General features: G+C 38.6%; 2 protein-coding genes and 1 long non-coding RNA gene across 3 annotated transcripts; 2 read left to right on the top strand and 1 right to left on the bottom strand.

Annotated features, from left to right (window-relative positions):
* Positions 1 to 28,619: 28,619 nt before the first annotated feature.
* On the top strand, positions 28,620 to 29,327 carry LOC124461189. The gene is made up of 3 exons (XR_006954963.1): positions 28,620 to 28,684; positions 28,748 to 29,085; positions 29,163 to 29,327. It is a non-coding gene; the product is annotated as an uncharacterized LOC124461189 (long non-coding RNA).
* A 3,290-nt stretch (positions 29,328 to 32,617) lies between these two features.
* Positions 32,618 to 33,431, bottom strand: LOC124461188. Its single transcript, XM_047012743.1, has 2 exons — positions 32,981 to 33,431; positions 32,618 to 32,918 (listed from the first exon to the last, which is right to left on the bottom strand). Exons 1-2 carry the CDS (start codon positions 33,080 to 33,082, stop codon positions 32,622 to 32,624), a joined length of 399 nt encoding a protein of 132 aa, XP_046868699.1. The 5' UTR covers positions 33,083 to 33,431; the 3' UTR covers positions 32,618 to 32,621.
* Positions 33,432 to 42,983: 9,552 nt separating this feature from the next.
* On the top strand, positions 42,984 to 68,548 carry LOC111518536. The gene is made up of 3 exons (XM_047012740.1): positions 42,984 to 43,345; positions 43,409 to 43,553; positions 68,420 to 68,548. The coding sequence occupies exons 1-3, from the start codon at positions 43,038 to 43,040 to the stop codon at positions 68,546 to 68,548; spliced, it is 582 nt and encodes a 193-aa protein (XP_046868696.1). The 5' UTR covers positions 42,984 to 43,037.
* Positions 68,549 to 72,089: the final 3,541 nt, after the last annotated feature.

Raw genomic sequence — 72,089 nt, 5'->3', positions numbered from 1 at the left:
GGTTCCTCTGAAGCCAAGATTGGTAGACCTCAACGTTGGTGTTCCGCCTGAAAAGTCTTCTTCTCTTCGAGTTGGTGTTGGCTGGCATGTTTATCAGGAGCTTGACTCCACAGTGATCTGAAGACAGGTCGAGGTCACTGGAGACTTCAATCCTGCGCCTGTCAATCCCCTTGGATATGGCTATATCCAGAACGTCCGGGATTTTGTTCGGATCCGTGGGCCAGTATGTTGGTTCACCTGGCGTATGACAGTCTAGTCCTCTATCGACAACACATTGATATAGGGCCCTACCTTTGGGATTGACGATTCTGGATCCCCACCAAGTGTGTTTAGCGTTGAAATCTCCTCCAATAATGAATCTGCTCCCAAGGCTATCCAGCAGATCTTGAAAAAGACTTTGTCCAACCAGATGGCGTGGTGGACAGTAAGCAGCCGCCAAGACGATGTCTCCAGTTGGGGAGGTAACTCTAACCCGAGCGCATTGGGCCCAGGGCTCCTGAAAGGCGGGCAATTCCACATATTTGATGCCACTCCTGATAATGACAGCGGCGCCGCCACGCGCGGTGCCATTGGGATGGTTGGTAGCAATGGTGTCGTATCCACTGATGGAGAAGTAGGATAGGGAGGAGAAATTGGTTTCGGAGACTAGTAAGACATCCACATATTTTGATTTGAGGTATAGTTCGACCTCAGGTCTGTTCCTGCACAGACCGTTCGCATTCCAAATGACAACATGAAGATTTATTTGCATTGATTGGCCATAATTTTTAGAAAGTGTCTTTTTTTTATTTTTTATATATTTATTAAAGCATCAAAACTAAATAGAAATATCAAAGAAGCTAACATCGGCTATGCCGAAGTTTATATACCCTTGCAGTCCTTGGTAATAATAATTTTACATGTTCAAAATCTGTTTTCTGCAACTCAATTAATCAATATACAAACAAAACAATTTTACTCTCTATTTTACAATTTGTTCTTCTTCTTCCCTTATTCCCAAAGCAAAGCAACGCACGCATACACATACAGTTCATGTAGCGTTGCGTCTGTGTGTGTTATATTTATCCGATCACATTCATATTTTGGGATCTGGGGTTCTATATCCAATATTATCACATATGTAAATTTCATAGCATACTCCGATTTTTATGAAAATGTTTCTTCTAGTTCTTCTAGAGCTATATGATATAGTGGTCCGATCCTTATGAATTTCATACTTTATTTTTCCCTGGTAATAAAAAACCTCGAAACAAAATTTCAGACCGATAGCTCTTAAGACGGCTGAGTAAAACGCATACGCACAGACGGACGGACAGACGGACATGGCTATATCGACTCAGCTTCTCATGCTGATCAAGAATATATATACTTTATGGGGTCGGAAACGTCTCCTTCAGTGCGTTACAAACATCTGACCAATTTTATAATACCCTCTGCAAGGGTATAATAAAGCAAATAGTTAAGTTTAAAAAAAATATTAAAACGGCAAAACGGTTTACAAACCAGCGCATCGGATGCAAGAAAATAAATTATTTCATGTGCATTTCTCCAGCAATGCGACAAAGACGCGCTCGCGTCGAAATGCTGTAACAGACCTAATATGTTTTTACTAGGGCCACGAAAAAAATTTTGAATACCTATTGGTATCGAGTATATTCGTAATAGATACCTATATTTTATACTTGATACTTTTGTTTCGATATTTGTACTTAGCAAGCATCTCTGGAGCGGTATCGAGTAAAAATGAAGTAAGTAAGTCAACTCGCCGACTTAGGTATGTATACCATACACCAGTAAAACAAATATTTCAAATTTATAATAACAAAATTCTGATCACATGCTTTTTACAAGCATATCTTTGTATCTCGCTTACTCAAGCATACGAGCACCCTAGCGCCCCCACGAGCCAACGGCCAACTCCGGCCTTATGGAAAACCATTTATGCATAACTTATTTTTGGTCCGATTTTGATCAAATGCTGGATATTAGGATCAAATTTAAGTGTGCCAAATTTGATTGCACAGGATAGAAAATTCGGGAATTATTTGAGTTTTTTTTAAATTGCGGGGGTGGAAAGAGGCGTGGCAAAATCTTTACGCATACAAAATGTGCGGATTTACTAAGCAAATATACATACCAAATTTGGTATATGTAGTTAGTATACATTAGAGACCTGCACGAGTACATTCGAAACTGAAAACGAAATCCCTCTACACTATCGGAACTCGTTTTCACACTTACTCGTATTTGTAAATCGAGTATATCAAGCATCTCAAACGAACGAATGTGTTTAAACGAGCAGGGCATACCGAAAAATCCGGTAAAGCAAATCCGAGCATATCGAGAAGCAAATATAGACAAAAATAATTATTAAAAAAGCAAAAAAAAATGAAAACCCAAAACTAACTAGTTTCTGGCCGGGGTTGAACCAGAGTTTCGTCGATTTTAGGCAGGACCTCTAACCCTTACACAGTCGAGCTGCTTGTAGTCTACTCGGCGTTTTACTTATAAGTCACCAAAGCTATTACTTTAATTTATATTAGGAAAATACTCCAGTGAGATTAAAACAAAACCGAAATTAAATTGGCATTCGAAAATTGATTGACATTTCATAAGTATGACCATACTCACGAGTACTTGGAAGTACCAAGTAACTTGAAAGAAGTACCGTATTCATTTGTTTCGTTTGTAGTCTTTCTTATTTGTTTCGGCTTGCTTTGATTTTGTTTTTGTTTGTTCGGCTTGATACATTCAGGAACTACGAAACACAAAACTTCGAGACTTTTCATCTCGTTTCATTCGTTCCGAAGCAATATTATCAAATCAAATATAGGAAAATTTGTAAGTATTTGAAAGACTGAGGCAAATGAGTGTATTCGTGCAGGACTCTAGTATATATTAATATACTATTTCACCGTATGGGTGTATGGTATAAAAATTACGCGGGACAACGTTAACCACGCCACTCAATTTGCGACGCCACTTCATAAACAAAAGGAAAAAGGTGAATTATCATTTAAGTACATTTGCTTTAAAGTTAAAGCTATTATTATGTGTAATTTAAGGTCTTTTTAGTGTCTTTTTAGGTGCAAGACTTGGTTCAAAACTATCAAATCATCAGGAAACACCTCAAACATGCATAAGCATGTAAAGAGCCACCCCGATGCGAACTATGTATGTATGTACAGGGGTGGTCAAAAGTATTGAAATTTTTTCTGCAACTTTTATTTTCAAAGTTATTTTGTTGTTGTTGTAAGTAAATTACAACAAGAAAACATTCTAGGCTTTGAAGCTTGATTATTCAAGAATACAATAAAAAAAGTAAAATTAAAAAATAACGGTATGTAGAGCAAGTCACAAGCAAATGAACGAATGATCTACAGTTGTGAAAAGTATTTACACAGTTATTTTTTGCGATAAAAGTATTTTCACATTAGACTAAAAAAGCCGCAATTAAAATATTAAGATTAATAATTCGGGGACAAAATATTAAAATGGCGAAAACACGAAAGTTGAATATTGAAATACGCTCTGAGATCGTTACAAAATTTAAAAGTGGTATTTTCGCATCGGAATTGGCCAAATCTTATAAAAATTCAAGAAAGACGGCTTATAGTCTGGTAAAGAAAAAGTTAACGACTGGTAATCTGCAAAACAAAAGGAGAAGTGGGCGAACACCGGCGATATCAAAACGGAAATGCAGGGGATAAATAGGCATAGTTGGGAAATATCCATCGATAAGTTCTCTTAAGAAGAAGAAGGCTAAAGGAGACCAATATCCAAACCTATACGGTACGCAAGGTGATACTTCCGAGCCGAACAAAGCTAAACGACTCTCATTCGCACTGGAATACATTAAAAAGCCTTTGGACTGGTACAATGTTTTATGGACAGATGAAGTTGAATTTCAGTACCAGGGCTCATTTCGTAAGCGTTTGCACTTTGTAAGGAAGCTCTGGCTGGGGCACAATTCTCAGTCCCAGAGTCCAGTCTACAGAACATTTATTTGATCTGGAGACCTTGATGAATATTAAGATTGGGGACTGAGACCACAAGGGAAGGGAAAGGAGTAGGAGGAGAGTCCAAGAGGAGTAGCAACGACTGATCTCGTCTGCCAAGCGAAGCCCGCTTGGCCAAGATCCGTTGCCTCTTGGAAGGGAAAGGGAATGTTAGTGTGGTTATGGGAAAGGGATGGTGAAGAGGAACTGCAACGACTGATCTCGTCTGCCAAGCGAAGCCCGCTTGGCCAAGATCCGTTGCCTCCTCACCTTGAGTGACTGAGCCTGGAGACCAGCGACTGACTTCGTCTGCAGGAGAATAACTCATCCTGCCGAAGTCCGCTGGTCCTTCGGCTCCACTCAAATGGTTAAGTGGCCAAGGAGAAGGGAAAGGGTATACAAAAATTCAGTGCCGAATAAAGAAATAATGCCGGGTTAGGTTAAATGATCATGTTGTAATGTTTATTAATAATTAATTAATCCTAAACAGATTTGGAAATCTGGGTCCCTACCGCACTCAAGTAAAAATAAAGGGGAACTTTGGTCATGGGCTCACCTGCTATTCCTGAAGGATCTCTCGCTGGTACTCGGTCTCTAGTCTTGATTTTACTTGGTTACACTTGTTGCTTTGCACTCACTGTTTCACAATGTGACTGATTACTCCCGTGGCTACTGGCGAACTTCACCAACTCATTCTAATTCGCTGTCGAAACCCACCCTTGTTCTGCCTACTTATGTCCTAACGGTGAAAACATTCGATGCGTCTTGTGCTTTGGCACGCGTCACGATCGCCGTCTCTCTCTCTCTCACTTTCAATTTTGTCAAGGGCTCTTTGGCGTCGGCATGCAGCGCAGCGTCCGCTGTCGAGAGGTTGTTCTCTCCGCAACGCGTCGACGCTGCAGCTGCATCAAGACGGTAGCTAGAAAGAGAGGGAGGCGTCGATCGCAAGTATTGGACAGATGCTCTTCCGCCCACATGGGGAAGCGGTGGTTTCGGCGGGGTCCATCGTGGTGGATTACCGCCACCCGATCCCGGATCTCAGCGGGCACTCGTCTATCCGGGGTGTTGACGATCCATTCGGGCGTTGTGATGACCCAGTTAGAAGCTGCGGGGGTGGCCTCCGACACATAGGTTGCCGTGGATCGGTGCAAAAGGCCTCGAGGCGTTAGCCCAAGGCTGGCGTGAGTTGGTGTAGCAGCGGTTTCGTTTGCTGGGGCGAGCGCTGGTCGAGGGCGGGGCCCAGAGAGATCCAGAGGCATCTCCTCGTTGACAGGCGGACACTCACGGACCCTGACGGTTGGGGGACTTATCGGCTCATACGCGGGCCGCGGAGGGGTGTCCGGCATGGCGACTTCTACGACTGCCAGAGATGGACGTCTCTCCAGACACTCACAAACGGGCCGCGGAGGGGTGTCCGTTGTGAGTGGAGCTGGGCCTGCTCGGGCTTTGGAAGACTCATGTACGGGCCGCGGAGGGGTGTTCGATACACGGTGCGACGGAGAGTGGGACTTGGATCCCTGGTCATCGGCGACGGGGGCTCGGTAATCCTCCATCGGGACGGCGAGTACTTCACCAGAGTCCGTCCCTGGGTACGGCAGGACGAACATCTCTTCGCGGAAAACGCGCTCTACCGATCAGACGAGGGGCTCCGTTATGGGGAGCGGGAGCGTAGCCATATCTTGACGATATTGCGCAAGGGCCATGTCCGGCACCGGAGCTGATCCAAAGAGCGCAGTTGCAGCTGAGATGACTGTCTCTTCTGGGCAGGTTTGCCCCATGGGACCAGTAGATATCGTGGCCTCCGATGGTCCGATGTTTTGTGCCGATGGGGGAAGCTCGACCACCGACAATATCACCGCGCGTTCCGGTCGAGTCGAGTCTACGGCTTGTTGAGCCTCGTCGGGTGACTTCTCGACGCTCGCCTGATCCGGGCTCCCTGACGGTCTCTCGGTCGGGATGTCGGCAGGGGCTACTTCCACACGGCAGAGCAAGACTGGCTCTTCGGGTGGGCTACGTCCTGTGGTGGGGTCGGACGTGACGGGGCCGTGTTCCCTTTCCCACACCGCAATCATCTCTTCGACGATTCGGGCTATGTCGGCCTCGCGATCGCCATGGTCTTCCCCTTGCTGCGACATACTGCTGTGAAATATAAAGCGTGTTAAAACTACCCTGAACTCTGAAAGTACTAACGAGGCCCTATGAGTGCGGTTTACAAAAGTGCTATGATTAAAACTAAGATACAATGGTTTTAGATAATTTTTGCCTAGCATCGGTGCGAAGAGCCCCTCTTTAGAAGGGAGGGGGACGTTGGGCAGGCGCACCCACCAACAAGTGGTCCCCATTGAACCCTTCGTTGGCATTAGACAGCACATGTTGCTTGAGCATGACCATGCTCCCGATGTTTGGGCGCCAGTCGCGTCGTCTCAGGTCGTAGTATTTCTTTTGATTCTGGGTCGCGTTCAGTTGATTCTCATGTACGAGCTTGAAAATATCTTCCATTCGTCGGATGCGCTCATCACCGGCGACATCCGTTACTTGGTCATAAAGAGCGCCGGGCATACGGGGTTCCCGACCTAATATGATGTAGGCTGGACTGAATCTGGCGGTGTCGTTGACGCTTGAGTTGATCGCTAGTGTTATTTCTGGAAGCCATTGATCCCAAGTGTTTTGCCCATTCTCCAGGTATTGTGCAATCATGGTCTTGATGGTTCGATTTGCGCGCTCGGTAGGATTCTGCTGTGGAGAATAGGGGGCGGTATGCTGGAGTATAATTCCGGACGTTTTGCAGAAGTTTTTGAAAAGCTTGCTAGTGAACTGGGTACCATTATCGCTCACGAGGGTGCGGGGATTGCCGAATCGGGCCCAGATCCTTTCACGAAATGCCTTCTCCAAAGCGGCTGAAGTGGCCTTACGAAGTGGTACCATCTCGACCCATTTACTATATAAATCCAAGAAAACTAGTAACATCGTTATACCTTGCTTAGAACGCGGCAAAGGCCCGATAAAGTCAGTACACACGGTATCGAACGACTCCGCGACTTGACGGGTGAGCATTTTGCCCGCTGGTTTCATTTGCGCCGGCTTAAACTGCGAACAGGCGAGGCAGCATCTAACGTAACGCGCGACATCTCGGAAGAGGCCAGGCCAAAAGTATCTTTGGGTCACCCGCAAAGTGGTTTTCCTGATTCCCAAGTGGCCAGCCGTCACCACATTGTGACATTCCTTTAGTACTTGGTCTCGAAATTCTAGGGGAACGCATAGTTTCCAAGGTGTAGAAACGTGTTCATCGGGGTGGAGGTCTCGTCTGCGATAAATCTGGCCGTTTTCGAATATATAGTCTGGGAAATCCGCGGGGTGTTCGGTGACGTGCTGCCGCATCTTTAGCCACCATCTGCATTCCGGTTCTACTAGTTGTGCCCAGTGTAGCACATCCAAAGATTGCCGCGTTAAGGCATCGGCAATCACGTTCAGCTTACCTCGTCGATAATGTACCTCGATCTCGTATTGTTGTAACTCCAGCGCCCATCTGGCCACACGCCCCGTGGGATTTTCTATCGAGTTTAGCCATTTGAGAGCCAAATGGTCTGTGATCACATCGAAGCAATAGCCTTCCAAATAGCAACGATATTTCCTGATGGCCCAGACTATTGCTAGGCATTCTTTCTCAGTAGTCGAGTAGTTTTCTTCCGCCTTCAAGAGACGTCGACTAGCGTAAGCAGTGACCCTTTCTGCACCGTCGATACTCTGAGTGATCATTGCGCCGAGGCCAACATCGAAAAACTAAAACTTTACAGCGAAATCTGGACAAGCTAGGACAGGGGCAGTGGTGAGACGTGTCGTGAGTGCATCGAACGCCTGTTGTTGCTCTAAGTTCCAAAACCAATTCAAACCTTTCTTTAACAAACTTGTGAGAGGTTGCACCGTGTCAGAGAAGTTGGGTACGAACCGACGATACCAAGAGGCGATACCGAGACATCGACGTAACTCCTTGATATTGGTTGGTGGCTGAAGGTTACGGATAGCTGCTACCTTTTCAGGGTCGGTATGGATACCGTCCTCGCTGACGACATGACCTAGAAATTGGATCCGTTTCTTGAAGAAACGACATTTGTCTCGGTTGATCCTTAAATTGGCTTCTCGTAGACGTCGAAAGACTTCAAGCATGTGTGAGAGGTGTTCCTCGAGCGTCTTTCCGATTACGATAAAATCGTCTAGGTAAGCGAAGGCATGTGGTTCCATTTCGGGTCCAATCACACTATCCAAAGCCCTCTGGAATGTGGCGGATGCGGAATGTAAGCCGAAGGGCATGACTTTCCAATGGAATAACCCGCGTTCGGGCACTGTGAAGGCTGTACACTCTCTACTTTTGACCTCTAAGGGTATTTGCCAATATCCGCTCTTTAAATCTAGAGTAGAAATGTATTTCGCGTTCTTCAATTTCTCTAGGATATGGTGTATATGAGGCAAGGGGTATGCGTCGCGCACTGACTGAGCGTTCAGCTGTCGAAAGTCTATACACATGCGAGTGTCACCAGTCTTCTTACCTACCAACACGATTGGTGCGCTGTGAGGGCTTTTGGATGGTTCAATACGGTCCTCCTTCAGCAGGGCGTCTACGGTTTCATTGATAATTTGTTGTTGGGCCGGATTACGGGGATAATACCTCTGCTTCATGGGTCGATCGTGCTTCAATACAATGACATGTTCTGCTATTTGGGTAACGCCGTTGAGTCCGTCGAACTTAATGATTTCCGCGTCTGTAGAGTCTCCTGTTCCATACTGGATGATAGTTCTGGCTTTAAGTCTGTGGAGGTGCCTTGAGTAAAACTTGCACCTCAAAAGAAAAAAAAAAGTAAAAAAAAAAAAAGGAAGACAGCACTTAAAAGACCCGCGAATGCACTGTTTGATTGCAGAAAGAAAGTTCACCACAGTGGTACATTTCTTTTTCCCATTATGCCAATAGCGGATAATGTCACTTTGACAATTGACTTCGGGTCTAAACGAAGATCAAAGCTAGGCATAGAGCATAGGCGAACTATCTTGATAAATTCTTTTCAAATTGGCAACCGAGCGGATCAGTCCTTTGCAGGAAGTGAAAAAAAATTAATATTTCATTTTTTTTGTGGTTAAAATAACCCAAGTAAATTTTAAATCCGCATAAATACAAGCCATCCTTCATGGGCTTGAATCGGAAATAAAAAAGAAACCATTGATGTAGGTGTTCTCTATTTCAAGATATACTTCTTGAGTAAGTGCTAATTTTTCTTTGAATCATTAAAATTTGGTCATTTTTGCAAATAAAATTTTGCACGCAGATTTTCAAAGTCTCGGTATGTTCGTTCATGATGGAAAAAAAAGGAAATTAAAATGTATTGCTTTGATTAAGCAGAAGGTAATTATACAGCTCTAAAGAAAAGAAAAAAAAAACGCTTTAACGACATTCATATTATATCATGTATATGTATATAATTTTTTTTGTTAGACAAACGTAAAGCCCAAATTTTGGTGTCGATGATTTCCAAAGCCAGAATTCCAAGACATTTATGTTGGATAGTGCAAGCAGCGAAGAAGTTATTCACCAAAGGGGACGAAGCAATTACATTGGCGACCATCTGATCAGTCAAATTTCGATACGACACCGGCGAGTGCTAGGGCAAGCGGTGAGAAGTGAAAACAGCGAAAACACGCAGCCCAAAGAATAAATTGTATCCGAGTTAAAAAGTGAAAAAGTTGCAAGAAAAAAAAAAAGGAATCAAAAAAAAAAAAAACAACCCAGGTGGAAAAAGTCTAGCCAGAGTGAAAATCAAGTAAAAAAGGGTTTAAGCCAGAAAGCCATAGTGAAAACGAATGAAAACGAAAATTTTTAACTTCTTCTTTTTGTTTAAATCTAGGTAATATACTATAATCGAAAGCTAGAATAAGTTAGTGTACAAGTTATAATTGGTAATAAGAAAAAAAAAAAGCAGAAGGAGTGAAGCAAGTGAAAAAAAGTATACAAAGAAGAAAACGCAAAGCAACATTTCGAGCCACATTGTGCAAAACCAATTTTTTTTTCAAGTCGCGAGGTAACATACACTAAAAATGAAAAAAAAAAATGAGCGAAAACAAAAAAATGGAAAAATGAAATCTAATGCAAAATTGAAAGGTCAAAAAACATCTATAACAGAGAAAGAAGAAAGTAAAAATATAAAACAAAAAAAAATTTAAAAAAAAAACAAGCATGAGCAATTGCTTTACTTGGTAACGAAACAAAAAATGTGAACATAATAAATAAAAAAATTAAATTAAATCTATAGCCTCTACAGCAATTCCTCGAAGGCCTTCGTCGGACGCTACAAGGGTGAGTTTTTTCTACTACATTTTTTTGTTACCAAATTGTATAAATACATATAAAGCGAAGTCCGAGACGTTAAGCAAGAGTATTCAATGCAAAGACAAAAGCGAAAACAATTGTCGTTGCTTATCTCCACTCCGTTTGCCCCTCTATATATTTTTATATACTTCTAATGTGTTTCAAATAAAATCATGCGTAAAGAAAAGAAAAAAAGAAAATGAACTGAAAAGTGAAAAGTATCAAAAGAAAAAAAGGCAAGAGTGAATAAATATGCATAATTGTTTTATTGAAACATTTTGTATGTGAAGAGTTGAAAAAAATTGAACGGTTAATTTGTATACGCTGCATATGTAAGCGTTGCGTTTTGCTTTTGCACAGTGGGTCGAAGTTAAAAAAAAAAAAAAAAGAGAAGTTAATGTTCATGAAATTATGCCGAGTATTTAGAATATTTTTTTTTTTTGATATTGATTTAATTATCTTTGAATATAAATCGATATGCGTTAAAGTTTCGAGCTATATATTTTTTTTAGTAATTACAAATTAATTTGTTGATCATTTATGAAATTGTAAATTTTCTTATATATATATTATGAAATGGTTTTGGTTTTTTTTAATGTGAGTTAACTTTGTTCTCAGAATACTACAGAATGAAACATTAGATTCTAAGAAATGAATGATTGTGAGAATACATTAATTTAAGTGAATAATAATGATTTTTATAATGAGGTAATTTTCTGAACTTTCTTTTTGGGCAATCTAATGTGAATAAGCATGTTTGTTCTGGGATTTTCCCCTAGCGCTGAAAGGAAAATCATGGTAGGGTGGGTAGAGAGCGCGGCTGTAAATACACCTATACAGCCAACACTAGGACTATTTTCTTCTATTCTTTTCTCTCTATTCTATTTCGAGTTTCAGCACAGGGACTTTATTTAAAGTTGCTGACATGTGAGTGGGTGAAACACATTCATCAAAGAACCACCCCAGCCGATTGTCTTGCTAGCCGCATTAAGAGTCCCGCAGATGAATCGTGTTAACACCAAGATAGGCCTCACACAATAACGTATAGTTGCCGATTGCAATGGTTGGTAAGCCTTTTTGGTGTCGTGGTTATAGATATTTAGTTACAGAAATTTTTGCCGCCCAACCATGCTGCACATTCTAATTAGATACAATAATTTTTGCTGCCCATCGGCTACGTTAAGGCTTTGTACGTTACAAGTCCACGTCACGGATCTCAGCTTCTACTGAGGCTAATCGGGCGTCCATCTCGGTTAACGGTTCCTCTTTGCTGCCGGGTCGGCGGAATGGGTTTTTACGGACAGCGTCAGGTGTTGGAGGCGGCAAAACTGAGCCTGCTTGACATACTGGTTGGTTGCTATGCTGAGAGTCAGAGGTATCCTTGGGCATAGCCGACGTTTTTGCAGGATCCAGTTGATTTATATGAGCATCAGGCTGCGAGGGGTCATCCGCCACTAGTGACGGCTGAATTGTAGAATTGACTGGGCTGTGGGTCTCATCGAAAGGGGGCAACTGTAACAGATAACCTCCACAACGTATAGAAGTTCCTATGTTCCGAAGGAAATCCACTCCCAGAATAAGAGGATCCATCATCGATGGCATCGCTTACAAGGTCATATGTACGGTCTGTGCCCCGAGACTGATGGTTGCCCTAAGAGAACTTTTGATTGCTGCCCGAGTATTATCGGCAAGGTTAATATTAGTATGAATGTCTCGCAGAAGGAACGGAGCGAAGTGCTGAAGAGCCACTTCCTCGTTTATGAAACTCTTGTTCGCTCCTGAATCCAAGGTAGCTACCATTGGTTTTCTATTGACGAAGACATGTAGTTGGATGCGGTCTTTCCTTAGGAGGAGGGGGTTACTGGGCTGAGGTCCTGGTCTGGTCCCTCCGTCTGGCCCAGATTGAGACGGAGGTTTGGCCCGTTTCCCGAACGACAGCAACATTCGATGGTACGTACGCCCCTTCGTCCGCATTGCCAACAGAACAACACACGGGGCTTCGTGCATTCTCGTGCGAAGTGACCAGCTCCCGCACATTTGCGGCAAGCTGTACTGGTATCTACTAGTGCTCCGGAGAGTTGACATATAGCAGTCCCGTTTAGGCTGGAAGGCATATGATCCCAGGGATTACTTTGAACGGCGTTGCTCCTTTTCCAAGCATGCGCTGAGTCCTCGCTGCCTTGCTCCAATCGAATTGTCTCATAATTTACCACCAACTTGGTTAAGCCGGGTAACGTTTGGAAATCATTTCGTCGGGTATACAGCTTGTAGTCTGGTAAAAGATTTTCGTAGATCCTGTCGAGTTCCTGTAACGTCGAGTAATGAGCTCTCTTCATCATCAAACGAAGGTCTACTAGATACTCCTTGTATGGTTCCTGATGACGTTGCTTTCGAGCGCGTATGCTATCCTCTAGTTTCTCAAAATAGCGTGGGGGTAGAAAGAACTCTAAGAATTCGGACTTGAAGTCGACCCATGTCATCTCCGGATAGCCGCTAGTTTGCCACCAGCTTTCAGCCCGTCCGGTCAATAGGATGGCTATCATCGGAGGCAGTGTCTCCATACTCAGACGGTAAGTCGCGGCTCGAGCCTCTATTTGCTCTATGAAATAGATAGGGTCGGTAGATCCGCTAAAGGCAATTCCCCATTTAGTTATACGTATCACGGTCGAGGCATAGCTCCCAGTAGTACGGCCTACCATAGATTCATGGTCTCGACTCCGCTCACTGGGTTCGATGTTAATCGTTGAGCCAGGCATGCCGAAAGGCGTCGGAGAACCGGAACGAGAACCAGAATGCGATTCCGAACGATAGTTGGTGTCTTGTTGCACCGGTAGTTGAGAAATGATTCCTTCGGGAGTAGGCGACGGTGCTCTGGACTGTGGCTTTACATCTAATTTCTTGTCCCCGGCACTAAATTGGGCTTCGATTTCTGCGAGTCGACTCAATACCTCAGGATGATGATCCTCCCTTGAGGCGAACTCACGGAACCGATTTCTTAAGTCTTCCACTATTCCGCCGATGTCTAATCCGAATTCGTCACAAAGGACTTCCAATTCGGCTTTGCGACGATGATTTATCCAATGAACGCCCATTGCTAGTATGTTAGTAAAGACTCGGAGTCGTAGTATAAGTGATAAACCGCTAAAGGATCTCGGAGTTCGCCCAGTAGGCTACGCGATACTGATTGAAAATGGCTACGGTAAACCGATTGACTTGTAGCGTGCGCTAGTTTAAACTTTCAAATTTTTAAACTTAACGTCTTTACGCGCCACTTTGCCAATAGCGATCAATCAATAAATAAAAATATTGGTATCGCTCGATCGATAAACGCATAATAGGGGGATAGCGATAAATGATCTATCGTTTTTCTTGAGGTGTGCAACGCGCTTCATATTTTTTGCTAGGCTTCATTTTCATTTTTAATTCTGAGAGAAAAGTGTGTAAAAAGAAAAAAGCTGTAGTCCAAATCTTTGGTTATAAATCATAGCAGGTATGTAGGTTAACTAAAATTTTTACCTCGCCGCCATCTGCATCTTACTCTATATCCTAGATTGGAAACCTTACTTTTTCTGGCCAATATTCGTGATAGCTTTCGTTTGGGAAGATTATTTTCTGGAAAACCGGCGAGTTTTCAAATACCCATTTCTGGTGCCGGAGCACGTGCATCCGAAGTTTCGGTTGTCGTTGCCTTCTGGAATGGGCATTCGGACTTTGAAAAGACACCGCCAACTAAACACCGGCAGTGCCACAACGTTTCTAAGTTAAGGCTTACGGTGCGGCCAAAGTGTCTCTTTTCCCGAAAGGTGTCCTAACCTTCGGTGAACCGGATTTTTGTATGGCAAGGTTTTAAAGGCAGTGGCCTACCTAACCTTCTGACGTTGCTGACCCAGACAAAGTTTGTCTTTTAGCCAAATTCTGGATACTGCTTGCTGTTGCCCTATTTAGCGCATTCCATGTGACCACCTCGAAAGCTCCTACAAATTTTTTTTGAAATTAACCTCGTTTTGAACGGAATCTTTAGTCCCGATATCTTCATTTCTGATCTTATTTTTAAATTTTAATTCCTAATCAAGTTAAACAAAAAAAAAAAAAAAGAAAGAGAATGTAAATAAGTCAAATATTGAATCAATTAAAGTCTCGTTAAGGTTATATTAAATAATTCAAGTCGAAGTAACGTAAAATAGAGTAAATGTAAAAGCAAAGTGAGTGAACGGAGTTTAATGGTGGTCATAAAGCGCGAAGGAGAAATCATCATATAAACACCCTCCCACAGTGCATCGATGGAAGGCCTTTCAGCGAATAAACTATGGGGTAAGTGCCTAGTGTATTAAGTGTATCAATTCGGCGACTTTCAACCAAGTTTTTGCGAACTATGGAGGATGGTAGTCAATTGATACTCTGACTTGTTGATGTAATTTCTGTTTCAGCGTTTTGCGATCAACCAGATAGTTAAATTAAAAAAAAAAAAATTGATTTCCGTAAATAATGTTTGACTTGAAGAGCAATCAAAAGCAATGAGTGAATTTGTGCGACTTGAAAATTTAAAATAACTTTAAAGAATTTAAAAACAAAAAAAAAAAAGATAAAAGAGAACTTGAAATAAGATGAATAATTACAAGAAAAAATGTTAACTGAATTCCTTTAATATTCCTTCTATATTTTTTTTATTCTATAATCTTCTACAATAATTAATAATGTATAACTAGTAAGCTCTCTTTTATACTGCTAGTTTTAGTCCCTCTTATTCAATAGTTTAATTAACTTTGAGTTCCATTGTTTTGGCAAGTCTGAAAGTTCAGAATCTCAAAATGTTGAGTCATACTAGACCAGCTGTTTAAAATTAGTCTGTAAATATTTCTTTAAAATTTATTGTGTACAACAAGAAATGCTTCTATCTGAAATTATAATGAATTTGAATATGATTGCTTAAGCTTTATAATTAATTTTCCTAGTGACATGGGTACATGAGTTGATATCTATCAGTTTTTTTTGGGAATCTTTACAAATGCAATAAAGATTCATGGTTGGGAGGGTATAGAACTGATAAGGTCCATCTACATCTTGACCTCAGTAACCGCTAGCTTGTGAACAAAAGGATACACCTTCATTTCTTTCGCCTTTTTTATTAACATGAATTCCTTGCTGTTTTCGTAAGTATTTTCTGCAGTCATTCTATTTTCATTTAAAGTTAGTTTCAGTAGAGATCCTAATAAAATTAAATTTTATAATTAAAGGTAGAGATTCAGCAAACAACCCCCGCACCCCGCAAGAGCTACGGAACCAGAGGATCTCGATCTGCTGCAATTCACCTACCGCCTTCTTTTGGTTATCGATAGCTTTATCGTCGCTGTGATAGGAGAACCGATTATATAAAATTCATGGCGCGCAACGAGAAACCGAATAGGAAGGTTACATAAAATTTTTGGCGCCCAACACGTGGGGCAGGATAAAAGCATACTCAACTCCTTGACAATATTAGATATAGACAAGAAGTTTATTTAAGTTACGGCATGTGGTTATTTTGACATCAGACCACCTTAGAAGTATGTAGTTCTACCCTAAGTGATATAAAGTGTTGAGTTCAAGTATATCAGGAAAGTCTTAAGATCAAAACATGAGGTTTCAAATTTTCCGTCGATTTTGTTAGACTATATTATGGTTTAACTTACGCGGATAAATGAACCTGCACGGTTTAAGTCTGCTTGGCGAAGCCGATGTTTCTGTTAGGAATATTCAGCCGCAAAGTTAAAAGCAAGAATGAATGTAAACAAGAATTTCAATACCCTGTATCACAAATTGCTCGTTTAATTAAGGTCCTCGATAATTTAGCACTCGTTTAGTAAAGTCGTTCAAACTTTTCTTAGCAATTTAGATTATTGTATATTGGATGTTTCGATATCAGTACTGATTGGATTTAAGATCATGTTACGACAGCTGAACGTCTAAAGAAATCGAAGAGAACACGAATATATTGTTTTATAGTAAGACTCGGATGATTTAATAATCTGGTGTCTGGATCTTGGTAATACAGATAGTATAGCCTTGCCGATCAGAATATTCAAAAGGCCGAAGCCTGACTAAAAGAAACAATTTTGTAGATGCAATAGCCCAAAACAAAAATAATAAAGTTACCAATATTCTTTAGGTTCATTTAGCTAGTTACGATTTCAAATCATGTACCCAGTCATGTCACGCTTAGGAAGATAATTTTAAAAAAAGAATGGCTCTAGTTCAACATAGTCACCCAAATACGGACACTCCAGCAGAAGACATATGCAAAATTTGTTCCTTGGTTTTGGACAACACGCAAACATGTTTCTGTACTCCCTGTAAACACATTTTTCATAAATCCTGTTTGGAAGCTCTACTAGAAAAGGAAAAGCATTGCCCAATTTGTGAGAGTGAGATAAATGTGTCTAGTATAAAGCTCGTAGTAGGCAACTGTTCACCAAAAGCGAAGGAAAAACATTTGTCATTGGCACCCAGCACTTCTCGAGCATGGACTCGTAATTTTACAAAACAGCTAAGTCAAGTCCCAAGAGACAGAGCAGAACAGCTCAACGAACCAGCTATATCAGTTAGCGAAGCACCAGCATCATGCTTAGATGCCAGTCACAGTAGTAATCAACCAGAACCGCAACTACCTAGAACCATGCCTAATCAGCGAAGAGCAAGACCAAATCGTGGTAATAATACTCGTCCTAATCGAGAGATCGATTATACGGTCATACAAAATATGATAGAACAAACAGTTTCTCGTGTAGTATCGTCGTTACCTATGAATTTAGGCCAGCGAGAAGTCCCATTAGACATGGTCCAAACCCGATCTCTGATAAGTTCGCCCTGCCCTACAACTGTGCAAAATGCAAAAATTGCAAATGTAATGCAGAAATGAAATTTACGTTTTGACGGATCTACGGAAGGTCTAGGAGTAGAAGAATTTATTTATAGAGTAAAAGCCCTAACGGAGGAAACTCTTGATAGTGATTTTATTGGGGTGTGTAAACATATTCAAATATTATTTGGAGGAAAAGCCCGCGAGTGGTATTGGAGATATCATAAGCAAGTCCTCGAATAGTATGGAGCGAGTTTTGTTCAGCTATTCGTCAGCAATATAAAGACTATCGATCAGATTTTATGAGCAAAGAAATGATTCGTGCTAGAAAGCAAAAAGCTGGAGAATCTTTTGTTTGTTTTTACGATGAGGTAGCTTCTTTGATTGACAAGTTCGGTATAAAGTTTGAGGAAGAGGAGCTGATGGAAATTTTACAAAATAACCTGTTGCCAGAGATACGACAAAAGTTACTATATCAATCCATCGCATCAATAGGTCACCTTCGTAGATTAGTACAGATGCAGAAAATCTAACACAAGAGCTCAGCCCTCAAGTAAAAGTAATTTCTAACACCAAAGCGAATGGACGCAGACAAATTTTTGAAATTCAAGAAGGGGAAACCGAAGATAATAAAATAGTTCCAGACCCAGACGAGGAATATGAAGTTGCCGCTGTGCAAGGGAAGTTCGTTTGTTGGAATTGTCGCGAAGCCGTCACACCTGGCAAAACTGTCTAGAGGAACGCACAATTTTTTGTTACGGTTGCGGCACGGCCAATGTTTACAAGCCTCAATGTCAAGATTGTATAAAAAGGCTAGCGGAAAACCGACCGAAGGGTGCATCCAGACAACGTCAGATGCTCCCGCAATAGTTACATCAAACTCGGAAAACGTTCAACAAAGTATCAACATTGTGAATCACAAAGTAAACGTACGAAAGTCTCAAAAACTCCCACTAAGATTTTTGTCATATCCTGAGCGTTTACAACATTATCTTACTGTTAAAGACAGAATTTTCAGATCTGACCAACCCTTGTCTAAACGCACGTTAAGACTAAGGAAATATTATGATCACGCAAGACAAACCAAGAAACTTTTTAATGCAACAATTTTTAGAAACGACAACGATAATAGAAGCTATGCAGAAGTCTCATTTCTTACGTTCACAGAATTAGGTTTATTGGATACCGGTGCCAGCATTAGTTGTATAGGCTCGGATTTAGCACAAACAGATTTTTCACATTTTCCCCAATTTGTAAAAACTAAAGGTCAAGTGCGCACAGCGGACGGAAACGGCCAAAATGTGATTGGTATGTTAGAAGTAATAGTACGGTACGGTAGATTGGAAAGAATGTTGAAATTATTTGTAATTCCTACGTTGAAGAAAAGATTAATATTAGGTCATGATTTTTGGAGAATTTTCGAACTTGCCCCGTCTATAATTAGTTCGATCGAGATTGGTTCTGAAAAAAAGTTAGAGACTGACCCTAGTTCTTATTCTCTCACGTATTCCCAAATTAGACAGCTTGAAGCCGTCAAGCAAATGTTTCCCAATGCAAGTCATCATCTCGGACGTACGTCTTTAATAAAACATCATATTGAGATTGGCGAAGCCAAACCGGTAAAACAACGTTTTTACGCTATTAGTCCCGCTGTTGAAAAATTAGTATACACAGAGATTGATCGTATGATTCAACTAGGAGTTATCGAACCAGCTGTTAGCGCCTGGAGCTCTCCTATTCGACCAGTGATAAAGCCCAATAAAGTGCGACTGTGCTTAGACGCTCGCAAGTTAAATGCAGTCACAATTAAGGATGCTTATCCTTTGCCCAGCATTGACAGTATTTTTTCAAGATTACCCAAGGCAAATATTATTTCCAAAATCGATTTAAAGGATGCCTATTGGCAAATAGAATTAACGGAAGCATCCAAACCTCTTACTGCATTTACAGTACCAGGAAGACCGTTATATCAATTCACAGTTATGCCTTTCGGCCTTTGTAATGCCACATCTACTATGAGTCGTCTAATGGATGAAGTAGTCCCTGCTGACCTTCGCCATTGTGTATTTTGCTATTTAGATGATCTGTGTATAATTTCAGAGGATTTCTCATCTCATCTTTCGGTGTTAGCAAGAATTGCGGAGCAATTTCGGAAAGCTAATCTGTCCATTAACATAGAGAAAAGTCAGTTTTGTGTCGCAAGCATTAGTTATTTAGGATATGTAATAGACAGTAAAGGTATCTGCACCGATCCGTCAAAGATTGAATGTATTAAAAATTGGCCACCACCTAGGAATTTGAAACAAACTAGAGGATTTCTTGGAGTTTGCGGTTGGTATCGCCGTTTTATACCGAATTTTGCTGATCTCACTTATCCTATAACGGAACTGTTGTCAACAAAAAGAAATTTTGTTTGGACTCCGGAAGCTCAAGCTTCTATGAATAAGTTGAAGGATCTATTAACTTCTGCCCCTATTCTACAAAACCCGGACTTTAATAAGAAATTTTTCTTACATTGTGATGCCAGCGATTATGGTATTGGCGCTGTACTTGTCCAATTATCAGACGCAGAGGAAGAGAAGCCTATTGCTTTCATGTCTAAAAAGTTAAGTCGTGCCCAACGCAATTATAGTGTTACTGAACGCGAATGTTTAGCCGTTATACTGGCTATAGAAAAATTTAGGTGTTATTTGGAATTGCAAGAATTTGAAGTAGTTACTGATCACTCTAGTTTATTGTGGCTAATGCGTCAACAAAATGTTTCTGGGAGATTAGCTCGATGGATTTTTCGCTTACAACAATTTAAGTTTAATATGTCGCATAGAAAAGGAAAAGAACACTTGATTCCTGACGCGTTATCAAGATTGCCCAACCTTTCGATAGAGGCGATAGAAATGGGTCCGATTATAGATCTGGACTCTGAAGCATTTTTGGACGATAGTTATATGTATCTGAAGAAGAAAATCACTGAAAATCCAGACAAATTCCCAGATATCAAAATTGTAAATAAACATTTGTATATTCGAACCGAACATGCCAATGGAGATTCTTATCAAGAGAAGCTTTCTTGGAAACTATGGGTGCCGGATAAACTCAGAGTTGATGTTCTAAAACAAGCTCACGATAGCCACACCTCTTCACATTCAGGTATGCAGAAAACTGTTGACAAGATACGTAGAACTCTTTTTTGGCCTGGTATGGTAAAGGATGTGCGGGACCATATTCGTCAATGTGACACTTAAGTAAGGAGTCCAAAGCACCAAATTATACGCTCAGACCACCTATGGGACAGCATATTCCAACTTGTAGACCTTTTCAACGTCTGTATATCGATTTACTTGGTCCTTACCCTCGTAGCAAAAATGGATTTGTCGGTTTATTAATTGTTCTTGACCATTTCAGTAAATATCATTGGTTACAACCTCTGAAAAAGTTTCGCACGGAGGATATACAAGAATTTTTGTTAAAACAGATATTTCATTGTTTTGGAGTACCGGAAATCATCGTTAGTGATAATGGTGTTCAATTTAAGGCAAATTCGTTCAATTCTTTTCTTACTGAACTAGGCATAAAACATCAGTATACCGCTTTATATTCTCCGCAAAGCAACGCAGCTGAGCGTGTTAATCGTTCTCTGTTAGCTGCGATCCGTTCGTATTTAAAAAATCAGGATCAAACGCTTTGGGATCAACATTTAACGAGTATATCTTGCGCATTGCGATCCTCGTTGCATCAATCTTTAGGTTGCTCACCCTTTAAAGCTTTGTTCGGACTGGACATGGTTACTCATGGATCAGATTATAAACTTTTAAAGGAATTAAAGTTGTTACAAGAGCCCATAACACCGCTCAATCAAACTGACCAGTTAAACCTTTTGCGACAGGATATAAGAGAAAACATTAAGAAAGCATATGAGCGAAATGTAGCACAGTATAATCTTCGCAGTAAGTCTGTCTCTTTTAAAGAAGGCCAAGAAGTTTTTCGCAGAAATTTCGCGTTAAGCAAATTCTCTCAAAACTTCAATGCTAAATTAGCCCCTAAATTCATAAAATGTCGAATCAAAAAGAAGCTCGGAAACTGCTTTTATTTGTTAGAAAATATGCAAGGTAGAGAAGTAGGAACATTTCACGCCAAGGATATACGGAACTAATTCCCACTAATATGCTGCCTAACGTTGCATATTATCGGGTGGTGTAGCGTGCGCTAGTTTAAACTTTCAAATTTTTAAACCTAACGTCTTTACGCGCCACTTTGCCAATAGCGATCAATCAATAAATAAAAATATTGGTATCGCTCGATCGATAAACGCATAATAGGGGGATAGCGATAAATGATCTATCGTTTTTCTTGAGGTGTGCAACGCGCTTCATATTTTTTGCTAGGCTTCATTTTCATTTTTAATTCTGAGAAGAAAAGTGTGTAAAAAGAAAAAAGCTGTAGTCCAAATCTTTGGTTATAAATCATAGCAGGTATGTAGGTTAACTAAAATTTTTACCTCGCCGCCATCTGCATCTTACTCTATATCCTAGATTGGAAACCTTACTTTTTCTGGCCAATATTCGTGATAGCTTTCGTTTGGGAAGATTATTTTCTGGAAAACCGGCGAGTTTTCAAATACCCATTTCTGGTGCCGGAGCACGTGCATCCGAAGTTTCGGTTGTCGTTGCCTTCTGGAATTGGCATTCGGACTTTGAAAAGACACCGCCAACTAAACACCGGCAGTGCCACAACGTTTCTAAGTTAAGGCTTACGGTGCGGCCAAAGTGTCTCTTTCCCGAAAGGTGTCCTAACCTTCGGTGAACCGGATTTTTGTATGGCAAGGTTTTAAAGGCAGTGGCCTACCTAACCTTCTGACGTTGCTGACCCAGACAAAGTTTGTCTTTTAGCCAAATTCTGGATACTGCTTGCTGTTGCCCTATTTAGCGCATTCCATGTGACCACCTCGAAAGCTCCTACAAATTTTTTTTGAAATTAACCTCGTTTTGAACGGAATCTTTAGGTCCCGATATCTTCATTTCTGATCTTATTTTTAAATTTTAATTCCTAATCAAGTTAAACAAAAAAAAAAAAAAAGAAAGAGAATGTAAATAAGTCAAATATTAAATCAATTAAAAGTCTCGTTAAGGTTATATTAAATAATTCAAGTCGAAAGTAACGTAAAATAGAGTAAATGTAAAAGCAAAGTGAGTGAACGGAGTTTAATGGTGGTCATAAAGCGCGAAGGAGAAATCATCATATAAACACCCTCCCACAGTGCATCGATGGAAGGCCTTTCAGCGAATAAACTATGGGGTAAGTGCCTAGTGTATTAAGTGGTATCAATTCGGCGACTTTCAACCAAGTTTTTGCGAACTATGGAGGATGGTAGTCAATTGATACTCTGACTTGTTGATGTAATTTCTGTTTCAGCGTTTTGCGATCAACCAGATAGTTAAATTAAAAAAAAAAAATTGATTTCCGTAAATAATGTTTGACTTGAAGAGCAATCAAAAGAAATGAGTGAATTTGTGCGACTTGAAAATTTAAAATAACTTTAAAGAATTTAAAAACAAAAAAAAAAAAGATAAAAGAGAACTTGAAATAAGATGAATAATTACCAGAAAAAATTGTTAACTGAATTCCTTTAATATTCCTTCTATATTTTTTTTATTCTATAATCTTCTACAATAATTAATAATGTATAACTAGTAAGCTCTCTTTTATACTGCTAGTTTTAGTCCCTCTTATTCAATAGTTTAATTAACTTTGAGTTCCATTGTTTTGGCAAGTCTGAAAGTTCAGAATCTCAAAATGTTGAGTCATACTAGACCAGCTGTTTAAAATTAGTCTGTAAATATTTCTTTAAAATTTATTGTGTACAACAAGAAATGCTTCTATCTGAAATTATAATGAATTTGAATATGATTGCTTAAGCTTTATAATTAATTTTCCTAGTGACATGGGTACATGAGTTGATATCTATCAGTTTTTTTTGGGAATCTTTACAAATGCCAATAAAGATTCATGGTTGGGAGGGTATAGAACTGATAAGGTCCATCTACATCTTGACCTCAGTAACCGCTAGCTTGTGAACAAAAGGATACACCTTCATTTCTTTCGCCTTTTTTATTAACATGAATTCCTTGCGGTTTTCGTAAGTATTTTCTGTCAGTCATTCTATTTTCATTTAAAGTTAGTTTCAGTAGAGATCCTAATAAAATTAAATTTTATAATTAAAGGTAGAGATTCAGCAAACAACCCCCCCACCCCGCAAGAGCTACGGAACCAGAGGATCTCGATCTGCTGCAATTCACCCACCGCCTTCTTTTTGGTTATCGATAGCTTTATCGTCGCTGTGATAGGAGAACCGATTATATAAAATTCATGGCGCGCAACGAGAAACCGAATAGGAAGGTTACAGACTATGATGTGGATATGCAATTTGACCAATGCGTATATATATATATTTTATTTAATTTTTAATAAATTCTGCTAGGGAGGGGTCAGAAAATATAAAAATTTATATATGTTTGTTCAAAGAAGAGTGAGAAACGGTGACGCGTAAAGGAGGATTATCGACGCCGGGAAACTTTCGAGGTGGTTTTTGGTTTAAATATTTTGAACAAAATCTTTGCAATGGTTCAAATGTATATAAGAAAGGTCTTGCCTGTTGGTAGAATTCGATCCGGTTTGTTTATTTGAAATAGGTAAATCCTTGAATGTAGAATATAGTTATTGGGGACGTGATTGATTCTCCCTCGATGTTGTCCATAGAAAATAAAAGTTTACTCCGATTACTGTTTAGAATATCCTTGAGAAAATAGTGGTCCTTGCTACCGAATTTCCTGACGTCCTTTGCATTAATCTCCGTTGTGTCCTGGAAGCTTAGTTCAGCTTGGCGATGAATGTCCTTGTCCTATGTCCTTGTTGATCATTGTCCAGTCGTTGATCCTTGTCCAGTTGTTAATCCTTGTCCAGTCGTTGATCCTTATATTGGTGAGTAGTCCTGATAATGATCCTTGTCCAGTTGCTATCCTTCCGGATTGAAGCAATTTTTCTTCCGATGTTTTCTTGTTGAGTTCCAAACACTGACTCCCTTTTCCAGTGCGTAGACTTGGACTTAAATGGCCCCTTGTGCTTTACTCTTCCGTCTCTTTCACTCTGCTGCTACTGCTGCTGCTGCTGCTGCTCCTGGATGAGAGTGGTGGATTTTTAGGTTACCCATGCCCAGGTCCCGTTCAACTCGTAATGCGGTAGGTTACAACCTCACTAATGGCTCTCTGAGAGAGGCTCCTAGACTCGTTCTATCTGTTTCTGGTAACTTTAGCTCTTTTTTTTTTCTTGTAATATTTTATTTCAATAAAACTAATTCCTATATGCGACTCTGTCGATGGCTCCGTTGATGACCCTATTGCTAGCTCTGTCGGTAACTCAGTAGCTGACTACATTAATAATTCTCTCCGAAATATACTGTTGATGAGATTATTAATCCTGTCGGAAACTCTGTTGATAATTCTGTAGAAACCCTGCCGGAGACTCTGCTGATATTCTTACTTAGCGTGACCTGGCTTTGCGCGTGTTATATCTATATATTATTATTTTTATTTTTTTTTTTTTTTAACTGATTTCCAGGTGTGACTCTGTTGATGACTCTATCGTTAGCTCTGTCGGTAACTCAGTAGCTGACTTCATTAACAATTCTCTCCGAACTATGCTGTTGATGATACTATTATTCCTGTCGAAAACTCTGTTGATGACTCTGCTGATCATTCTGTCGAAACCCTGCCGGAGACTCTGCCGATTTTCTCACTTAGCATGGCATGACTGTGTGCGTGTTTTTTTTATATAATTATATATGTATAATTTTTTTTTTTTTTTTTAAATGTCGCTCTCATTGCAACGAAACCCAACGCGCGACTGTACTTGCAAATCAGTGTGAATGAAGGTATGACAAAAAAAAAAACGGTTGAATCAAAGCTGTGATAAGATAAATGGCAAGAGAATGCTCGTAGCTTACACACACGCCACGAATCAAACGGTGAATTGTCTATTCTCATTTTTACTGGCCGCTCGTGTGTCCCTGTCTCTTTCTCGCATGTAACTGTCGCTTGCAAAGAAAACTAAAAGCGCGTGGCACATCGACAACGTATATGCGACCTTTAAATACCCTAACCACGAATATGCATATATATATTTACATATATATAAAAGAATGTTTAATTCTGAGTGGACTCCGATATATATATTAATGAATACGAATACATATAAAATTTTCACCCTTGTGTGGACTCATATATATATATATATAGATATATATATTAATAAATGTGCATACATATATATATATTTTAATATTTCGCCCATAATACTCATCAAGGTCCCTGCTCGGGTGCCATCTGTAAGGAAGCTCTGGCTGGGGTACAATTCTCAGTCCCAGAGTCCATTCTACAGAACATTTATTTGATCTGGAAACCTTGATGAATATTAAGATTGGGGACTGAGATCACATGAAAGGGGGAAAAAGGGAAGGGAAAGGAGTAGGAGGAGAGTCCAAAAGGAGTAGCAATGACTGATCTCGTCCGCTTGGCCAAGATCCGTTGCCTCTTGAAAGGGAAAGGGAATGTTAGTGTGGTTATGGGAAAGGGATGGTGAAGAGGAACTGCAACGACTGATCTCGTCTGCCAAGCGAAGCCCGCTTGGCCAAGATCCGTTGCCTCCTCACCTTGAGTGACTGAGCCTGGAGACAAGCGACTGACTTCGTCTGCAGGAGAATAACTCATCCTGCCGAAGTCCGCTGGTCCTTCGGCTCCACTCAAATGGTTAAGTGGCCAAGGAGAAGGGAAAGGGTATACAAAAATTCAGTGCCGAATAAAGAAATAATGCCGGGTTAGGTTAAATGATCATGTTGTAATGTTTATTAATAATTAATTAATCCTAAACATATTTGGAAATCTGGGTCCCTACCGCACTCAAGTAAAAATAAAGGGGAACTTTGGTCATGGGCTCACCTGCTATTCCTGAAGGATCTCTCGCTGGTACTCGGTCTCTAGTCTTGATTTTACTTGGTTACACTTGTTGCTTTGCACTCACTGTTTCACAATGTGACTGCCCTACAAGCATTTGGAAGACTGTTTTAACAGAAATCGTCTTGATGAGTCTTTTTTGAGTCCCCTTGACGATTAAAAGACGACTAATCTCCTTGGCGATCGAAAGAAGACTCATAAATGACCCTTCCAAATGCCCAAAGTATGATTGGTTTCAAATACAAATTTGTTTTAAAACGAAATGCAAAGCAATCGCCAAATGAGCATGCAGGTGATTAAAATATGATCATTGCTTGGTTTTGCTTTCTTACTATGCACTCATATTCTGCTTGCTTGGCTGATCCAAAAGCGATTCTTTTCTAAGCTTAGATCTAAGTTAAACGGCACTTTTTCTTCAGCACATGCCGAAATGTGAAAAATTTGTCATTCGATCGTGAAAGTGCAGTTGAAGTGGAAGTACAAAGTGCAAACAATATATCAATTATAACAAATAAAAAGGTGATTATGTCAGTGAAACAATTGCGTCGCGTGGCCAAAAGAGAGGCTTATAAACTATTATTTCCTGAAAAGAAAATAATAGAGAAAAATAAATTAAATGATCTTTTGGCAAACGAAAGTTTTGATTATAATCATAAGAGTGCTGAAAGTTCAAGCGACAGTGACAGTGGGTCTTGCGACAGTGACAGTCGGTCTTTTGCCAGTAGTAAGAAAAGTGAAGTTGATCTTTGTGAGGGACTAGCTAAATGGGCCACTGAGTTCAACATAAGTTTCATTGCAGTCAATGCGCTGTTGTCATTATTGCGAAACTGGGATATTTCAGTTCCGAAAGATGCGAGAACTGTTTTGCAGACGCCTTCCTCTGTGGTGGAAAGAAAAGTTGGAGACGGCACCTATGTCCATTATGGACTTAAAAGATGTTTGTCGGACTTCTTAACCGCTAATGATTGGAAGTTGCCAAATTTGATTTTAGACTTTGGCATTGATGGACTTCCATTATTTAAAAGCAGCAACACGCAAGTTTGGCCAATTTTGACAAGTGTAAGTTGCACAACTTATGTTGGGCTTGTTGGCGTTTATGAAGGGAACTCAAAGCCACATTGCGCCGTTAACTTTCTTGAAGAGTTCATCGCTGAACTTCAAATTCTTCTACGCGAAGGTTTTCTTTTGGCAACAGGTGCTTTCAAATCATTATTCGCTGTATTGCTATGGATACGCCTGCGAAGTCATTTGTGTTGGGCACTAAGGGACATAGTGGCTACTTTTCTTGTGGGCGGTGCACTCAGAAGGGACAAATGGTCAAACATCGCCTAGTTTTTCCACCATGTAGTGATACTACAGAGTTGAGAAGCAATGAATCCTTTAGAAATCGTGCGCAGCCGGAACACCATGTCAAGCAATCTTCACCAATAGAAATGCTGAACATTGATATAGTGTCCCAGTGCTGCCTAGATTACATGCACGTTGTTTGCTTACGGGTAATGCGGACTTTATTGAAAAGCTGGGTTCACAAAAAAGGATTCGAGTTTTCCTTAGTGTCAACGAAAATAACATCAATTTCCGAGGAATTAGCTTTTAATAAAAATAATATACCGAGAGAATTTAAAAGGAAACCTCGAAGCTTAAAAGACATAGACAGATGGAAGGCAACAGAGCTGAGGCAATTTTTATTATACACTGGGCCTGTCGTGTTGAAAAAGAATTTGAGTCGGAACAGATATTGCCATTTTTTAAAATTATCGTTGGCCATGAGGATACTTTTGGACATACATGACTGCAAGTCAAACAATTCTGTTGCTGCTCAACTATTAGGATCATTTGTTGTTGACACACCAGAGTTGTATGACTTGTGTTTTTTAACATGCAATTTTCATGCCTTGTTGCACATCAACGAAGATGCCAAACTTTTTGGAGCCTTAGATGGGATAAGTGCATTTAAATTTGAAAACTATCTGCAGCAAATCAAGAGGAAAGTCCGAAAAGGAGGAAGTGTTGCAGTTCAAATCTATAAAAGGCACATTGAGAAGAGTTACCATTTGGGAAAGGAATTAGGGCAAGAATTAAACATATGTTTTGGGAAGATCATAAATGATAAAATATCAAGTATTTCTTTGAGAGGTGTCTTCATATCTTTGGAAGAGCCCAACAACTTTTGTTTGGTAAATAATAAAATATTTAAAATAATAGAAATAAAGAAAAATGAGAATCTTCCAGTTTTTGTCGGGGCTGAAATACATGGATTGACACCACTTTTCGTGGAACCAATAATATCAAGCGATTTTAATATATATTGTGCAACTGACTTACGAACCTTCAATAATACAATTGAATTTTGCTTAAGTCAAATAAATAATAAAATAATATGTTTGCGTGATTCCTTAGACGGAAGCTATTTTTTCATACCGCAACTTCACCATGTCCTTCAATGACATAACTTCATCGGAATTGAATTATATTCCAAGTAATAATTTAACAACATGTAAGTAATATATTTTTATTAAAAAATTGCCAATATTATTTCTAATAAACACATCATTTTTAGTGACAAACTTGAGGATACCAGAGACCGGAAACCTCCAAAATCTTTTACAAGACTTGGTAAAAGAAATTAAACAGTTGAGGTCTGAGGTTTCTGAGATAAAACTCTTAAATTACGATTTGAAAGCAGAAATAACTGCTTTGAAAGAGTCAAATAAACGGGGACTCTTAAAGTTGACGGAGGAGGTTGTCTCTGTTAAAATGGAAAACAGAAAAAACAACTCAGATTTTGATTCTGATGTCCTATTTTCGGACATCCCAAAACTTCCCCTCAGTGCTATTAGTGAAGTAGCAGCATTTGACGAGGAAGTGCAAAAAAATGAGAGTCAACTTAGACAGTTCGTAAGTACTACAGAAACAGATATTAACATTTTATTTTATTTTAATTTTTTTCTATTCTTTTTAAATAATATGTTTAGAAACATCTAATATCGAAAGTTGGAGGAGATGGGCCCACACAATTTATTAGATCTGCGATCAGAAAAGTTTTTTCGGACAAGGTAGCTTCCGAATACAGCTGGAAGGGGACGAAAGTTAAACCCTCAGCAGAAAGGTGCTACATTGTATCCGTAATAAAAAGTATGTATTATTTTGGAAAATATTTAAAATATTTTTTACTAATTAATATTTTCCCTTTTAGATATTACTAATGAAAAATATAAATGCACGGACAAAGAGTTGAATACGGTGCTACAAAAGCATTTTGTCCATGCCAATGACAGGCTGGCGAAGCGTAGGCGTTTAGAGTAGTGAATTTATATTACTTTTTTTTTTATTTTTTTTTTGAATATCTATGTTTTTTTTTGAATATCTATTTACTTTTTTTGTTGTTATTTTTTAAGATAACATATGTTAAGTAAATAAAAATTATATTAAACAGAAAATTATTTTTGTTGCAAATTATTGAAAATTTTATTCGAATATGAGTCAGAAATGATTAAATTATGACTCGTGGAAGACTCTTTTATGATTAAAAGATGACTCGTGGAAGACTCTTTTATGATTAAAAGATGACTCGTGGAAGACTCTTTTATGATTAAAAGATGACTCGTGGAAGACTCTTTTATGATTAAATGAAGAGTCATAAGCGACTCATCAAGATGAGTCGCGGCTAGGGTACCATTTTCTCCCGACGAATGGGTCATTTATGATCAGAAAATGAGCGCATATATGACTATTTTCAATCGTCGCGCGACTCATAAAAGACTCAAATATGCTCTGTTAACTTCAAAAATGCTTGCTGGGTGATTACTCCCGTGGCTACTGGCGAACTTCATCAACTCATTCTAATTCGCTGTCGAAACCCACCCTTGTTCTGCCTACTTATGTCCTAACGGTGAAAACATTCGATGCGTCTTGTGCTTTGGCACGCGTCACGATCGCCGTCTCTCTCTCTCTCACTTTCAATTTTGTCATGGGCAACGCGTCGACGCTGCAGCCGCATCAAGACGGTAGCTAGAAAGAGAGGGAGGCGTCGATCGCAAGTATTGGCTATTAGAAAAAAGAACTACAGTTAATTTTTTATGTTGAGGTATTTAATGTGCCCTCCATGGGCGTATGAAGAATAATAGTAATAATACAGAGGGGCCCCACATGGGCGTAGTTTAAGCCGCCATGGAAATGTGACTCGTCACAACTTACCCCAAAAACAAAAAGAAAGAGCAACGCAGCCTATTAATAGATTCGGAGGAGGCACTGTGATGTTTTGGGGGGGAATGTCATATTATGGATTTGGCGACTTTACACCAATAGATGGCACATTTAATCAGGTTGGATACCTGTTAATATTAAATAATCATGCATTCGTATCTGGAGACAAGCTGTTTCCCCAGAGCGATTGGGTTTTACAACATGACAATGCCCCATGTAATAAAGGATCAGCGCCGACCAAATTTTTAAGAGACCTGAAAATGACTGTTCTTCCCTGGCCTGCGCAAAGCCCGGATTTAAATATTATTGAAAATATTTGGTCATTCATCAAAGGACAAAGAACAATCGATGAAGACCGAAATAGGGATAATACCATCATGGAGGTAAGAGAAATTTGGTCAACATTAACAATTGACTTTGCCCGAACTTTAGTTCAATCTATTCCAGCCCGTTTGCAAGCAGTAATAGATGCTAAAGGTGGAAACACGGAATATTAAGTAAATAAAACCCCATTTTGTGCAAAAAATTTAAAAAAAAACACAACAAAATAAAGGTGAAAAACAAATTTTCGGTTTTGTAAAAATACTTTTGTCGAAAAAAATAACTGTGTAAATACTTTTGACAACTGTATATCATTCGTTCATTTGCATTTGACTTGCTCTGCATACCGTTATTTTTTCATTTTTCTTTTTTAATGTATTCTTGAATAATCAAGCTTCAAAGCTTAGAATGTTTTCTTATTGTTATTTACTTACAACAACAACAAAATAAATTTGAAAGTAAAAGTTGCAAAAAAGTTGCACCTGTATATTGTTGCCTCATGGTACATACATACATATGTGCACAAAACAAATTTTTTTTAGTGCAACAGAAACTGGAAAACAACAAACCACAACAAACGCTTTGAAAAAATTTATAAAAGCTTATACACCTCATACACATCTATGCGGAAAACATACAGTATGTCAAGAAATAGTTTACACACATGGAAAAAAATAATATTTTTCACTTTAAATACAAAAATAACTGGGTTTTATTCATTTTAACAAGTTTTTTTTGATTGATTATAGCTTAATACTAAATACTTAATTTAATTATGAAAAAACGAAACGAAAATTATTAATACAACTCAAAAGAAACAACAAAAACTGAGATTACACATTTCTGACACTGTCAAGAAAGTGTTTACACATTTCATTTTCAGCTTAATTGACTACAAATCTCATGGACTTTAATATGCTTTTGGATATTTTTAATACTTTGTGTGACCCCCCTTAGCATTAGCTACATGTTGGAGACGTCTTTTCATTGAATTGATTAAGTTGCTAATGTAATCCTGAGGGATCTTTTGCCACTCTTCTATTATAAAAGCTTTCAGCTCAGCTTTGTTCTTGGGATTTCTTTTTCCCACTTTTTTTTTAAGGAAGGACCACGCATTTTCAATGGGGTTAAGATCGGGACTCTGTGGGGGTGTATCTATGACCTTGCCACAGTTGTAAAGCAACCAATTCCGGACATTAAGCTCCTTGTGTTTTGGATCGTTGTCCTGATAAAATTTGAAAGTTGGCCTATTATTATGTACGAAGCCGAATTGAGCCGCACTTGTGGGCAAATGTGCCTTTAAAATGTTGAGGTACTGCTCTGTATATAAGTCACCAAAAAAAAAAGGCAACTGTCCATTACACAATCAATGGAACGAAAATTTTCGTATACGGATGGCGGAAAAGATCATTTAAAACTCAGCAAGTTGTTGCTTTGCTTTATTTGCGCCGACAAAAGACCATTTGATATCGTAAAAGGGCGTGGATTTTACAAATGGATGAAGAAAGCCTGCCCATTCTTTAAAATTCCAAGCGCTGATACGAAAAAGCTCAATTGGATGATTTTCATACTACGTCATACAAATAATTTTATGTGAATTATTTCTTTTGTCTTGTTTTACTGTTATAAGTTAGTTTTTGAAAGTTTGACGAATGCACAATTATCATGGTATTCTTTGTGCTTGCCATGCGTATAAAATTTTGTCATTCTAATCTCGTTCGTGGTACCGTTACTGTAAAATGATTTGGTTTATCGGGTTCTGCGTAGTAAATAATTATATGTGCAAAACTCTTGTGGCTGATCATTCGTACGTAAAGTATTGCTGTTGAAGACTTATTTCTGAAAATTTGCTTAAATCTCTATTGTAAGTATATAATTTTTTTAAATTTAGAAATAAAAAACCTTAATTAGTACATAATATATATTGTTGTCAGGCTAAAATGCCTCGTGGTACAAGTTTGTCCGATTACGAGCAGGGAATTATCCTCGGCATGCATGAAAGCGGCTCCAAGATCTCTGAGATAGCAACCAGACTTAACAGGCATAGAAACTGCATAAGTAGGTTCCTGAAAAACCCATCGAAATATGGTGCTACTCGACGTAGCGGACGCAAGACCAACATTGACGAACGATGTAAACGGCAGATTCGACGTCTTGCAGTCGAGGATTCGATGAGCAGCGGTCAAATAAGGGCTCAATTGGATCTTCAAATAACAAGGAGTAGAATCGTTCAGGTTCTAAACGAAAATCGTTTCGTTAAACATACCTCAATGGTCCCTAAACCAAAGCTTCTGGAGCGGCATATTAAGGCTCGTTTAGAATTTGCCAATAGATACCGATTCTGGGATAAGGAATGGCACAACATCATCTTTAGCGACGAAAAAAAATTAGTTTAGGTGTTTAGGTAAGCTTCGCTGGAAATCTTTATGGCGATAATTGGACTTATCAGCAAGACAATGCTTCAATCCCGCGGCGCAGGACACCAAAGACTTTTTTGAAGAAAGAAAAATTTCTGTATTGAAGTGGGCCCCATTGAGTCCGGACCTTAATCCCATCGAGAATCTTTGGGGCATTCTGTCGGCTCGCGTTTTCAAAAATGGAAGACAGTTTGCGACTGTACGATACCTTAAATTCGCTATAGAACAGGAATGGGCTAATATTGACGCATCTGTTCTACAGTCGTTGGTCAATTCTATGCCAAATCGTCTCAACTTAGTCTTAAATAATAAAAGAAAAAGTATTGATTATTAACATAATTAATACTTCAAAATTACCAACGTTAGTTACTTTTAAGAGACCAAAGTGAAAGAATGCACATATAATTATTTACTATGAATATAACTATAATTTAAAATTTTTTATTTTAGTTGAAATTAAGTTAAAATTTTTTTTTATTTTTCTATCTTACATCATGCTATAAATAAAATCACATTATCAGAAATAATTTAAAAATACTATACGACTTTTTATTTGCAAAAAATATGATGCACATATAATTATTTGTATGACGTATAATGCAAGGGTGGGCACGAAAATTTAACTTGGGAGCCAGAGCATCAGCAGCAGAGGCTGGGCAGAGAAAAAGGTAATTTTTTGGACTCGACGCACACAAAAATTTGTGTGCCTCGAGTTTTATGACGGGTCATAAACGAACTTTTTTGGGTCGATCGAGCGATCGTCGTCGAACTTGTAGGCAGAAGGACGGCCACAATCGGAGGGGGAAAAAGGGCCGCGATCTCGAGCTCGCAACTTATAGACAGAGGGACGGCCAAAAACCGAATTTTGCGGGGAGGGGGAAAAGGGCCGCGATCTCGAGCTCGCAACTTGTAGGCCCCCTCCCCGCAAAATTCGGGACTTGTCCGTTCCTCTGCCTACAAGTTGTGACCTCGAGATCGCGACCCTTTTCCCCCTCCCCGCAAAATTCGGGACTTGTCCGTCTCTCTGCCAACAAGCTCGACGGCGATGGGTCATAAAACGACCCAAAAAAGGTCGTTTTATGACCCGTCATAAAACCCGAGGCACACAAAGTTTTGTGTGCGTGTACTCGCAAAAGTAACCTTTTTCGCTGCCCAGCCTCTGCCGCTAAAGAGCCACGGGAGCCAAAAGAGCCACTACGTGGTCATCCTTGATCTAAAGTGGTGACCAAGCAGTATTCCTTCTTGCCACCTTTCCATCGCTGGCCCTCGATGGCATTACTGGATATGTCAACTACCGTTTGTAGTGCGTCGATTGTGGACTTTGCACGTCTAAACCCGAACTGCATCGGTGAGAGGTCGCCAGAGTGCTTAATGGCGGACTCAACTCTCTGCACCAGCAGTTTTTCAAAAAGTTTCGAGGCCGAGTTTAGAAGGCAAATTGGTTTGTATGCTGACGGTTTCTCGGCTGTCTTGTTCGGCTTGGACAGAAGCACCAGGTTCTGCAGTTTCCAAATGTCTGGGAAGATGCCATCGTGCATGCATTTATTGAACACTTCTGCAAACTTTCCAGGCTGGCCCGTCTTCAGCGCCAGTTTTGGCGCCTTCTTTGGAATCGCATCCGGGCCTGGAGCCTTTTGGTCCTGCAAGCTTGCGGTAACTGTCAGAATTTCATCGGGGCTTATATCGCACACTTCTCGAGTAGCAGCGATCCGAGTGGCTCTTGGCGATATACATAGATGAGGTATTTGGAAACAGAGTCTCCACAATGTGTTTCATTTGGGAGTCTCGGGCTTATTTGCGTTGAGCTTCTTCATGGCCATTTCGTAAGCAGCCCCTCAAATATCCTTCTCGGCGGCTTTGCACAGTTCTAAACAGCATTGGCTTTTACTCTCCTTAATGGCAAGTTTTAGTTCTCTTCGCCTTAGCTTAGCCCTTATAGTGTTTGGAGGCTTAAGAACTCAGGCATTCCGCGCGCTCTTTGGTGTTGCCGTCTGCATTGGAGGCACCTCTTCCTCGCCTCGTCTATAGATGCATTCCACCAATAGACGGGGGCCTTTTGTTTGTTATGGTATCTACGGGCTACCATTCTGCTAGCATGGCGTCTGCAAGCGCTTTGCCAAAATTGTTCGCGTCGCCCACTGGCGACCATCTCTCACTAGAGATGGGATATTGAAGGATTCCTCGAAAGCTGTGAATAGGGACTCCCGGAGAGAAGGAAAATGACCCAATCTTCATTCGTTGAATTCAAATTATGAACTCATTTTATTTACAAAAGTACGGAGTTTATATAGGAAATCTAAGGCTCTAGGAGGTAACAATTGTTCTTAAGGAGATCTTATTCTAGTACGACTCACACCCACGCATTCGGTTGAAAAATTATTATTATTTTGGGCACGGCGTCGGCCACCTGCCGTCGTGATCGTTTGGGTTAGTTTACAATTACAAATGTTTTTCCCACAACGCGTGTGGCTGATTGTAATTCTAGTCATATGCTAGGTTAGTTGTTTGTGCCAAAGTACAGTTGTATTATATTTTCTTTAGTGCATCTGATTTGGTGAAGCCGCTTCAGATGGACACGATGTTTATTCTTAAACAGCTGTGTTGTTTAAAGTATCCACTCTAAACATTTCTGCGTTTTGCTCGGTGATTACGTTTTTAGCGGGGCTGCTGACGATGGTGCACAAAATGGCTAAATGATCGCTAGCCGTGTAATTGCTGCACAATTACCAGTTGGTCTGTGCTGCTAGTTGTCCGCTTGCAAATGTGACGTCGAACACCGATCCATAGCCAGCTATGCAGTACGTGTGATTGTTTCCCATGTTTTTCACAGCAAGGTCGAGTAAGGCGAGGGTCTCAAGAATTGTGCGGCCCCTGGGGTTTGTTATTATATTGTTAATAAAAGTCGCATGCGACGATTGTTTTGTTGGTCCAGTGCCGACTCAAATTCTTGGAGGGTGCCAATTAGCAGCTGTACACCCATATGTCGCCCATATATGCTCTGACGAATCCTCTGTGTGCGTGGATGTGCTGCATAAACGGAGTACGGCTGCCGCTCCTGAGTTGCCAGGCCGGGTTCTATATGGCTTGCTCAGAGTCGCCACATCTATACTCAGTGCCCTTACCGATTGCGCTAGTAAATCATGCGCCGCCGCACAGTGATTCAGATTTATTTGCAAATTCTCCATTGGGCAACGTCGGTTGCCAGTGTAATGCCCCACCTGTTGTCGTTTGGCATCTACGCAACTGAAGCAGACAGGAAAGTTGGAGACAGACAGAAAGTTGCATGAGGCTGCCGGATGGTCTGTCGCCCCACATTTGAGGCACCAGTTGATGCGATCGATGGAACTACTTTGCTGCCGTGTGTCCGAAGTTTAAGCATTTGTAGCATCTCGGTTTTGATTGACGTTCCCGAATCGGGCAGGACGTCCATCCTATTTCAATCGATCCTATTGGAATACCCTTATTTCAATAATAACATTATGCAACACTTCTAACGTGGTGATTTCACATAGAGATTATTTATCAAGTAACTACATCTGGTCCCACTAAATTTTTAAAAAAACCGTCTTAGTGTAAACAAGTGGTGTGGTGTTGCAACGAAAATATAATCAAAGAAAATAAAAGACATCATAATATAAAACATAAAATAAACTACAGTATTCTTTATTGAATAGCTTTATCTAGTTTTCCAACAGGTTATGGGCCCAGTCCATGCCTATTTTTGAAGAAGTTTTATTATTTCAATATATTGTGAAATTCCAACTGTGCACTTAAAAATTTTCTTTCTCTTTCTTTTTCGTGATATTTGTCCGTAAAGAAATGGAAAAGAATAAGTACAACATTAAACCGTTCGATGGAGAAAAATATGGTGTGTGAAAGTTCAGAATTAGGGAGTTGTTTGCCGAATTAGACGTTCTCAAAGTTGTTGATGAACTAATGCCAAATGAAGTGGACGAAACTTGGAATAAGGCAGAAAGAAGTGCAAAAAGCATATTAGTTCAACATTTGAGTGACTCTTTTTTACACTTCGCGGCAGACAATATTTCCGCACGTGGTCTTATGCAAAAATTAGATGCCATATATGAACGCAGAAGTCTTGCTTCACAATTAGCTGCGCAAAAGCGCTTAGTGACACTCAAATTATTAAGTGAAACAACTCTTTCCAGTCATTTCGTTAAATTTGATGATATTGTCAGTGAGATATTAGCGGCGGGTGGCAAGTTAGCCGAAATGGAAAGAGTTATGTACTTGCTGCATACATTGCCTTCTACTTACGATGGTGTGATTACAGCAATAGAAACATTGTCCGATGAAACACTTTCACTTACCTTTGTAAAAAATAAATTATTAGACTATGAAACTAAACTAAGAAGTGATAGCAATGACACTAGCAAAAAGGTCATGAAGGCAGTTGTTAAATATAATCACAATTCTAATATAAATCACGTGTTTAAAGAAAAGGGTATTTAAAGGAAAGCAAAAATTCAAAATAAAAAAGGATTGTTTTCATTTTTTAAAAGAAATTAAAAATAAAGAAAATAAAACTAATAAAGAAAACAATAACAATAACAATAAACAAGTTCAGCTTGCAACATCCACAAATAACCACGGTTTTGCTTTTATGATAAAAAATTTAAACCAAGTTGATAAGCCAAAACAACTTGGTTTTATTATTGATTCGGGTGCAACTGATCACCTAATCAATGATGAATCGCTGTTTATTGATTGCGTGGAATTGGAGCAACCAATAAAAATTGCTGTGGCGAAGGAAGGCCAATACATATTCGCTACAAAATGTGGAATCGTTCGATTATACAATGGCCACAACATCACCTTGGAGGATGTTTTATACTGCAAGGAGGCAGCAGAAAACTTGATGTCAGTGAAGCGTCTGCAAGAAGCCGGAATGTCAATCCATTTTGACCAAGACGGTGTGTCAATGAAGAAAAATGGCATCACTGTTGTTGAAAGTTCGGGTAAGTTCAACAACATACAAATACTTAAATTCCAAGCATACAGTATAAATGCGGGAAATAATAATTATCGATTATGGCATGAGAGATTAGGTCATATTAGCAAAGCAAAACTATTGGAAATAAAGAATAATAATTTGTTTATTGATAGCAGTCTTCTAAATAATTTAAAAATTTCGGATGAAATTTGTGAGTCCTGCTTAAATGGAAAGCAAGCTAGGTTGCCATTCAATCAATCTAAAGACAAAAGTCACATTAAGCGTCCCTTATTTGTTGTCCATTCAGACGTTTGCGGCCCAATTACACCAACAACAATAGACGATAAAAATTACTTTGTGATTTTTGTAGATCAATTTACACATTACTGTGTAACTTACTTATTAAAATACAAGTCTGACGTTTTCAATGCTTTCAAAGATTTTGGTGCAAAAAGTCAAGCTCACTTTAATCTTAAAATTGTTAACTTGTATATTGACAACGGTAGAGAATACCTGTCAAATGAAATGCGTGAGTTTTGTGTTAAAAATGGAATAAGCTATCATTTAACCGTGCCACATACACCTCAGTTGAATGGTGTCTCGGAAAGAATGATTAGAACCATTACAGAAAAAGCTCGCACCATAGTAAATGGAGCAAAATTAAACAAAAGTTTTTGGGGTGAAGCTGCACTCACTGCAACATATTTAATAAACAGAATTCCAAGCAGAGCACTTGGTGAAAATAAAATGACCCCATATGAAATGTGGCACAATAGGAAGCCAAATTTAAAATCTTTAAAAGTATTTGGGTCAACTGTCTATGTACATAATAAAGTAAAGAAAGGCAAATTTGATGAGAAATCATTTAAAGCCATTCTTGTAGGGTATGAACCAAATGGCTATAAATTATGGGATGTCGTGAAAGAAAAATTTTTTGTTGCTAGGGACGTTGTTGTCGATGAGACAAATATGGTTTATTCTAGAGCATCTAAGCCTGAAGAAGAAGTCCCGAATGAGAGTAGGGAAAGAAACTATGAAAAATTCCTGAATGAAAGTAAGGAATGTGATCATCTGAATATCCGGAACGATAGTACGGAGTGTGTTAGAACAAAATTCCTGAATGAAAGTAAGGAATGTGATCATCTAAATATCCGGAATGATAGTACGGAATGCGTTAGATCAGAACTCCTATACGACAGTAAGGAATGTGACCAGCTTAATTTTTCGAATGAAAATAAAAAAAGGAAACAAACTGATTTCTTGAATGAAAATAAAGAAATATATATCCCGAATGAGAGTACGGATTGTGAGAAAGATGATCAATCAAAAGATGGCGTGCAAAAGAATACTGATACTAAAATAACGCAAAGAAAAAGTGAAAGACTTAACGCCAAACCAAAAATATCTTATAGTGAAGATGATGAGAGTTTGAACAAATATATTTTAAATGCCCATATATTTTTCGATGAAATTCCAAGCTCATTTGATGAGATAAAATTTAGAGATGATAAATCTGCTTGGGAGGATGCAATAAAGACGGAGTTAAAGGCCCATGAAATTAATAACACTTGGACACTTACAAAAATGCCAGAAAACAAGAATATCGTTGGTAGTAGATGGGTATTTTCTATTAAACATAATGAATTAGGAATACCAATAAAATATAAAGCTAGACTAGTTGCAAGAGGATTTACTCAAAAATATCAAGTTGATTATGAGGAGACTTTTGCACCTGTTGCTAGAATTGCTAGTTTTAGATTCATAAGGGACTAGCAGTTCAATATGATTTAATAGTCCATCAGATGGATGTTAAAACAGCATTCCTTAATGGTGTTTTAAATGAAGAAATATATATGCAGCCTCCTCAAGGTATATCATGCGATGCTGGAAATGCTTGTAAGTTAAATAAAGCGATTTACGGCCTTAAACAAGCAGCTCGATGCTGGTTTCAAGTGTTTGAGCAAGCATTAAAAGAATGTAGTTTTGTAAACTCTCCAGTAGATCGCTGCATTTATATCCTGGACAAAGGTGACGTAAATGACAAAATATATGTATTATTATATGTTGATGACGTAGTAATAGCAACGAGAGACTTAGAAAGAATGAATAATTTTAAAATTTTTTTAAGTACAAAATTCAAAATGACTGATTTGAATGAGATACGTAATTTTATTGGAATAAGGATAGAAATGGATCAAGATATAATATATTTGAGTCAAGCTGCATATATAAAGAAAATTTTAAATAAATTTAACTTGGACAACTGTAAATCAGTTAGTACCCCTTTGCCAAGTAAACTTAATTACGACCTGCTTAACTCAGATGAGGATTGCAAAGCCCCATGTCGTAATCTTATTGGATGTCTAATGTACATAATGCTTTGTACGCGTCCAGATTTAACTACAGCTGTTAATATCCTGAGTAGATATAGTAGTAAAAATAATTCAGAATTATGGCAGTGTTTGAAAAGAGTTATTAGATATTTAAAGGGAACCATTGACATGAAACTTCATTATAAGAAAAATACATCATTTGAAAACACACTAGTTGGATTTGTAGACTCAGATTGGGGTGGAAATGAACTTGATAGGAAAAGTACAACGGGCTATTTATTTAAAATGTTTGATTCCAATCTAATTTGTTGGAATACAAAAAAACAGAACTCAGTAGCAGCCTCGTCAACTGAAGCTGAGTACATGGCTCTTTTTGAAGCCGTAAGAGGGGCTCTATGGTTGAAATCTCTTCTTAGTAGTGGAAACATTAAACATTAAACCCATTAAAATTTATGAAGATAACCAAGGCTGTATTAGTATAACAAATAATCCCTCATGTCATAAAAGAGCCAAACATATTGATATAAAATATAATTTCTCTAGAAAACAGATAGAGAATAACGAAATTTGTATTGAGTATATATCGACAGATAATCAACTGGCGGACATCTTTACTAGGCCTCTACCTGCTGGACGATTTGCAGAATTACGAGATATGTTGGGACTACACATCGACTAGAATCAACAATTAATCTTTTTATGAATTGCTAAAGAAATCTAATTTGACTTAATGTTACTTTAAAAAAAAAAAAAACGCATACTGAATTGCTGGATTAATATCAAATTTTTGATTTGACTTAATGTAATTTTTAAGAAACAAACTGAATTGTTGAATTTAAACCAAATCTAATTTGACTTAATGTTACTTTAAAAACGCATACTGAATTGCTAAAATGGATACTCATACACTAAATTTATGTTATAACCCTATATTTTATGTATATTACAATGATCTGATCAGGTTTTCTCTGGGTTTCCCTGTATCCTTGCAGCAAATGCTGAATCATTCAATATTCCCCAGAATGCTCACCAACCACGTCAGAATAAGAATTCAATATTTTTATATTTGTAAACTTAATGATAATGTTATTTTTGAGGGGTGCCTATTGGAATACCCTTATTTCAATAATAACATTATGCAACACTTCTAACGTGGTGATTTAACATAGAGATTATTTATCAAGTAACTACATCTGGTCCCACTAAATTTTTTTTTTTTTGTGAAAACCGTCTTAGTGTAAACAAGTGGTGTGGTGTTGCAACGAAAATATAATCACAGAAAATAAAAGACATCATAATATCAAACATAAAATAAACTACAGTATTCTTTATTGAATAGCTTTATCTAGTTTTCCAACAGATCCCATCTTGAGCAAGGAGTCAGCAGTCGAGCGCGGCATTGATAAGACGGCCAATTGCATGTCACCAAAAATATGGCGTAAACTTCTGACTCGCACATTTGCGGTGGCATCACCAAATATTTTTTTGCTTCCTGATTGAAGGGGGGCAGAACTTCATCTTAACGGGGGCAGCTAAATTTCTTCCTTCCAAAAAGAGCGGCGCGAGGTAAAAGCTCCCGCATTCCTTAACCCTTAGGCATAAACATGCTCCCCCCTTGCAGGAGTGCAAGACCAGGAAGTCTAATGGCATGCTCCCTCAAACTTTTCGGCAATTTGCGGATCCACCGAAGAGCTGGGAGTTCGGCAGTACAGGCCATCGACCACCTTCAGGATCCTTCACTGATCGGGGACCGGATCACTGCTGCCATCGCTTTCTCCTTCCCAATATTGACGGCTGGCAATTTAAATGCCGTGGCCAGAGACGTCGCCATCTACGATACCGCTGAGCAAGGATCCACAAGGGTCTTCACATCGAAGGTTTTCCCCCCGTCTCGAGGCGTACCATCGCCGTTGGCATCAAAAACAAAGCTTCTGCTCTCTGACGTGACGGTCGTGTTTTTGCATAGCTTCTGAGTTTTTATCATAGCTCGCAAATAACTGTTAACCGTTTCACACTGTCGCGAAATAAGTGTTCTTCACTGAGACTTTGAGCAAAAGGTCTGAGAGCAACCGATTGGATTGTTCGTAAATAAATTTTGCTCGCGCTCAGTCGAAGAGCACTTTTTTCTGTTCTCTTTTGCTCTGCTCATTCCGAGACCGTTTGCTTCTGAACGACGATTCAAAAAGTCTTTTGCGCATGTATGTGTGTATGTCAAGTTTCGTGGGTTTTATGCGTCAATTTGCTTTGTGAGTTTCGATTGAGCACAGTGATTTTAACAAAATGGGACGTGAAACTAATAAAAAAGTGCATCAATTTTTTCAATTTGATGCAGTAAGCAAAAAATCAGTGTGTAAAATATGCGACGTGAAATTAGCTGGCATTCATACTACAAATTTGAAACGCCACTTGACAACTAAACATTATGAAATATTTAGAGAGTGCGACAGTGAAGAAGACACCAAAATAAAAGTTGTGAAGAAAAAAAAAATAACATATGAAACAAGTGAAGAAACAGTTGTGAATTCACTTATTAAAATTGTGACAACTGATGGAAAGCCGTTTGTATTCTTGGACAGCGAGGGATTTAGGGAAATTGTTGATCCCATTTATAATGCCCTTGGTATGAACCCAATCACATCGAGGAACATTATGAGCTTCGTGTCCGTAAGAGAACAGGCCATCAAAGACGGCATAAGGGCTTTAGTCAATGGAAAACTGTTGTCGCTAAAAATCGACGTGGCAACTAGAATGGACAAAGCAATTCTAGGTATAAATCTGCAAATTATTCACACAAATGTAAATAAGTCGGAGATTGTTGTCAAGACGTTGGGCATGATCCAGCTCACTTATTCACACACTGGGGTCTACATTAGAGACAAAATTTTAGAAATTCTTGACGATTATGGGATAACTCTGGATCAAATCTTCAGGTAAAAATGTTATTTTAGATAATTTTTAACATGTTTATTACTAAAGAAAATGTATACACACAGTGTTACCTCTGACAATGGGAGAAACATGGTCAAAGCCATAGAAATTCTTAATGACGACACGGAGGAGTCCCTTTTTAAAGATGACACTGAGAGTGAAAAATTTATGGATAAGCTTGATGACCTGAATTTGGCAAATATTCATCTTGTACGATGTGCTGCGCACACTCTTCAACTATGCGTATATGATGTTAACAAGCTGGATGAGATTAGCGAAAAAATTAGTATCTGCCGCAAATTATGCAAAACATTGCGCACTGAAACTTATAGGTAAGAAAAGTTCAAATATAATTTTTTTTTTTTATGCACATGTATAAAATAAATACTATATGTAACTTGTACAGACGTATCTTAATCGAGCACAAAAAAAATATACCAACGCTCGACGTTATCACTAGGTGGAATTCTACATACTCAATGGTGAAAAAACTACTCGAACTAAAAGAGTTTGTGGCCACTCAGAGTAGTATTGATAACGATATTGAATGGGACTGGATGGAGAAATATGTCGACGCATTCAAGGACGCATATAATGCGACTTTAAAGCTGCAAGAGGAAAAACTAGTATATAGTGAATTTTTCATTATATGGATGGAATTGAAGTTGCAGTGCGAAAACAGCAAAAATTCGATAAAAAAAAAATTGTTGGCACAAATTAAGCTGCGGGAAAGTAAGTTGCTCGAAAACGAAGCATTATTATCTGCTATATACATGGACCCGCGAGTGAACTGTATTTTAACAGATCACCAAAAATGGTTGGCAAAGCAGAACCTAAAAAAAATTGCTTTTCGCCTGTTTGAACTGAAGCACGTAAGAAGGAGTATAATTGAAGTTTAGGTCCTGTGTCCTTTATGTTATAGATGCTTTTAGATACGTGTTCTTAGTTTTAATAAGTAAAATTGTCCTCGTCATACACAAAAACCTGTTTTAAGCCATAATTGCAAACAATAAATTTTAACATAATTTTGCTTCATTATTAAAGGTTGACTCCGATCGAACTGTTGCATCGCAAACAAGTGAGGAGGTTGAACTGCATATGGACATGGAGTGCTCATTCTCATCCATACCAGAAGAAAAGTCACTTTTCTCGGCATTTTTGGATGATGTGCAAACTGTTCCAGAAGCAAAAGAAGAGCCGGTTTCTGACGCGCTTGTCAAGTTATATGCTGAAGTGGAGGACTTCGACAAAATATATCGCCGCTTACCATTAAACCAGGATATATTACATTTTTTTCAAAACGTGAAGCTTAAATCGCCACACTTGAGTGCTCTGGCGCAGGTGGTATTAGCCACTCCAGCTACTCAAGTCTCCGTTGAAAGAGCATTTTCAGCTTTGCACTTTATTTTAAGCGAGCGACGTAGTTCACTAAGTTCCCAAAACATTAATTCATTATTAGTTGTTAAGCTTAATTCAAAATAAAATACTTAAAAAAATAAAACTATTCCTGTTCTAAACAAAAAATTAGTCTGAAATACATACAATTTTTTCAAGAAGATCTAAAGTGAAATTTAATGTTGCAATTTTACACAACGTACCACTGTGCATCGAAAAGAAGACAAATAGTTGAAAAGACCGTTTGCGTTGAGTTTTTCAGTCAATCGGTCTTTTGGTGAGCCTCACTGTGTGAGCGTGAATCGTTTCACTCTTTACGCGCTGTTCACTCAAAGACCGATAAGCAAATTGCTCAACTGTTAGCGCTCAACCGAAAACCGAATCGAAAACAACCAAAGGGTCTTGCTCAGAGCGAGAGCGAGAAAGTATGATTTTTTTCGGTTGTTCTCGCGAACAGAGCGTAAGGAAAAAAACGGTTAACAGTTATTTGCAAGCTATGGTTTTTATTAATATTTATTGTTTTCTCTCAATTTTTTATTGTGCTTAGTTTGTTTACGCTTTCGCTGGTGTTGTTTACTTGACACCCTTGTGTTTTATTTTCATAATTCGACAAATTAAACAGTTTTTTCTTTTTCGTGATTAGTGTTTGGTGCATTTCATTTTTTTTTATTTTTCTCTCTCATTGCTTCTGCAGTGGGGCCTTCTGGCATTTAGCATTGCAAAAATCATAGCGTCTAAACTAATAAAGCGATTTAAAAAGCATATGATAAAGAATACCTTAAGCTTCAAAATGAATGTTTGTCAAAAGTGCTGGGTGTTCGTGGTGCTGAAATATTCAAGGTCAAAGTCAGAAAATATTGCGCTCTTCTTCTTCCTTATAAGTACCTGCAGCGCATTTTTTAGGCGAGGTTGCCTTAGTTTTATGGCTTACGCATCGCTGTCGCAGGTCTCCGCATATTGGGACTATATACATCTGTACATCTGATAGGTAAATATTTCACCTACCTAGTGTATATAGTCCGGTATTGATACTCGTTTTATTCCATCAAAGTTCAAAAAATGCCAATATTTAGTACATTTTTTAAACGCTTCTAGTTCAATAACTATTTAAGTAATTATTAAAATTTATGAAACATGCTATTAATAAAGAAAATACTTTTTAGATAAAACCAAAAAAAAGATCGAGTGTTGAAATCGCCCACTATTCAGTTTTAAAGTTGCGATTTTTTTTAAAAATTAGCATTGTTTCCTTTTCACTAAAAATGTCTCAACTTTGGACGCCTCTAACACCCATGAATCTCAACCGATTTCAAAAATTTTTCGGATTCATAATCTCTGAAGTATTTCCTATCGATTGCATATATAATTTTTGCCAAACGCGATCATGAAAAAACGTATTTTTGCAACGCTATCCGAGCAGAGGCCCATATATATATTTTTTTTTTTGCCTTGTGTTTCTTTTGGCTTTTCAATGGCTTGTTGTCCACCTACTTGCAAGCATTCTGATCGTTTTGATGATCAGTATAGAGCAATATCTTGTTGGCTCTGCGATAATCTTATTCACTTAAAATGTGCTGGACTTGCCCATCTTGTGCCAGCCGTATTGTATGGGGATCTTAGCCGTATGTATGGGGATCTTCGTTTAAAGTTTGTTTCTTTAAACAAACTGGCTAAACAGTTGTCTAACTACTGTGACTCTAGCGTACATTTATTGTCGCAATTCAAGTTTGTTCCACCTGCTGAGAAGTTGCCCAAGAAATGTACCCTTGAGTTGCCTCGCAAGCAGTCGTCAGCACTCTCTATTATCGTCTCCCATTTTACTTTCGCCTACACCATCTTCTTGTCCCTCTTTATGCTCTTCTTTTCAGATTGAAGTACCCATTACAAGCCCTGGTGTACCTCAATCTATCCCTCACGGGAACTCTGATCAATCACAGGATCATGCTGGCTCTCAACCACTTGCGGATCCCAATGCTCCTCCGCCTCCACTTACTGTAGTGCCTCATCGCAAACAATTATTTATCTCTAGGCTTGCTCCAGATACTTTTGAGTCGTCTGTGGCAGCTTACATTGGTAATATATGCCCTGCTAAAGTTTTAATTCAAAAGTTTAAGTTTTCTAGCCCCGCGAAATCTCCTCTTTTAAAATTACAGTACCAAATGAGTATTTCTCAGCTATGGGTGACACTAATTTCTGGCCAGAGGGCCACGAGTACACGAGTTTGCGCCCAATAAGCGCTCCCGTCCGTTGCCTGTCCACCTTCCTAATTTATCTTCTGCTTCAAAAAACTAATAAAGTCTAGTCTTTGCATTCATAATCAAAATGTAAGAGGACTTCTTACCAAGCTGTCGAACCTTTTCTGTAATAGCCAAACCTTTTCGGCTGACATATTAGCTTTCTCTGAAACTTGGCTTAACTCCTCTGTTTTGGATAATGAAATTCTTTCCAATAACTTTATTTCTTATAGGCTTGATCGTGTTGGTCGTCGTGACGGTGGAGTACTCATTGCTATCAACTCGAATCTGTGTTCAAGTGTTGTGCCGATTGATGTCCCCTTAGGTGTTGAGTTCATTTGCGTCGAAGTTACATGTTCTAACTTTAGCTTATATATCTCTTGTTCATATATTTCTCCAGCTTCTGATATCACGATCTACATGCACCATGCTGATGCTTTACGAACTATTTTTAGTCGTCTTAAAGATCGTGATTTTCTTACAGTTTTAGGTAATTTTAACTTGCGTAATATTTCTTGGCTTGTTAATGATAATCTATCTTTCTTAATTCCTTCATCTCAACATGTTTTTCTTGATAGCCTACTTGAATGTCCGCTATATCAGTTGAATTCTTTCCTTAACTCTTCTAAAAGAATCCTTGATCTTGTTTTTGTCTCTGGTCCCACTGTTAGTGCTGTATCCCGAACACAGCCCCTAGTGAAACCTGAAGATCCTTATCACCCTACCTACTATTTCTTACAGTTCCGTTACTAATTCATTTAATAATATCTCAAATTCTCGTCGTAGATGTTTTCGTAAAACAAATTTGAATCTTCTTAACAGCCCTATTTTTTCTTTTGATTGGTCATTTATATTTGAGTGCTGTGATATAGATTGGGCAGTGAATTTTTTTTACTCTGCTCTTAATTCTCTAATTGATAAATGCGTTCCTTATGTGAATGTCTCTACCGTCTCCAGCGCGCCAGTCTGGTTCACACGTATGCTCTCCAATCTCCGTAATATTAAATCGAGATATTTTAAAAGATTTAAAAAAACTGGTTCGCGACTTGACTATGCAAATTACTGTATAGCCAAATCTCAATTTTGTCTTTTAAACACTCAATGCTACAATAATTATATCGTTCGCTGTAAGGTTGAATTTTATAAGAACCCCAAAAGGTTTTACAACTTTGTTAATTCCAAAAGACGCTCTAATTTACTACCTTCCATCTTCAGACTTAATGACCAGACTGCTAATAATGATTCAGATATTGCAGATATGTTTGCTAAATTCTTTCACTTTCACTTCGACTTATTCTACTACTGCTTCGGATCCCACATCCTATCCCTTCTCAATCCCACATTTAAATTGTATGTTTATACCCTTGCAAAAAGGGTATATTAATTTTAGTCAGAAGTGTGCAACGTATACAAGGAAGCATCTCCGACCATATAAAGTATATATATTCTTGATCAGCACGACGAGACGAGTTCAAATAGCCATGTCCGTCCGTCCGTCCGTCTGTACGTCCGTCTGGATCAACGCAAACTCCTCCTAGGCCGTCAAAGCTACAGAGTTGAAATTTTGCATGTAGGCTTGCATATACTGCAGGGGTTGTATATCTCGGATTCAGCCGGATCGGACCACTCATATAGCTCCCATACAAACCCGCAAAGTCACGAACAGTGACTTTTCTTAATAACTTTGTTATTTTCTGAGCTATGATCATGAAATTTAATATTGGTCAGTTTATTACACCTATAAATGACTGTGCCAAATTTGATAAAGATCGGGTAACTATATCATATAGCTCCAATGGCAACAATCGGTGGAAAACAGTGACTTTGATCAATATCTCAGTTTTTTCCTATGTTAAGATTGTAGGCCGTTCTTTCGCAAATATTAGCCTTTGTAGTCAAAAGGTTTTTTTACTTTGATGGCTATATGTACGGAAAGAGTTACCAAAAAAATTGCAAGGGTACTTTGACGCGGTCGAAGTTAGCCCCGGCCCTCTGGTTTTTCCTAGTATTACTGAAGACTGTATTATCTCGAGCTTGTCATCTATGACGTCTTCCTTCATTCCCGGGCCTGATAATATACCTAGTTGCATCCTTAAAATGTGTTCGATTTCCTTATTTAAGCCTTTATCTCGGTTATTCTTTATATCGAGTGAGACTTGTAGCTTTCCTGATATTTGGAAGGAGTCTTTTATTATTCCGCTTTTTAAAAAGGGTAGCAAATCGGATGTTTCTAATTACCGTGGCATTGCCAAACTTTCGGCAATACCAAAGCTGTTTGAGAAAATTATTACGTCTTCCCTTCAACACCTATCCAGATCCACTATTTCTCCTTGTCAGCATGGATTCATGAAAGGTCGTTCGTGGCTTACCAACCTTTTAGAATTGACTACCCTTGTACACCATGGCTTCCGTAAGGCTTTCGATACGGTTGATCATTCTATGCTTCTCACGAAACTTAACATCATGGGTTTTTCCCCGAAACTATTGGCTTGGTTGAAATCGTATTTTATTGGCAGAACCCAAAAGGTGTATTTTCGTTCCTCGATATCTAAAACTGTTCGAGTTTCGTCAGTTGTACACCAAGGCAGTCATCTGGGCCCACTGTTATTTACACTGTTTATCAATGATTTGCCTTTGGCCTTGGCTCATTCACGCGTGCTCATGTTTGCGGATGACGTCAAGATTTGTTATTCCTATAATGATCCTTCTTTCCAACAGTACTTGCAATCAGATCTCGATGCGTTCTGTGATTGGTGCCACGTTAATAAATTACACCTTAATGCCTCTAAGTGTTCTTTTATGACTTTCAGTCGTTTGTCTCCGTTCCTAGCTCATTACTCTATTAAGTCTGTTAAGTCTGGGCTAAAGAATTTGATGATCCCTACGTAACAAAGGTTTTATACACTTCGTTAGTTCGACCTACTCTAGAATATTGCTATCCAGTGTGAAACCCGCAATATGATGTTCACAAGCGTAGTATAGAATCGATACAGAAGCAATTCCTTAAGTTTGCGTAACGCGGTCTTAATTGGGACCCGAGTCTTCGCCTACCTTCTTATTCTGACAGACTTCTTATTTATCTTCCTTCACTTTACAACCGTAGGCTCGTTTTTGGCATTCTCTTTCTCCATAAACTAGTCAACAGCGAAGTCATCATTTCTACTAATTTACTAGATAAACTATATTTTTGTGTTCCCTCACGTCGGACCAGAAACTTTTTTCCTATTCGCCTTAGTAGATGTCTGACTAACTACCCTCTTCACGAACTTTTTGTGTGCGGTGGTCCGCTTTGCAAATGCGGCACCTATCACCGCTCAGACAGGTTCCCTCGGTGTGCTGATGGGCCAGCCAATTGGCGCAGTACTTATTGGCAACTCAATGGCAGATCGATCTTCGCCTTTAATCTAAAGGAGGGGTCTGCTAGCGGAATATTCCAGTGTTGTTTGGGCTGTCGTACATGACGGCACGTCATCAGCAACTTGAGACAGGACAAAAGCTTCTATCTCTATCTGGACTGGAGGTCCATGCGATGACCGAATGCTTACGTGACAGACCTTCAAGGTTCTATTGACCTTTCCGTTAATGCCTGTCACCTCCTTCATGAGCCGGAACATTATTTCAGATATTGAATTGGCTTCCGAAGCCGGGTCTAATAACGCCCGTGAAGGATAAGTAGTGCCCTTGTGCCAAAAGTCCACGATAGCTGTACCTAGCATCCTATCTCGTGAGGACCTTGCCTCAGAGGTGAAATATGTCCGGACGAAATTGTGAGAACTTTTATGCGCTGGGACCGGCGTTGGACCATTCTGCGGTCGGGCGTCCTTGTGCAAGAGCGTATTGTGACGACCCTTGCATGTGAAGCAGTTATGTTCACTCGGGCAACTCTTTACTTGATGCCCTCTTGCAAAACAGTTCAGACACAGGGACTTTTTCTTTATATATGCCACCCTCTCTGGCACCGGCATCTGAAGGAAGCGGGAACATCGACGCACCGGGTGATTCTCGTTCATACAGAGATCACTGGATTTGGGCTTGGTGGTCACCTTGACTTCAAATGAATTTGCCTTTCGGGTGACTGGAAGTGGGTTTCGCGGAGGTTTGGATGTGGGAACCGAGATAGCCAGTGCAGTTGTATTTCCAACCGCTTTGAGCGTGCGAAAACGCTCGGTGAGAAAATCGAAAACCGGCCGTCTTATCTCCCAGAGATAAGCTGGGTCGGATGAGCTCAGAAGGGGTGTTCTTCGGAACATTGAAATTCATAAGTCGTAAGTCTGATCAAATCGACTCGGAATTGCCTCGTGGTGTTACCTGGGTGCTGTTGAATTCGTAGTCTCTAGGTGCTCATCAGTAACTAATTGGAGCGGCGAAGCAACTCTTGGGGTTACCAGCCCCCGAGCCAAGAAACGTTGGTCAAGACTTGAACCACTGTGCCTCGAAAATATAACACAACAACAACCCCGGCGACTTCCAGTTCTGGGGACCAACCGAGAGAGCCTATAGCAGTGCTAAACCTCGTGGGAGAGGTTCCCTGTACAGTATGTGGGCGCCTCTTCAATACTAGAAGGGGGCTAGGTGTACACATGTCACATCAACACAAAGACGCATTAGATACGCAACGTCATCGTGAAGATGTAAAACTCCGATGAAGTAAGGAAAAAGCGTGGATGATGGTGAGAAAGGAGGTGGAGTTCGAAGCAAGTGGGATTTTGAGATTTCCTAATAAGAAGGTAGCGGAAGTATTTACTCACCCTAGCTCCGAAGCAATTTAAAGTTTTTGGAAGAGGGGTGAATATAAAGCAAAACTGAAGCAGATAAGAGGGCAATCTACTCCCACCCCAGAAGCTTTGGACTTAATTACCTCACAACGTCGCCCTAGTTTAATCGAGCGACACCAGCAAGTATCATCGTTGGAAGCGTCTTGCAATCTATCGTAGATAGGGCGCAGACCGTAGGGAAGGAAACCACTCTCCAATGCGTATCCAACTATCTCCTGGAAATATTTACACCACCAAATGAACCACACAACATCCGTCCGAGCAATTCGCGAAGACCTCAAACTAGGAAACAGTTAAGACAATAAGAGTACGCACAGGTTCGGCGTCGTTGGGATAAGGATACTGGGAGATGCATTAAGTCCTTGCTTGATGGAACAGATAAGTCGGTTATGCCAAACCAACAGATAATGGAACCCTATTGGAAACAAATAATGAGAAATCCCAGCGCATGCTCTTGCGCTAACACAAGAACATTGGCTTGAGGCGGATTGGTCAGCAATAACGCCACGCGACCTGAGGGAAAATAAGTTAAAGTTGTCAAGCTCTCCGGGTCCTGACGGTATCATTCCAAGAACAGCCAGGAGTGTACCCTTGGGCATTATGCTACGCATAATGAACCTGATTCTCTGGTGCGGCAAAATACCATTCTCTACCCGGCTGGCCAGAACTATCTTCATCCCGAAGACTGTGACGGCAAATCGACCGCAAGACTTTCGTCCAATAACAGCCTTTCGATTGGCTTCTAAAGTCAACTGGGATCCAAGGCATCGGAGGCAAAAATCGGATTCCTACCTACCGATGGGTGTGCTGATAATGCGACGTTGGTTGTCACATCTTGCGGGAGCATCATAAAAGGTGGAAGTCATGTTTCCTTGAGACGGCTTTGGACTCAGTATCACACCAGGCCATTGTCAAGACTTTACAGGCCTATGGCGCTCCAGCGAATTTTGTCAGCTTTATAACAGAACAATAAAAGGGCGGCGGAACCTCCCTCAATGGGGCAGGATGGAGTTCAGAGGTGTTTATACTCGCGAATGGCGTCAAGCAAGGCGATGCCCTGTCTCCATCCTATTTAATCTTATCATTGATAGATTACTTAGGTCCTACCTCAGAGAGATTGGTGCCAGAGTCGGAAATACCATGACAAGCGCGGCAGCGTTCGCGGATGATGGGGCTTCAAACATTGTTGGATAAGTGTCCTTCATTGAAGCGTACTCAAGAGTGGAAGTATTTAGGTATCCGGTTAACTGCGGATGGGCGGGCTCGGTATAGTCCAGCAGACGATCTCGGTCCGAAGCGGTTAAGATTAACAAGCCCCCACCTCGGGATTCCGTCAATTAGATGGATGGCACCGATGCTGCGTCTGAAGCGATGGAGCAATATCAAATAGCCCCACCTCGAACGACGAATTGCAAAGGGCTCGAGATAGATTAAAGGCGGAAAATGTGCAGCTGATTTCGCGTCCAGAGATTGACGCGTATTTTGCAAACAGGTTGTACATGTCGCCGTCTCCGTAAAGCGGGTCAGTATGGCCGTATGGATGGGTGAGGAGAACCGCTTATGTAGATGGCCATAAACAAGTCACGGCACGTAGGCCATTTAAGGTAATCTCCCGTAAAGACTTCTGTGTCAATGGGTGGTAGTCGACAACCTCGTTCTGCTGATGCAGAGGTGGACCCATGACGATTCGGAGGAGTCGGCGCAGACGCTTCGTGGATAAGCTCGCTTTATCGAGCCGTGTATCGCTCGTAAACTTGGTAGCACTTGTCATATTTAGCTTGGATGGCTAAATCTTCACAGCTACCGTTTAGAGGTCGTGCTTAATGGCGTGGTAAATGAGGGGTAAAGGACTAGAAAGGGTCTGAAGCGCTCTGGAAGGAGAAGTAGTAGGACTGGTACTTCTCTGACGCGGACTTGGAGCAAAAATCGAAGTTTTGCGCGTGGCAGCAGTGATCTTAGCCCCTTTATCGTCTCTTGGGGGGCTCGTGCTCATAACCCCCGTTGGCACGGCTTGGAAATTAGTGAAATCACAAACTGGAATGCTTGTGAAAACCTGGAACGCTACCAAAACACCCAAGGAACCACTTGAAACGCTTTGAAATTAAATAAAATCCACAAACACGATTTCAGACGATTGCGATAGCTTAGAACGGTCACAAAAAAAAAAACCGAAGACCTGGCTTGGAACGCCTTGAAATTGAATAAAAATCCACACACACGATGTGGAACGGTTGGGATAACTTGCAATGGTGACGAAAAACATGAAGAACGGCTTGGAACGCCTAGAAATTGAAAAAAATACACAAACACGATTTTGGAACGGCTTAGATTTGGAGCCAAGTCGACACTTGTAAATTGCCGTCGAGTTCTGTAGTTAGTGTGCTCGCTTGGCGATCGGGCGGCCGGGGTTCGACTCCCAGCTTGGTCGAAGTTTTTCATAATGCTTTTTATTCATAATGCTTTTTATATATTTATATATTTTTTTGTGATACATTTTTATTTACTTTTTATTTTTTTTTATACCCTTGCAGAGGGTATTGTAAAATTGGTCAGATGTTCGTAACGCACAGAAGGAGGCGTTTACGACCCCATAAAGTATATAAATTCTTGATCAGCATGAGAAGCTGAGTTGATATAGCCATGTCCGCAAAATGTTTTCTTCTAGACCTATATGATATAGTGGTCCGATCCTAAGGATTTTCATACTCTATCTTACCCGGGTAATAAAAAACCCCAAAAAAAGATTTCATCCCGATAGCTCTTAAGACGGCTGAGTAAAACGCATACGCACAGACGGACGGACAGATGGACATGGCTATATCAACTCAGCTTCTCAGGTCGTAAACGCCTCCTTCTGTGCGTTACGAACATCTGGCCAATTTTACAATACCCTCTGCAAGGGTATAAAAAGTAAAAAAAAATGTATCACAAAATATATAATGAATGAATGCACAGCAACTAGAATCACTGTCTGTTCAGCTCTCTAAATTGGGAGAAATATGTGCATGCGAAACCAGATTGAGCAATGGAAAAACAGTTTTAATTGTGGCAATTTATATTTCACCGAATCAATCAATAAATAGCATCACGGAATTCATTCATGAAAATTTAATAAAGTATATACCAGAAGTATCGCGGATACTTAGAAAAGATTACGATAAAGTTCCAATGATTTTAAGTGGCGATTTTAACGTAAATTTTGCATTGGACACAGCGGTTCCTTTAATTGACTTTCTCAATAAAACATTCAGTTTAAAAATGTGTAACAATCGCACTGAATCAACAACACGATCAAAAACAACAATTGACGCGGTATTTCAAAGATATGTTGACAACAATGAAACCAAAGCATTTGTATCATATTTTAGCTATCATAAGCCACTCGTATCATTTGTTGAAATTGAAAACATTGAGGATGAATAATAATAAAATGAAGAAAATAAAAAATATGACCTTTATAGCAATATTATAATGAACCTATAATTATCCCGCTCCTAATGCTGCTTTCGTCTCATTCTCTCTCAGTTTGTTTTACGGAAGGTTTCACTTCTATCGTGTCTAACCGTTAGACGCCCTCTTTTTTTTTTTGTCTTTTGTTTTGTGTTTATTATTGTTATTATTTGTGGTTAGATAAACATCTCTGTAACTGTGACCTGTCCATAAATGTTACCTATATATTCTTTTCCAGATTTAATTTAGTCCAACAAGTTGAAGTTACAGACCAAGTTCACCAGGAAATAACCTTAAATGCAAATATAAATGTTTCATATATAATAAATTTTGACCCATTGGCTTTGTGGAATTTGCATGCAGATTTTTTTCCTCTACTTTATAAGACAAGTTGCAAAATATTCTGTATTCCAGCGAGCAGCACAGCTTCGGAAAAAACATTTTCCAACGCTAGAAATTTGATTTCAGAAAAGCGTTGTTTTATTTCTAGTAACTCAGAAAATATAAATAAAATTATGTTCTTGCACTCCAATATAAAATAGAAATAAATGTACTAAATACACATAAGCAACAAAAAAAAAGAGTTTACATTTCATTGGTTTTTGTCTCTTTCATTTCTATTATACCAATAAATGAAGTTTTTCACTTCATACTACTTGGCAAGTAAAAAACCCATCTTGCAACAAGTTTAGTTTTACAGTTCAGTTCGATGGTTGTATCTCAGTCTATTCTAACAGAACCGATGTTTGCCACACAATGAACTTAAATAAAACTTCCCAGTGTAGAGTTGTAAGTCGCTTCTTAGAAAAGAATGATTTAAAATCTCGCACAGCATTTGAGTACCAAAAAAAATATTTGGCACTAATGGGAAATAAAGATAGAAAAGTGATTGGGAACGATCAAATGATGAATAAGCATTTATCATATTATCGAAACATGAGAGCTGAAGAAAATACTAAAAATGATTTCGATAAAGATGCATTTATAGATGCATATAAAAGGTTAATTTATGGGCTTCCATACATTCAGCATTTATCTGCTAAGATCGAAGTGTTTCTTTGGTACATTGACCATATAAGACTATTTCAAAAACATTTCAAAATACATACCTTATACATAGATGCAACAGAATGTGTTGTAAGACCGCTTAACATAACGAAAAAAAGGATTCTTCTCTATTCTTTAGTGGCACACATTCCTGACTTATCGATAACCTATGGCACATGCGATTCTTTCGAATCGTTTTTCCTATGACATAGGACGCTTTTTAGGTGATTTGAATATGTCTTGTAGAAAAAATAAATTGAAAACGCCGATCTGCAAACGCATCATAACTGATGTTAGTTTCGCTCTTATTTCCGCAGTCCTCAAAGAAAACTGCTGCTATACTCTTATAGAGTACAATGAAATGTGCTATCAATATTTATATAAAGAAAGCCAAACATTTCCGGCGTTAATTGTCCAATTTTGCACCAGCCATTATGCTAAAATAATGTGTGCTGATATTGATCGCACGGTAGGCTTGCAAAATACTGCACTTAGATCTTTCTTAAGAAATGCTCTAGGAGTGGGGTACAATATTTTCGAAATAGGCGATTTTGAAGAATGGTTCCAGCATTTGATAACCATTCTTCTGTCTCGTACTTTAAATGACGTGGTTCGCAATGCCATGAAATATTTCAAAGATGACGGTTCAGTTAATTTTAAATTGCTGTTCCCAAAGAAAAACCATTGCTGGCAATAGTAGGTTACGAAAACGTTTCAGTGATATTTTAGAAGATGTCATGAATATGATTTCTGAACTGCCAGAAGAAGAGGAGCAAAATATATATTATAACTCCAAAACGGCACAAGTTGTTTTGAACAAGTACGTAGTGTTTGCTCCGTTTTGGACCAATTTGATGGGTATTTTCATTGATAAATCCAATAGACGACCCAGCAATGCTCCAATAGAATCTTTTTTTAAGACGCTAAAACAAAGTGTAATTAAAGATAAGAGAGGCATAAAATTGGGAAGATTCATTCGCAAAATGGATGAACTATTCAATTCAGTGGCGAAGCAAGTCGAACTGACTCGCCCCGATATTATGTATCTACCAATTGTACACGGTTCTGTGATTAAGGGTAAAGCCAAGAAACGCCAGATTTACTAAAAATGTCCAATAAGAAACTTTGCAATTATAGAGAACGCTGGAATAAGAAAGGACCTAAAAAGTTGAAGTCGAGTTTATTCAAAGGTGATTTTACCGGACCCAGTAGAATTCGAGATTCACACATGCAAAAGAATGAAGAATTACAACTCCAAGAAGGAAATGAAAATATAAATGATTCCTTTGACTTATCGGTTCAATTTGATCATTCGTATGCTCGCAAGACTGAACCGTTTGGAATAGAAGAAGCCTATAAGCAAATGCTTATAAGCCATTCCAAACTTATTAGTTGTACTGCAAATAATGTAAAGTTTTACATTTTGCAATGCAAAACCCTTTTTGAATATGTGCATGGTACCCATGCCCAAGGTTTCTTGTACAATATCGAACTCGACGATATTGTTCCCTTGTTGGGTAAATCTTGGCTATCAAACTTTATTATTGATGCAGCTTTGACTGCAATTATCTTTGATCAGAACGATAGCAGTATCGTCAATGTTCCATGCCAAGTCGAGCTGCATTAAGCAATAAATAACAATCAAAAATTAATTAAAAAACCCTTCAAACATTATAGTTATACCTCATTGAGATGAGAACCATTTCTATGTTTTGGTATTGAATAAAGAAAAGTTGGAGTTCGCTGTCTTAAATCCATTTGGAAAGGATTTTTTAACTTCAAAGCTTATAAAATATTACCAAGGGTTCCTTAAAAACTATATATCTCTAGAAATTAATCAGGATATACAAAGGGATAATTATAATTGTGGTATTTTCATACTGCAATATGCAGAGTGCTACATTCAAAATAAAGCTTTGACAAATTTATTACCTCCTGCTTTGTTTAGAGAAGACATTTTTCAAAAATTGATTGGCTGTAGTGATGCAATTTTGGAAACTTGTCTGCATTGTTCATGCACGACATCTGACGCCCACTGCATTAGATGTAACAGGCATATTTGCATTAATTGCCATACAAATTTCCATACAATAGCTAAAACAGATTTAATTTGTAAGCTACGTGAGGCATAAGTCACCTCGCAAAAACCAAAAATGAAAAGACCTACTTATCCGTTACTTATGTACTTAAATTATCAGAAAGATTATCACATTCGGAATGTTATGACAAAGATCAACTAAAAATAGCACACAAACCTGACAATACCCTCAACCATATATTCAACAAAACAGAATCCAAGGTAGAGACGACGAATAGAAGTAATGTAATATACAAAATTCCATGCAACGGGCAAGGAAACATACCACGTAATAATATATACAGACATGTTCAAAAGTATTTTCACTTGTTGTTGTTGTTGTAAGTCTGATATGCAAAAGATGCACACCGTTAGAAAGTTTAGTCTGTCTAGAACCAAATGAAAGAAGAAAGGAAAAAGATAACGGTACATATGACATACTAAAGCAAACCAAAGATTACCGCTCTCTTTTCAAAATTATTTGAGCATATTTTATGTGTGTCATAATTATTTGAGCAGTGCAAAAGTAACATTTATTCTTTGATTGGCGTCCGCAAAGTGCAGTCATATTAATTTGCTGATGTCTCAAAATTAAAATGGTGAAAACCAAAGAACTTTCCGTTGAGGTTCGATCGGAGATCGATTACCTCCGCATCGGCCTTGGTAAAGATGTACAAAATTTCACGTAATACTGTGTACTATTTGAACAAAAAAAAGATAACCAAGGAGATTTGAACAATTTAAAAAGATCTGGACGAAAACGTGCACTTGATCCGAGGCAATGCAGACGAATATTGGGAGAAATTGCAGAGAATCCATCAATAAGTCCTGTAAAAGTCGCAGCGGCTTCAGAAAATTTAATTGAAAAGAAAGTCAGCAGCTCCACTATCTATCGCAGGATGAAAGAAATTAATATAAAAACGTACGTGGTCCGCAAGATTGTTGACATTAGCCCAGCAAATAAAGTAAAACGACTGGAGTTTGCTTTAAAATACATACAAAAGCCTGTAGAGTTTTTTTTGCGCTTATCAACTTTTATTTTTTTCTCGCGATTAAATACTTTTACATAACTCTTAAATTATCGGTTTAATTAATAATAATTACAACATCCGAATTATATTTTCATTTCGCGAATTCTTGCTGCCGTTTTTGTTTAAATTTAAATAAAATCAAAACTTTCAACAATACTGGCGTTAGCGGTGTTGTTGTTTTGTTTATCTCTTTTGCTTTTGTGTCTTTACCGTTTTAACTAACTCTCGCTCTCTCGCGTACAAATTGCTGTTGCATGTGTTCAATTTGACGCGCTCTCCCGCTCTTTCCTATTCTTGATTGATTTGCGCTCTCGTCTTTTGCCTACCCGCGACTCTGTGATACGTGTTTTTATTTTTGTGTTTTCATTTCTTTTTATTCTTTAGTTGTGAAGGCTTACTCTGCACATTAACCCTTGTGTCAGAACTGGTCAGTATATTCTTATACACAGATTTTTTACCTTTAGAATTTTTATTTTTTATTTTTTTGTATTTCCTTTTGTAATTAAATTAAACTTTTGATAAAATGGTTGTCTGCTCAAAAAATAATTGCATAGTTGCCACTAATGCGGTTGACTCCCATGATTATATTCTTTGTTGGTTGTGTGACAATGCGGTTCACGTTAAGTGTGCAGGTTACACAGGCAGAATCAAGGAGTCTATTGCTAAAGGTGGTGGCTTAAAATATGGATGTGATGCTTGCCGGGAGGTCGAGAATGAGTTGCGCTCTTTCATGAGGCGGACTAGAGATAGTTTTGACACTTCAAGGGCAGGTTTTAATAAACTCCAAGCGGAGTTTACTGCGGTGGAGACTCAGTTCAGAAGTTTATCGCTTATGAATGAGTCTCCGAAACGTAAAATGACCAGTCCTTGGGGTGTTTCTGTATCTGTAGATCCGCCAGCGTCTCTTATCGTCCCCGACCGGTCTCATGCACCGTCCACTCCTAATGTACAGCAATTGATATCGTTTAAGAGCCCGGTTGTGAATGCTATTAGTAATGAATTACCGGTATCACCTGGGAATGATCTCTTAGAAACGATGCCTATTGTAGTGTCCGATGTGTCTGGGCAATTACCCATTCCAATGGAAATTGCCGATAGTTCTAAAAGTATCGAGGGCCCCGTGAACAAGTTGACTGCTGCGGTGGGTGACTTGTCCAACGTTACTGCTGCGGCTGACGCTTCGGGACCGCGGCCTCTCGTTGGCATACCACCAAAGAAACATATATTTGTTTCTAGGCTAGACCCTGTTGTCACATCTGATGATGTAATAGCCTATATTCGGAAGAAAGTTAACGTCTCGAATATTGCGGTGGAGAAGTTTAAATTTTCTTATTCTCGGGACATTTCGTCCTTTAAAATTAGTGTTTCTGCCAATATCTTCGACACTATATGTCGAGAAGATTTTTGGCCTAAACATATAATAGTTAAGGAATATACTGTAAAAAAGAAAAATCGGCAACCGATTCGCTTGCCTACAACAACAACTAATACTATTCCTGCCACATCAGCATCTGCTGGTGTGTCAAAAAACTAGCTTCGTCCCTTAACCTGGGTTACCAGAACGTTAGAGGACTGAAATCTAAACTTCCTAATCTGTATGTAGATAGTCTTTCTTTTGAGCATAACATTCTAGCTTTTACAGAGACGTGGCTAAAACCTGATATTGCTGATGCATCGGTTTTTTCCACAAACTTTTCTATTTTCAGACGTGACCGGATTTCTCGCATAGGTGTTGGCTTTCTGATAGCTGTTGATGCTGCTTTATCATCTGAAATGATTCAATTTTCTAGTACCCAGGAGATTGAGTTTGTCGGTGTTAAAGTAAATTTTAAATCTTTTAATGCTTTCATTACTTGTTCCTATATTCCACCATTGTCAGACATGGTGGTATATTTAAATCATTTAGAGGCAATTCAGTTTGTCTCCTCTTTAGTTTCGAGTCAAGACATGCTCATAGTTGTAGGTGATTTTAATTTACCCGCTTTAGCATGGTCACTAACAGATGAATCTACCACGTTGTTGCCCTCTTTGTCACATGACTTTATTGATGGCCTTCTAGGCTTATCTTTATCCCAAGTCAATCCTGTCTTAAATTCTAATGGAAAATCGTTAGATCTTATTTTTGTATTGGATTCTTCTTATTGTGAGGTTTCTAGGATCGAACCATTTGTTCTTCCAGAAGACAAATTTCATCCTACATTAAATTTAAAAATTGATTTGCCCTTGCTTTCACCATTACTTGGTTCAAATGAGTTACCACTAAGTAGGTGCTTTCGTAAGACTGACTTTGCCAGCCTTAATGAAAACATTGCTACTACCGATTGGTCTTATCTGTACAATTGTAGTGATATGAACTCGGCTGTTCGTTTTTTTTATGATACTCTGAATTCACTCTTTGATATTTGTGTGCTCCTTGGTAGGCTGGAGCGGCTTAACAAACCTCCCTGGTTCTCTCGCGAGCTATCCAATTTGAAAAATGTGAAGACACGATATTATAAGAAGTTTCAAAAATACGTCGTTCATCAGATTATGCTCTGTATACAGTCACTCGTTCAAAATTCATGATGCTTAATACACAATGCTATACGAATTATCTTTAGCGGTGTAAGCTTCAGTTTTCTATAATTTTGTTAATTCTAAACGTAAGACCTCTGTGCACCCATCTTTTTTGTCTTTTCAAAATAAAAAAGCGAGCACTGATCAGGCAATTGCCGATATGTTTGCGAGTTTTTTCAAAACAACTTATTCCTCAACGGAATATCGAGCAAGTCCGTATCCTTATCATTTAAAAAAGGCTAATTGCATTTTCAATCCAATGATTGATGAAAGTTCTATTCTTACCGAACTTAAATTAGTTAAACCTGTTTATTCTCCGGGGCCTGACGGTCTTCCTGGATGTGTACTCAGGTTCTGTGCAAACGCATTATGTAAACCCATTTTAAAATTGTTTCTATTGTCTGTAGAATCTTCCTCTTTTCCATCTATTTGGAAGGAGTCGTATATTATTCCTCTGCATAAAAATGGCAAAAAGTCCGAAGCCTCTAACTATAGGGGTATCTCAAAATTGTCCGCTATTCCGAAAGCTTTTGAGAAAATTATAACTTCTCAATTGCAACATTTTTGCAGCTCTATTATTTCGCCATCCCAACATGGGTTTGTGAAACGTAGATCTACAACCACTAACCTTTTAGAATTTACATCAATAATTATCAAGGGGTTCAAAAATGGTAAACAAACTGATGTCATATACACTGACTTCAGCAAAGCCTTTGATTCCGTTAATCATACCCTATTACTTTCTAAGCTGAGCGACATTGGGTTTCCACCCCTTTTCCTTTCTTGGGTTCGAGAATATTTAACAAATAGAAAAAAGAAGGTACTTTTTAAGTCTTCCTTTTCCGTTTCCATTTCTGTGACTTCTGGTGTACCTCAAGGTAGTCATCTTGGCCCTCTGCTCTTCACACAATTTATTAACGATCTTCCATCAGTCATTGTTCATTCGCGTGTGCTTATGTATGCTGACAATGTCAAGCTTTGTCTTTCTTATAAAGATACAGATTCATTTAGTCGGCTACAAGCTGATCTTAAAAACTTTCAATCCTGGTGCCAGTTTAATCTACTAAATCTTAACACTACCAAATGTAAGGTAATGACTTTTTTTCGTAACTCTCCTCAACTGGTCACTTATTTTATAAACAACAGCCCTTTAGAACGTCTAAATAATATGAATGATTTGGGCGTACTTATGGACCATAAGTTAAATTTTAACACCCATATTTCCACCACGGTCGCAAAGGCCATGAGTGTCCTGGGTTTCATTAAAAGATGGTCAAAGAATTTGATGACCCCTATACAACTAAAGTTCTTTTTACTTCGCTTGTCCGTCCTATTTTAGAGTATGGATCTTGCATTTGGTCACCTCAATACGAGTCGCACCAGATTAGACTAGAATCCGTTCAAAAGCAGTTCTTGCTATTTGCTCTTCGTGGCTTAAGCTGGGATCGCAATGTCAATTTGCCTTCGTATTCTAGTAGACTTCTCTTGATTAACCTTCCGTCCCTAACTAACCGTAGAATTATGCTTGGTGTCATTTTTATGCACAAGCTCCTAATTGGTGATATCGACTCGCCTGAGTTATTAGCTCAGGTGAATCTGTCGGTACCATGTAGACGGAGTAGACATCCTTTAATACCTTTATCCCTTAGTCGTTGTTCTTCCAACTATGCTATGCATGAACCTTTTAGGGTCCTCTGCTCTGATTACAATCTTCTATCCCCTGTAATCGGCTCAGAGTTTTCTATTAATATGCTTAAAACATCTATCCTATCCCATTTAGTTAATAGATAGCTATAGTATTATGTGTTTGTCTGTCTTTTCTATTGTGTATTTTGTCCACGCGATTCGTGCCGTGCGTTATACGGCTGCACCCCTCGGTCGGTCGGGTGGGAGGTGGGCAGTTATCTGCTTGGGCTCGCGCGTAACAGGCTTTGTCCTGGTGTCGTAGGGGCCACTTGAACGTACTGCGCATAGTATCGTCAACGTCCGCTATGTAAAAAAGACTAATGTTTATTTGTGTATTGATGAATTGAGTTGCAGGAAAAGAAATTTCAAAAAAAATAAATAAATAAATATATCACAGCAACAATAAAACAGCTTCATAATCAAGTCAATCGTCAAGCTGCATAATACACGCTGCAATCTGCTCTGTATGACGGCGAAATTCAAATGGCATCAAGAAGTCTCGGTTCCGCTGCATTCCGTGAATTCGCTCTCTCAAACTGTGCACAGCGTTTTCTCTCGCTTTGCTCGATGTCACGGCAGCTCAGTTTTGAGCAGCCTATTCGCTTGCCTTGCCCACTGGCGCCGCTGACCGAAGTAAGTTTCGGTCATCACTTTTCTGAGCGCAACCAATCATAGAAGAGATCTACTGACCAATCAGATTCTTTCTACGAACGAAAAAATGTAATTTGATTAAAATGACGGCGGACACAGTATTGTATAAGACTCAAAATAGATTTAGTTCCAGAGTTGTGCCATGGCATGGCATCATTACTCAATCATTACTTTTTTATTAACACTGAAATGAATTGATGCTAATAAAATTGTCATTTTGATAAAATACAAAAAGTATTATAATTCGGAAAAGATAAATCTATATTTATAAAAATCAAAGAAGCTAACATCGGCTATGCCGAAGTTTATATACCCTTGCAGTCCTTGGTAATAATAATTTTACATGTTCAAAATTTGTTTTCTGCAACTCAATTCATCAATATACAAACAAAACAATTTTACTCTCTATTTTACAATTTGTTCTTCTTCCCTCATTCCCAAAGCAAAGCCACGCACGCATACACATACAGTTTATATAGAGTTGCGTCTGTGTGTGTATGCATGTACTCTGTTGATGACGAAAGACGTAGTAGCGCTGCCGGCAGAGCTGGGAGCAGAGCCGATTATTATATTGACTGTAACTTGTGTTATATTTATCAAAAATCCAATTTTTGTGTTCTGGGGTTTTATATCCAATATTATCACATACGTAAATTTCATGGCATACTCCAATTTTTATGAAAGTGTTTCTTCTAGTTCTTCTAGACCTATATGATATAGTGGTCCGATCCTGATGGTTTTCATACTTTATTTTTCCCGGGTAATAAAAAAATCCCGAAAAAAATTTCAGCCCGATAGCTCTTAAGACGGCTGAGTAAAACGCATATGCACAGACGGACGGACAGACGGACATGGCTATATCGACACAGCTTCTCATGCTGATCAAGAATACAAACATCTGACCAATTTTATAATACACTCTGTAAGGGTATAAAAATGTTGTGTGAGTTCAATCGCTATGCATTCAGAAACTACAGAACTGATTGCGTTCAAATTTTGATACACTGCACATTGGGTAAAATTCCCAAAATTTTGGCATAAATTAAAAAAATTTTTTTTGGAAAATCTGATTTTTTTTATTTGTTTCTAATTAAAAACATTCCAATAAGTGTAAAAATTATTTTTAAAAATTTTTAGGGAGCGCCCTTAATGTTTTACGCTTATTCAAAGTCAGCTGTTTTAGGGTTGCATTGGTTATCGAAAAAAACGCGGGAAAGCTTCTTTGACTTTCAAAGTAAACAAAACAAAAGTATTTGCATTTGTGAAAAAGTTTTATCATGGAAAAAATCCACGAAGGTATGTAAAATGAGATGTTTGTGTAGATTTTGTAGTTTTTGTTATTTATTGTCCAATTGTCCAATGTGTTGCAATGTGTATTTATAGATCAAAACTAAAACTTGTTTGTGTGTTTCGTCTGGCCTAACTTTTGAAGCGTGAAAAGGTTAGAAAATGTATAAATAACAGGTTGTACACTAATCTTCGACTAATTCAATACTGAAAAGGCAATACTTCTCATATTTGCCCCTTTTCGAAATAATCGACATGTTGCAGTTACACACGAGTTCTGCCATTCCATTTTGTTGGAAGTGTGGAACAGCAACAGTCGCGAAGAAAACGCTGTTCAAAACTATATTGTGCAGCAAATAGGTCAGGAAAATCTATCAATGGATCAACAAAATGTAAGCTTAAAGTAAAACAATTCGTCAAATTCATCAAATTTAATTTGCCAAAATGCAATCGGATGGTGGAACGCTTTAAAACAAAGCACAAACGTTGGCTGGAGTCAAGTATCAAAGTTACTTCGAGTGATAGAACACTTGAAAGAGCAGGTCGAAAGCATTTAAACTATAACGATGCAGGTCCTCGTTTAAAACGGAAATTAGCATCTGAACTTGCTTCACAGAACGACAACTCGACTCCTCTTTTAATACATGCCGCATTGCTTTCGTCAAAAAAATTAAAAGAGACAGATACATCCTTTGTTCTGAAAAAAGCCATGAGCAACGAGAACTTAAGTGAGATTAAAAAAAAACTGGAGAAACGTGACCCATTGCCACTAAGTGTTGATGAAGCATTAGCTTTTCTGATTGAAAACGGATTGACTAAACAGCAATACCTGAGCATCAGGGCCCTTAACAAACAGCAAGGATGTGACATTTATCCACCTTACGCAAAAGTGAGAGAAAGTAAGCTGAAATGTAGACCTGAAGAAATCATGTACTCCGAAACTAAAGTGGAAGTCCCGTTTCAAAATTTATTAAACCACACAGTGGATCGTATTCTGGAGATGCAGCAAGACGTTCTTGAAATATCCAATTCTTCACGTTGTACATTGATGTTAAGCTACGGCTTCGATGGTTCTACTGGACAAGGCATTTACAAACAGAAATTTCAGGAAAATGACCTTATCGGATTAGACCATTCACTATTTGTTACAACGATGATCCCATTAGAATTGGTTGATGAGTTCAATCAAGTCATTTGGCGTAATTCTACTCCACAATCTGTAAGATTTTGTCGGCCATTAAAACTTCAGTTTATTAAGGAAACAACCGAACTCATACTACAAGAAAAATCTAATTTGGATGAACAGATAAAAAATCTTCAAAGTCATTTGTATATTTTCAAAGAAAAAAGGATCCTCGTTGATTATAAACCCCACATGACGTTAATTGACGGAAAAGTTTTAAACGTGTTAACTGGTACGAATTCATGCCAAGTATGCCCATTATGTGGAGCAAAGCCAAGTCAAGTGCTAAAGACCTTTGACTTCAAATCAGGAATATTTGTTGTTAATTCCAAAAGTCTGCAATATGGAATTAGCCCTCTACATGCATGGATTAGATTTCTGGAGTTTGTATTGAAAATATCATACAGACTAGAAATAAAACCAGAGGGCCGGGGCTAACTTCGACCGCGTCAAAGTTTGTATACCCTTGCAACTTTTTTGGTAACTCTTTCCTTTTCAAAGTGGAAAAACTTTTTATCTAAAAAGGCTAATGTTTGCGAAAGAACGGCCTACAATCTTGGCATAGGAAATATCGAAGATATTGATGAAAGTCACTGTTTTCAACCGATCGTGCGATATAGCTATGGGAGCTATATGATCTTGATCAAATTTGGCACAGTCGTTTATATGTGTAATTAACTCACCAATATTAAATTTCACGACAATAGCTCAGAAAATAACGAAGTTATTAAGAAAAGTCACTGTTCGTGACTTTGTCATTTGTATGGGAGCTATATGATATAGTGATCCGATCCGGCTGAATCCGAGATATACAACGCCTGCAGTATATACAAGCTTACATGCAAAATTTCAGCTCTGTAGCTCTTACGGTCTAGGAGGAGTTTGCGTTGATCCAGACGGACGGACAGACGGACAGACGGACGGACGGACGGACGGACATGGCTATATAAACTCGTCTCGTCATGCTGATCAAGAATATATATACTTTATATGGTCGGAGATGCTTCCTTCTATGCGTTGCACACTTCTGACCAAAATTAATATACCCTTTTTGCAAGGGTATAAAAATGGCGTGTTAAGGGATCTGAAAAGGAAGAAATAAATCAACGAAAACAGTACATCCAAAAAAGGCTTTGGAATGAAATGGGTCTTAATGTGGACAGTCCCAAACAAAATGGAAGTGGGAATACAAATGATGGCAATACAGCACGAAGAGCTTTTGAAAATGTTAATACTTTCTCAAGCATTTTAAGTTTTGATAAGGAAATTCTTAAAAACTTTTATATAATATTAATTGCTATCTCTTGCGAGTATAAAGTGAACTCCAGAAAGTTTAAGGATCTATGTGAGAAGACATTTAACATGTATTTAGGCAAATATTTTTGGTATCCAATGCCTCCAACTATACACAAAATTTTGGTGCATGGTCATCAAATAATGGACACCTGTATACTTCCGGTTGGAGTTTTGGGAGAAAACGCTTCTGAAGCTCGAAATAAAATTTATAAAAACGATCGAAAATCACATGCTAGAAAGTGCAGCCGGTTGGAAAATATAAGTGATGTATTCAACAGAGCACTTGACTCATCTGACCCACTTATTTCAAGCCTTAATTTAAAAGCACGAGCTAAAGCAAATAGGAAGAAGAAAATACCCGCAGAAGTTCTTGAACTTTTAGAGGAACATTCTTACGAATCTTCTAAGACACTTGGAAAGAATGCTGTTTCTACAGAAAGCCAAGAAGAGGAATATGATTCCCAGGATGATGAAGACACTGAAGTTAATTGTATTGAGTTGGAAGAAGAAGAATCAGAAGAAGAAGATGATGAATAAGTTGAAGTATTTGCCCAGGTAAGAAAAGCAAATTGAAAAAATATTTGATTGACCTATGCTAATCTATTTTGTTTTTTCTAGCAATCTAAATGAATCAAAACTAGCCTTAATGTAGACATCTAAGTACATAAATATATTTAATGTTTAATAAAATATATATATAATATATATATAGGTTATAATATAATTAACATAGCATATACACAACGAATATGTAAGCAACAATATTAATTTTAATATTAAAATATATTTTTAAAAAAGGGCGGGGGTGTGGGCGTGGCCAATTTCAAAATCCGAAATTACTAAAAACTCATACTAATATACATAAAAAATTTCAGGCTTCTATCTCTTCAGGGACAATTAATGCCAAAAATTCGGCCTTTTTACCCACAGTGCACTGTGTAATATATGTAAGTATAATCATATGTTAAGTAGAAGTAATAAAACTCACCACCTGTTTTGAACTCTTTTCCACACCATCTTGAGGTAGAGTTCGTGGCGCGCATTCTTTTAAGTGGTTCCCCAGAAGGCCTAATCCACTATTCTATCTATTGAGCAAGCAATGAATTTATTATTATTTTAGGTATGCCATTTGCAAATAGAAAAGGCAAATATTCCCCCACCCAATTCAAAAAGGAATGCCCCCCACCCATTGCTTTGTATGTTCATTGCTCACATAGCTTGCAAATTAAATCGGACAAAATACAGCGTATAGGTCTTTTAAGTACTTAGTACACAGAAACCTATTGCATCTCATGCAACTATCAAATTGCAATCCAGATGCCCCACTTGAGCAATGTAAGCAGGTATTTAGTACTGCATCACTGCAGTTGACTAACTTTTTAAAAACATCTTTTCTGAATTCACTTGGGGATGTTAAATTTGTAAATGCTGTGTCTTGTATATAGCATTTTGCATATTGCAAAATGAAGCCCCAACAATTAAAAGAATTCCTTTGGATATCATGAAAGACCGCAGCTTGTCTATATTCTCCAAGTAAATTGGAATAATGCCTAATAAACTTCGCGGCTTTAGGAGTGTGACCAAAAGGATCCAAAAAGGTGAATTCCAATTTATTTTGTTAATAAATAGAGTGAAGAAATGGTCCTTATAGCAATGAGGAACAATTATTAGCTTCTGCGAGCTTTTTAATGCATCTTTTATAAAAATGCTATTTTGAAATAGATTATTTCTGTTTTGGCATGGAATATTGATGATACTGCTATCGTTGTGATCGAAAAAGATCGAAGTCAAAACAGCATCAACAATGAAGCCAAGAGTTACCCAACAATGTGATAATATTGTCCAATTCAATATTGTACGGGAAACCTTGAATAATAATAAATAAACTGCAAACCAAAATTCTTTTAGTAAAGTTTAGCAATGCAACTATTCAGATTTGAATGGCTACCGATTATTGCCTTATATTCTTTTTCGATTCCAAACGGATTTCGAGAATAAGAAGGGCGAAATTGAACTGTGAAGTCAGCAGAGCGAATTATATTTTCTGTAGGTACTGAACCTTCACCATCATTATCAATGTGTGATTCTCGAACCCTAGTTCATCCGGTGAAATCACCACGAAATATTCCAGATTTTTGTTCCAACTTTCCTTATAATTGGCCAGTTTTTTATTAGACATTCCGATATTTATACCGCCCTTTGAAATCCCCACTCATTTTTTTGGCTTACCCTTCACTACTAAACCGTGCACTATGGATGGGTACAAGATTTCTGGCCGAGCCAGTTGAAATTGTTTGGCAAATGAATTCGAAAGATCATTCATTTTTCGAATATATCTTCCCAGCTTCATCCCTTGTTTATCCTAAATTATGCTGGATTTAAGCGTCTTGAAAAACGATTATATTGGAGCATTGCTGGGTCTTTATTGGTACTATCAATAAAAATCCCCACCAAATTTGTCCAAAACGGAGCAAAGACAACATATTTCCTTAAAATGACCTGTGCCATATGGGAATTATAAAATATATTATCCTCTTCATCTTTTTTGGACAGTTGAGAAATCATGTTCATGACATTATTCATAATGTCTGTGAAACGTTTTCTCAACCTGCTGTTGCCAGTAACAGGCTTGAGGCTTTCCTCATTGTTTATTTTTTTCCTAACAACTTTATTTCCATGGTCGGATAAATCAACATATAGCGCACGTTCATTCATAAAATATTTGATGGAATTGCGAACCATCTCAATTGAATTGCGCGACAAAAGAATTGTTACCAAATGTTGGAACCATTCCTCCTTTGCAAGTCAATGGTGCCATCTATATCAGCACGCATTATTTTAGCATAATGGCTTGTGCAAAATTGTACTCATAACGCCGGAAATGTTTTGCTTTCGTTATATAAAAACTGATAGCACATTTCGTTGTACTCTGTGAGAGTACAACAGCAGTTTTCTTTAAGAACTGCTGAAATAATAGCAAAACATACATCCGTTATGATGCGTTTCCAGATTGGCGTGTGCAATTTTTTTTCCTTAAGGAAGATATTGAAATCACTCAAAAAGCGGCATTCCATACGTTACACACATGTCAGTAATGTGTGCTACGATAGAGTAAAGAAATATCCTTTTGGCTACCACTAGGGATGTTTTATGTAGGAATACCCATTTTTGAACATTATATATGCATCAATAAATGGATCTTTATCCAAATCATCCCTAGCATTAAATTCGGACTATAAATTGCGGTAGTAAGCTAGATTTTTATTAATCATTTGCTTATTACCAACAAGGTTCCTATTAGAGATGGGCATCGGGATCGGGATTTTCGGGAATCCCGCGGGACCCGAAAACTTTATGGGAATTGGGCGGGATGGGAAAGATTTTCAAAAAACCGGGACGGGACGGGATAAGAGGTCGATCCCGAAATTCCCGCAGGTCCCGGAAAAACTATCGGGACCCAAAAACTACTCGGGACCCAAAAATAAAATGTTCGATAAAACTTTCAGTATTTATCGATATTACTCACTGGCTGCAATTTATTAGTAACACGAAATATTACTCGTGCAATATTTCGTGTTTTCCATGTGAAGATGATATTGACGAAGAAATTAGTAATTATATTAAGAATGTTAAACCTAAGAAAAATGTGGATATATTGTCTTTTTGGAAGCAGTAGGCTAGGCAAACTTTAAATGTTCCGACATCCTCTGCGAAAGAGTTTTTTCTACTTCAAGTAGAATTTTGGAAGACAGAAGAACTCGGCTTATTGGAGACAATTTTGAAAAAATATTGTTTTTAAATAAAAATATGGATATATAAAGTAAGAGTTTATTGGAAAAACAAATATATAAATAAAGTAATATGCATATATGAACAAAAATTTTCGGGAAAATGTCGGGACCCGCGGTCGGGACTAAAAATTTTTCGGGATAACCGGGATGGGACGGGAAGCATTTTCTTTCCCGATCCCATCTCTAGTTCCTATCATTGCTTGCAACTTTGAGCAAATTTTCCCTGTGCTTAAATGCTGTGAGGTGTCTAAGTGCTTTCTGCTCAAGAAAGCGATTAATGCCCCTGC

The sequence above is a fragment of the Drosophila willistoni genome, unplaced genomic scaffold, assembly GCF_018902025.1.
Source record: "Drosophila willistoni isolate 14030-0811.24 unplaced genomic scaffold, UCI_dwil_1.1 Seg251, whole genome shotgun sequence".
Taxonomy (NCBI): domain Eukaryota; kingdom Metazoa; phylum Arthropoda; class Insecta; order Diptera; family Drosophilidae; genus Drosophila; species Drosophila willistoni.
Note: the sequence above shows the minus strand (reverse complement) of the source record. Positions and strands in the feature narration are given on the sequence as shown.

Coding starts and splice junctions, on each gene's coding strand:
- LOC124461188 (XM_047012743.1), bottom strand. CDS start 33,082: ATGATGTTGTGCCATTCCTTATCCCAGAATCGGTATCTATTGGCAAAT. Junction 32,919..32,980: donor TTGGTTTAGGGACCATTGAG/GTATGTTTAACG, acceptor TGTTATTTGAAG/ATCCAATTGAGCCCTTATTT.
- LOC111518536 (XM_047012740.1), top strand. CDS start 43,038: ATGAACCCAATCACATCGAGGAACATTATGAGCTTCGTGTCCGTAAGA. Junction 43,346..43,408: donor ACTCTGGATCAAATCTTCAG/GTAAAAATGTTA, acceptor GTATACACACAG/TGTTACCTCTGACAATGGGA. Junction 43,554..68,419: donor ATTTGGCAAATATTCATCTT/GTACGATGTGCT, acceptor GAATCTTCTAAG/ACACTTGGAAAGAATGCTGT.